The sequence below is a fragment of the Thalia democratica genome, chromosome 1 (genome assembly GCF_965202585.1).
Source record: "Thalia democratica chromosome 1, ktThaDemo2.hap1.1, whole genome shotgun sequence".
Lineage (NCBI taxonomy): Eukaryota > Metazoa > Chordata > Thaliacea > Salpida > Salpidae > Thalia > Thalia democratica.
The window spans coordinates 65,608,679-65,672,841 of NC_139165.1; the positions used below are offsets into that span (position 1 = coordinate 65,608,679).

At 24.6% G+C, this 64,163-nt stretch overlaps 2 protein-coding genes across 4 annotated transcripts; both read left to right on the forward strand.

Annotated features, from left to right (window-relative positions):
* Positions 1 to 10,755: 10,755 nt before the first annotated feature.
* Positions 10,756 to 29,973, forward strand: LOC145838088 (uncharacterized). The gene is made up of 14 exons (XM_082945628.1): positions 10,756 to 10,852; positions 18,134 to 18,274; positions 19,825 to 19,950; positions 21,227 to 21,330; positions 21,977 to 22,105; positions 25,189 to 26,487; positions 27,287 to 27,365; positions 27,491 to 27,599; positions 27,675 to 27,796; positions 28,022 to 28,137; positions 28,220 to 28,394; positions 28,744 to 28,909; positions 29,310 to 29,515; positions 29,765 to 29,973. Exons 1-14 carry the CDS (start codon positions 10,797 to 10,799, stop codon positions 29,928 to 29,930), a joined length of 2,994 nt encoding a protein of 997 aa, XP_082801754.1. The 5' UTR covers positions 10,756 to 10,796; the 3' UTR covers positions 29,931 to 29,973.
* A 10,970-nt stretch (positions 29,974 to 40,943) lies between these two features.
* Positions 40,944 to 53,899, forward strand: LOC145849217 (fibroblast growth factor 13-like). 3 transcript variants are annotated; one of them, XM_082954348.1, is made up of 4 exons: positions 40,944 to 41,286; positions 51,129 to 51,346; positions 52,515 to 52,713; positions 53,218 to 53,899. In XM_082954348.1, the coding sequence occupies exons 1-4, from the start codon at positions 41,178 to 41,180 to the stop codon at positions 53,301 to 53,303; spliced, it is 612 nt and encodes a 203-aa protein (XP_082810474.1). In that variant the 5' UTR covers positions 40,944 to 41,177; the 3' UTR covers positions 53,304 to 53,899. The 3 variants fall into 3 exon arrangements, with proteins under 3 accessions (XP_082810474.1, XP_082810476.1, XP_082810475.1); XM_082954350.1 differs by lacking the exon at positions 40,944 to 41,286 and adding an exon at positions 47,883 to 47,970; XM_082954349.1 differs by lacking the exon at positions 40,944 to 41,286 and adding an exon at positions 48,955 to 49,140.
* Positions 53,900 to 64,163: the final 10,264 nt, after the last annotated feature.

Below are 64,163 nucleotides of genomic sequence, written 5' to 3' on the forward strand. Positions count from 1 at the left end.
CAACTTTAACAATTTTTTTATAGCAATAATGAATCTGATATAACTTATGAGACAATAGTTAGAAAAATTGAAATCTAATACGATAATTAAAAATCTTTATAAATTTTTAATTTTTGCCATGAAGTTATTTTTCTTTATTATTTGTAGTTAGATTTAAGTAATACAAAGAAAATATGAAAATTTGTTATGATTGAATCTTTTACCTTGGAAATTTACACTTTATAAATTTGTTTAATTTAAAATATTACAAATAACTTTGAGCAATTTTTTAAGTCTTGTAATCGTCTCAGTTGGAACTTAATTAAAACTTCACTTAAAAGTGTTAAAACTAAAGTTTAAACCAATATTATAGATCTTTTTACTTGTTTTGTGCAAATTAAATAGCTTGGACCAAATATGTACTACATAAGACATTTTGATAAGTTTGCATTTTGAACATATAAAATCGTAATTACTACAAAGTTTCTTTATCAAAAATCAAATATTTCAATCAATTTAGAAAATGGAATAAGTGTCTAAAAATTACTTAAGGAATTTTAAATTATAATTTATTGTGAAAACAAAAAACAGAGTTATTAAAAATTTAAAAAAATACAGTCTAACTAGGTTGTTTTGTTTTGATAACAATCGAGGTTTTTTAATGGTTCTTAAATTTTTTAGTAAAAAATGTAACTAACTTATGTAATAAATTTTTAGCAGAAAAAAAACTTATTGTAACTCATTATATATAAACTTTTAAAATTGCTAGCAGTAATTTATAAACAAAAATTTCTAAATAGATTTACGCTTTTTAAATTTACTTAAGTACTTTAATTTTTAAGTTAGGCCTGTATTTCGTGTAAGTAAGTTTGCTAAGTTTTTGAACTGATATGGATTGTTAATAACAAGTAAGTATTATGAATAGCAAATATTTCTTAAATTAAAAAATAATAACATTTAAAAAATGCTAGGTTTGCGATAACAAAAATAGAACATTAAAAAAAAACTAAAGTAATAATTTTCAAATTAATGCTACAAATAAACTTTAAGAAACGTATTTAACAATTCTTAAAGTACTTTCAGATTTACAATTAAAAAATATATTATTTTAAATAAACTTGTACACTGTTTTTTAATTAAAAGTTAATATGCCAATTATTGGACACAAGTTTTTCAATCAGTACTTTAATATGTAGTTTGTGTTTAAGCACAATTTTATGAACAAACATCAAAGTTGCATAAACTTATCTTAATTTTCTATTTAATCTAATATTTAAATTTTTTTTTGTTTTTTATTATAATATTTTGTTAATGTTCCAATAGAAATATAAAGAAAACGTTAATCATAAATAAATTATTAAACGATGTTTATAAATATTTAAAAAAGTGTCATATACTTCTTGTGTCTTATGAATTACAAAAATTAAACAAAATATAAAATAAATTTAATTTTCTTATATTAAAAGAAGTTTACGGAGAAGATTATAAAAGTGGTTTAATGTCTTTAATTTTTACTATAACTTTTTTACAATGTTAAACATCCAAAATATATATATTTTTAATTTTAACTGTAACTAACCTTCACTAAAGTTAGAATCCATTTAAAGTGAAAATTTATTCAATTAAGCTCTATTTAATACTCTATAATATTTTATCCAAATAATGTGAAAGCTGTAATATAGTATCTACTAAAAACTCGAATGGTAAAGTGTAGAAAAAAAAGAAAAAAAAACCTCTCTACTTTTCTAACAAATTCAAAGCATTTTTAAGACTTAAGATAAAATAATATATTAGTCACTTCTAGTTCTTATAAAACAAGACAAATTTATAGAAAAAGCTTATTTCAAAATAGTATTGTTTGTCATAGATAAAGTTAGATAAACATTGTTTTTTTATTTATTTCACACTCTTCTTTAACTATCTGAATTTTAACCATAACTTTTGTTTTTTGCTAACTGCAAAAAAAAATTCAGCGTTAGCTTTCTTATGACGTACTTATAAATTCAATTAACTTTCGTTTGAAAATTTCAAACTTAAAATTCTCTTTAATTAATAAAACCTTTTAACAGTATATTTGAAATAAAATTTGTTTTAAATTTACGGATATTTGTTAGACTAAAAAACAGTTAAGCAATTTGTTGTTTTGGATATTTGATTAAATTAGCAACAGGAAAAAAAAACATAGCTAAAATTTCATAATGTATAAATTCTTGCGATTAGAGTTATAAATTACTTTAACAAAATTCTTTAAAAAATGAGATGTATTAAAAGTAGTTTATGTTGAACCTAATGGAAACTTTTATTTAAAAGGCAGAATGGTGTCCTGATTAACATACGACTTAATGTTTCACAGCATTTAAATTCTTAATACAACAATACTTATATTTAAACTAATTATACCCCCGGACTATAGCTATTAACTGAAAACCCTAAAAGTACCCTACAAGAGTTATAATATATAAGATAGCTTTGCGATTTTTTATTAGTATTTAAAAAAAAAACTACATTTTTGTTTTTATATTTAACAACATATAAAACTGTTTTTGACTTTAAAAAAGGAAACTAATTTTATAGTTATAATTTAAAGCATTAAAAAGTTAATTCATGATCGAAAGTTGTCAAAAACATAAACTTTTAAACTTTACAGTAATTGATTTTTTCATTTAGAAAACCTTGTTTTTTCGAAACTATGTTTTTATCTATACATTAAGCAAACCAAATATTGTTCTCGACTACAACAAAGATAATTTTTTTATACTAGGTTAAAACATTTAAAATATAACTCATGGTCAAAAGGTGTGAAAAATATAAACTTCTTAACTTTACAGTGATTGTTTTTTTATTAAATTTCTTTTGTAAAAAATGAGTTTTAATTATTTTTAAAATAATTTTGTGATTACTAATAAGTATATTTTTTTTTTAATCAATTTTTGTATTACCTAAAATTTTCCAGGCAAAAGTTACTTATAATAAGTGTAGTAGATTGCATTTATAAGTAGATAACGGTTAATATAGTTCCTTCGTAAAACTTTTTGCAAAACTTTCTATGGAATTTTCATTTTATAAAGTCATCTCCGTGTTTACAAACCATAATTATACCTACAATTACAAAAATTTGTAAGATATAAGGTTTTTGTTACAGCTGTTTACACATACAGTACTAAAAAGTCTATTTAAAATACTATTTTTGTCCTGGACAAGACGTTAAAAGGTACCCGTGGTGTACGACTCGATAACCGAAAGATTTTTTCGTGCACCAGGTCCTAGGACCAAATATTTTGAGTGCCTTTTTTGTTGTTCAATAAACAATAATCTACTACCATTACTTTTATATTAATACTATATGATTATTCAAACTTTTGAATTAATACAAACTCAAACAAGAATTTTTTGCATTAAAATTGTTAGGTGTAGTTTATATTTTAAAAGTATTAACACTAATGATCTAAAATATAAACAACCAATTCTTTTTATATTATATAAACAATGCAATTATTACTAAGTATAACTTAGCATTTTAAATGTAATAAAAGTTTTGTTTAGAGGGGATCACTCTAAGTAGAAATTCTTTTTATATAGTTTACAATAGCTTTAGTTCATCGGCAAAAAGTCGTCAATCGTGTTTTAAACTGTTAGATAAAATCAAGTAAACCAAAAATATATTCTTAAAATTTTATTTTAATTGTCATGTTTTTTAAATAGTTGTTTTGTGTTTATTTTTTTAATTCTAACAATAATAAATAACGTTTTTATTTTGCATTAGTTTAAATTAAATTATCTATTGAGTAGACTTTCCGAAAGATTTTTTTGCTCACTAAAACTAAACTCATCTGATCTTCAATATAATTTCAAAGAAAAAGTCTTTACATGTAACTAAGGTTGAACTTTTGTTGAAAAAAGTAGTTAATAAACAAATATAAATGTACTATTTGCTATAAAATATAAATGTATTTTAATTCCAAAAAATTTGTAAATTAAGACACAAAAATACTAAAATGAGCATTATTTTATTTTTAGTTATTAACAGTAAATTAATTGTAAAAAAGACCTCTTTGCAATAGTTCATAGCTAAAATATATTCTTTAAAAAAAAGCGTTTAATTCTGATTAAACATAGCCGTTACGAAGTAACAAAAGTTATTATAGTTATGCTTAAATATACAAATAGTTTGATGATAATTTATTTAGTATAGTATCCTTTGGCTAACATTTTTTTAAACAAACGTAGTTTTTTATAACAGCTGCATTGTTGAAAATAAAGCTTTTCTAAATGCATTAGTTATAAAAGTATATTTGCGCACATAATTTGGGAAAAGCAGACACCTGGCGATATAAAGTGTATGAAACCATAGCATTTAAAACTGTTTTATTCACAAAAACTTCAATTATAAAATTTACTTAAGACATTGAAAACAAGCTAAAACTTTAAAAGAACAACGCTTGAGGACGTAGTAGTTTGCTTAAGTCTTCATATTGTTTTTTTTTTTGAATATTGAAAACTATTGAAGTTTATACAATCTAATATAATATTTAGTTATAAAAATTGTATACATGTGTTTAAAAAAAACATACTAAAACCGTTTCTTTGTTAAAATTACTCCTAAAAAAAAGGTAAACAAGTGTGTATTGTGTGCACTGCAAACCAATACTAAAGTACTTTTCTCAAACTCAATAACTTACATTTAATTTTGTACATGTATAATTTTCTTTTATTATTCAGAGCAAATAACAAAGTTGTGTAAATTTGTTTTGTTTCATTACTATTTGTTAAAATTTAAGTATTTCTATATTTCATTAATATTATTAATTGTAGTTGCCCTAGTTTTTGTAAATCTAACGGCTGTAAATGGTATAAAAGTATTAATCAAAATTAGATAGTTATATGTCTAGTTTTGGCGAATAAATGCAAAATTATAAAATTTATATCTGCTAAATTCGGAGAAACTCAATTAATATTTTGTAATTATATGATTTTATATTTGCTTTTTAAACAATGTCACAACGATCATCATTTTTTATACTATTTTAAGATTTTTTTTTGAATAAAATATTTTAATAACGTCAATTTTTAGTTATACTTCATAAACATTGAGACCACAAAGTCTTAGTACACTTAGACCCGAGTTCCACTAATGACTTTATCCTGATTTTTTCTTCGACCTGGTCATCAAAAATTGTGCAAACTGTCTTGACTCTTGAAAGTAGACAATGTTTTATTTCTTACTTTAAAATTTCACAACCTAACTTCAATGATCATCAATCGATAGCTTCGTGCTGAACATTAAGAGTATTTAAGATTGTTAATCAAACGTTTTTTAGTTTCAACTGACTTTCATACTTCAGTACGAATCGCCAACTTTGTTTTTCGGTTGTAAAAAACTATTAATATAAGTAATTTTATCTGCTAATATTTCTAATCATATCAAAACACTAAATTTCATTTTATGATATTACAAACTTAATTTTCATTATATTTTTCAAAATCTTCATGTTTTTATAATTTAGTTAAGTGTTGAGTCAATATGCCATAGATAATTTAAAAAAATTCTCAAAAAATGTTTTAGAAGGGACAAAATGACCAATGTATAAGAAACTATCTAATTAATTTGACAGTAATTTAGACTAATTCTTGCTAAAACTGTAAATGTACTGTTTTCGTAATGTTTTTAGCAATCTACAGTTTAAAATTTGCTTAACAAACAAAAATTTAGTCAACTAAGTGTTTCTTTTAGCCGTTATTTAATTTTTTTTAAGTAGTAAATTAAGGATTAATTTCTAATAATTTAATTTGGTAGAAGTTAGTTTTTACACTAGCTAAGTCTTCGACTAAAATAAAAAAATGTTTGATAAAAAAGTAGTTAAATAACAAACAAAAAATAATTGGAATTTTAAGTTGAAATATTTATACTTTATATAAAAGTATAAGTGAAAATAGTATTTAAAAACTTCAATAGTTAAAATTTTGTATATTTGGGTAGGGTCTTAAAGGTAAAACAAAATCAATGGTGAACAACTTAATCTATGACAATTAAGTAAAAAATAAAGTAATTCATTACATAAATTATGGTTTTGATAGTGCAATCATACCATTATATTTAAAGTTTACAAAATTCTAAAACCTAATTTACCAAAATAAAACAAATTACAATATGAATATACAAAACAAAATGATTTTTTGATGTTAATCTTTCTCTAGGCATTTAAGTAATACTATTAGGTTTTTAAAATGCCTAAAGAAAGATCAATACTTAAATATTTATTTCAAAATATTGTAAATGCTTTTATAGCTAAATTGATTCGCCTGAAGACTAAACTAAAAAAATAAAGTAAGCATTGTTTAACAAATTTCCAATGTTTATTTTTCTTGTTGTTTTTACAATTTAGTATTACATAAAGAAAAAGTCGGCTTGTGAAAATACTTTCTAGTTAATAAATTATGGTTTTGATAGTGCAATCATACCATTATATTTTAAGTTTACAAAATTCTAAAACCTAATTTACCAAAATAAAACAAATTACAATATCAAACACTACATAAATTTGATATTCTTATAGTATACACTTCTACGTCTTGTTTTAACTCTTTTTGTTAAAATTAATATACAAAATTAGATAAAAATGTAAAACTTGAAAAAAATGTAATATTTTTTTATTTAGTATTATTAACTTTTCAGTATATATATTTTACATTAAAGGTATTGAAACCATCTTATGTATAATTTTAAGTGTCAGTAAATATTGTCTAGCAATTTTTATTACCTAGGTTAAGTTTAAAATTTTGTTGAAATAGTGAATATTCGTAAAAGTTTATATATGCTACGAAATTCAAACATTATACAATATGTAGTTAGAACTCTGAACAAACAGCCATGCAATGAAAGCCTTAATTATAGTAGGTTAATTTAATTTTAAAATTTTCTTTAATGGCAAAAAAACATCAGTCTCAAGCTCTACCCTTTGCAAGAAAGAAACGTTTTCTGTGCAAAAGGGAGTGTGTTACATCATATGTAACTTTACCTGGCCCTTTAGTGTTTAAATTTTAGTTTTTTTTTTTTTTTTTTTTTATGGTAAAAAAACATCAGTCTCAAACTCCACCCCTTGCAACGATAAACGTTTTCTGGGGAAAAGTGAGTGTGTTACATCATATGTTAACAAAAAATAAATGTAAAAACTACCTTTGAAACAAATAAAAAGCTCTTGGTTGCAAGCAATTAAAGAACAATCACATGGCTAAAATCTTAACAATAGAAACTACAAAATAAAGACTTAAATAAAAGTTTTGCAAAAAGTTGTAATAAAATAAATGAAACAAATAGAAAACAGTAAATGTACATGTGTGCATACTGATAAATCCACACATATTAGTTTTCCTTATCAACAAACTAAAAATAGCTAAACATATACTAGTATAAATACAAAAAAAACCTACTACATATATAATTGCTTATTAAAATAAAAATAAAGCATTCAAAGTATTTGGTCCAAGGACCTAGTTTATGAAAATACTTTTTGAGTTGTACACCACTTGGGTACAGTCCTTGTCCAGGACTGTCATTTTCCAGAACTAATATATACTAAGATAAATACATGACAAATAGTTGCTTTTTCACTGGACAAAATCAGAAAAGTTGCACAAAAAGTACTTAAGAGTTAGGGGTAACAGTGAAATAAAAAATAAACTCAATTAGTGTGAAATTGTCTATGTTCATACTCCACAGCTACCCGCTTGTTATACAAATTACTGATTCAAAGCATTCTTAATTTACTTAGTATACTGGCTCAACAAGATTTTTGTAAATGCATCAACCTTTTTAAAATTTAAAAGTATAAAGTAAGACGAATTAGAGTTGTAATATAAGTTGTATTTACAATTAAGATAAAACTATTTCAAATTGCAACAAATTATTTTTATAAATTTCAATTTATAAAAAAAGTTATAAAATGTTTGCTTAATCTTTGAAAATATTTATATTTATACTTACTCAAAGTCTAAGACAGTAGAGTTGATTATATTATTTTCAATTGTTGTAAAATTTATTTTAACAGAGATAAAAAAAAGTTTAACATTTTCAATAGTAATTTTCTGATCCTTAAATTTAAGTATATTGGTATTTTTCAATCTACTTAGTAGTCATTTTGGAGTTTTTAGACTACAAAAATACATATTTAATAAACTTATGTTTGCTTTATAAGTTTAAAACAAATTTCCAGAACCTCATGCTAACTCAATCTAGTATGGAAATTTTGAAAAACTCAAGCTAGTTTAAATAATTTTTCTATATTCTAGGTTAATTTTTATGACTTGAAAACCTATTTATTTCTTTAGTTTTTTCTTCTCCAAGAAATTAAGTTCTTTTGTATTTGAAATAGTATTTTTAAGTATTCAAGCTTGGTTAACAGTTTAGTTTAAGTCTTGGCAAAAACTTCTTTTTTTTTTAAATATAAGCGCATACTACTTCAGGCTAGTTTGATCTAATTTGGTTAGTTTTTGGTTACACTTTACTAATTCAAGACTGACAACCCTACTAACTGAAAATAAGTTTAAAAATAGTTAGATACATTTACATAATTGTATTTAGCTTGTTTCAGATAAATAAAAAATATTTTTTAAGTATTATAAAAGTAACTTAAGTAAAATGTAGTAGTACTAAAGTTTTTTATAGTTTTTTTTATTATTATTAAAGTTTATTATCAAACAAAGGACCTAGGCATTAAAACCTAAGCCACTTAAACTAAAAGACACTAACATAAAAATAAAAAAAAAAATTACAGTAATTAAATAAACATAAAACTTATACAAGGCACAAACTGAATAAATTAAAACTTTCACAACCAAAATATTCAACTATTCCAAAGTCACCAATCTCCGATTATACATTCCAAAGCAACAAATCCCTGTAACAAGTATCTCCTATCAAAATTCTTCAGAGCCTGTCTTGAAACTCTAGGAACTTTCAAAACAGCATTTTGAACTTTAGACAGAATTCTTTATCTTGCAGACGTCAAAGTTTTACCAATCACTTCAAACATGTGGCAGCAACAATTCACAAATCTAGCTTAGGAATCAACTGAGTATCCTATAATTTCAAAATCTAAAGCCCAAAGCACATTAACAATAGACCGTCCAAAAAATCAAAATTGAAAAACTTAAGATCTATAAGGGGAAGATGTAGCTTACATATTAAACTACCAATAAACTACATACCACACACCAAATCAATGATTAAAGAGATAAACAAAACTAATTACTTATAAATTTTTCTGGTAAATATTTTATTTAAATCAAATGTTTTTAAGTTTAATCAAAAATGTTTAAGATTTTTGCACGATACTAGTTCATTTGGAAGTTTGTTCCACATTTTTACCAAATAATAGAAAAAAGATTTTTGCGGACCAACATTGTTGAAATGATATTTGCATGTATATTTTCTATTATTACCTCTGAGTGAGTAATTATTTTTATAAGGTTTAAAGAAAGTTTGAGAATCAATAGTAGTTTCATTGTTGATCAGTTTAAAAAAAGTAATAAGATCAAATTCAAGCCTTCTGTACTCTATAAAGTTTTTATATTAAGCTTTATTAATCTGTCTCTGTATGACGTATATGACATGTTGCACCAATTAAAGATTAATCTTGTAAATTTTTTTTGAACAGATTCTAGTTGGTTGATGTCTTTTATAGAACATGGAGACCATGAAGGTGTGTTGTATTCCATTTTAGGACGGATGTAAACTAGGTACAATTTTTCAAGAATTACCAAATCTGTAGATATAAAGCTTTTTAGAATTTGAAAAGATAAAATTGATGCAGTACGGTAAATATAATTAATGTGATGGTTCCATTTTAAATTATCTGAAATAAAAATTCCAAGGTCTTTAAATACTTCAGTTTTAGGTAAGATTACATTGTTTATTTTTAAGTCAAGCGTTGGAATAGGTGTACTTTTGTGATTATTCAAAACATGACATTTGCTGGGATTTAGGTTTAACCTCCTTTCTTTTAACCAATGGTAGATTTTATCTAAAGAATTTTTAAAAACTAAGTTAGATTGGCTAAATATTTTTGTATCGTCTGCTAAAAGCTTAATGTTGTTATTAGAATCAACTTCTAAGGCTATATCATTTATATAAATTATAAATAACAGTGGGCCAATAATCCATTCCTGCGGAACTCCACTAAAAATTAGTACGGATTCTGAGAACGTGTTACTGATAACTACTCTTTGTGTTCTTTCCTGAAGAAATTCTTTAAACCATTCAACTAGATTTCTATTAATTTTGTATTGAGATAAAGTTTTAATTAACATAAATGAGAGACTGAGTCAAACGCTTTCTGAATGTCTGTATAAATTACATTGATAGATTTATTGGTAAAAAAAGATACTAACCTAGATGAAGGCAATCCAATAATTGAAAACATGAAGTTCGTTTAGGAAGAAAACCAAATTGTTTTGGAGAAATAAGATTATTTAAGAAAAGATGATTAAGTATTTTTAATGAAATTATACTATAAATTTTGTACTACAATTTACTTGATATTAAAGAACTTTATTAGATATTTAAAAGTTCACATAAATATACTTTAAGTAAATTCAAATAGTTTTAACTTGATGAATTTTTTCTTCATCTGTAAAAGTATAATGAAAGATGCATACTAAGAAAATTATAACTTAAAAAAAAAAACCTTTAAATTTGTTGAAAAAAAAATTTAAATTACAATAGCTTTTACACATTATAAATATTTGCTTAAAATAAAAAGTAGTCAGTTTTCCTTTTATAGATTTAATTTAAGTACATTTTATGGCTTTATGTAATTTTAATGGATGTCTACTTAGCCGATGAACTTTTTAATGCAGTGGATAATCAACAATACTCGTTAGTTGTATGACCCTTTTAGTAGTATTGCTAAATTATTGTTTTTTTGTTGTACATTGGATTGTTAAATTGTATAAATAATAACTGTATAAATACTGTTAAAAAGATTAAAAAGGCTGCAAATCCAAATTTTTTTAAAATGCTTCTCCAGCTTTATCTTCACTTAAAATCATTCAAAATCAAGCCTAATAGTTAAAGTGTAGTTATATGTAAGATTTATTACTAATGAAACAATTTCAAGTTCAGAGTTCTTTCAACCGGGTTTCATGCATTATGCAATGATCACAAACTAAAAAACTCTATGTAATGTTTATACATTTTTCTACATTTTTTCTTTAAGATTGAAAGTTTTAGTTTTTACACTATGATTTATATTAAAATCAATTAGAAGCTTCATATTAATTGAAAATTAAACAGCCTTTTGTGTCTTAGTTAAAAATAAAGTTATTTAACATTTTTTCAAATTAAGGTAAAACTACAAAGTTAACTACTTTTTGAAATATTGAGATACTATACCATATTATTGTAGGATTAAAACACTATTATAAAAGTATGGTGTAACATTGCTTAACTGTTTTTGTCTTTTTCAATAGTTATTAAGGGCATAGGGCAGTGGTTCCCAACCTTTTTGATACCCCGCACCCCTAAAATCTTTTAATTTGATCTTGCACCCCTAACACTGTATGCTTTATTACTTATTAATAATTTTATTATGAAATTCATTAACTAATAATTTGTATTTTAATTTTTATGGTAGTGTACTATATTAACAAAAATAAAACACTTGGAAATTTAAAAACATAACAAACTATATTCGAAAAAGTTTTATCTATTTTTAAAAGGTATAAAACATCAGAACTCACTCTTCCCTTCGCAACGATAAACGTTTTATGAAGGTCAATTAAGTGAGTTTGGAGCTCATCACTTGTAATTTTACCTGCTCATTTTTAAACAAACTAAAAAAAAATAATTAATTTTTAATTAATCGAAAACAAACTAATCTATATTTATGAAAAACTTTTTTTTTTTTAACATTTACAAGAAACTAAACTAATCTTAGATATTTAATAAAAAATTCCTAAATGACACCTTGTTATACTTACAAGGTATTTAACAAATTAATAAAATACTATTCATGCAATATTATTTTGAAAAGATTAAGAACTTAATTTTATATATTTACTCTAAAGTTAATGACTTTTTTGTTCCTGTTTATTGTACAAAACTTTATGAAAACGTGGCATTTTCTTGCTGATGGCAATTCGCATGTCTGCCTGTGCATTCAAGCGGTTTCTTGATTTAGTTTTTATAGACAAAAGAGTACTGAGTCCAGACTCACACAAGTAAGTCGTCGCGAATGGAATGAGAGTGCTTAGTGCTTTCTCATCAAGTTTTGGAAACATATTCATTGAACAACACCAATATTGCACAAGAGTTTTGCTTTCAAACTGCATTTTGATAAAACGGTTCATGCATAATTCAATAAGTTCATCTTTAAACGATTTATCATCAAACATGTGATTCAAATTAAAAGAATATGAATTTATTATTCATTACTCAGAAATTTCCATTTCTCCTATTTTAAAATATCCGTCAAAAGACTTGGATAGTATTTCCAAATGGTTCATAATTTCTTTACGCACACTTGGAACGAAACACTCATCTTCATCAGTCACTTCTTCAAGTAATGGAAAGTTTGATAAATTGCCTCTTTCAACTCGTCGACACTAGAGATTTAACTTTTTTTTAAAAGCATTTATTATTTCACGACATTTTAAAATATTTACATTTCTCCCTTGCATGGAAACACTCTGTCATTCAAGCGGCTGAAAATGTCACTTAAGTAAGCTAGTATTTGAATTAATTCTTTTGACTCTATTTCTTTGAAATGGTCATAGTCACGTTCCTTAAGAAAAGCTTTTACTTCTTTCCTCAATTCAAAAAAGCGCGTTAAAGCTCTTCCACGTGATAGCCAGCGGACCTTCGTATGGAAAAGTAAAACTGAATGTTCACTACCATAATCTTGACACAAGGACTTAAAAAGAGATATATCTTTGACATGATTGAGTACTAATTTAATAAACTGAATTGTAAAAAAAATAAAAAGTCAATTACTAAGACTTTTTTTCATAAAATTTATACTAAAACAATACTTCAGCCTACGAATTCGTCATTTAGTCTATAAAGATTTGAAAAATTATTAGAAGTGAGGAAAAAGGACTAGAAAAGTCATAAATATAAGGCTTAAACTTAAAACTAAACTTTTTATACATTTTGTTATGAATATATGTACTTCTTAAAATATAAAAATCAGCTGTTTCTAAGTTAAGCTTATGTAATGTAATGTTTTATTTTCAAAACTATTAGCAGCTAGGAGGTTTCAAAATAATAAAGGTTTGAGTTAAGATTTTAAAAAGTTACAAGATATTGAGTCTTAAATTGTCAAAAGATATGTATAAAAGCAAATACAAAAAAAGTTTGTTTGCTTACAACATAAATAGAAAAAAGTAGATTGAAAAAGGTAAACGGTTTAAGTTCAAAAAAGGTATGAATAAAAATAAAGTTGATGCATTGAATACTTTTACTAATCTATAAAAATTGGTTTAACTAAAGCTAAAAACAAGTTTTCTTAAATGGTATAAAATACAGTAGTTGCTGTGAACTTTACAATTTATTGATGTTAAATCTTTAAGCACCACTTTCCGCACAACTAAGCTTTATAAAAGATTACATTATAAATGTAATAGACTTAAAAGAACCTGTTCTTAATAAGCTAATAAAAAACCTGCTGAATATACTAATTTTTATTTAAGTATTTCAATTAAAATAGATGCTAGCTCATTAACTGTTTTAAACAATTAATGGCCAGTTAAGAAAATAAAATGTTTAAAGAATAGATGATTAAAATTCACAGGTGTAAAACTCTAAGAAAGCTTTACTGAAATTTTAATTCTAAACTAACAGCTATTGAATGAACTTAGTTGAAATAATTTACTTCTAGAAATTCCCTTTTGCTGTATGACGTATTAATAAAAAGAATTTATTCAGAAAATTAGCGCCAACTTATTTTATAACAAAATGTACTTTTTAACTTAATAAACTTTATCAGAAAGTGAAAATCTCCTTATTTGTCATACAAAAAATAAAAGCCATCTCGCACCCCCTGGAATGCTGCCTCGCACCCCCAAGGGGTGCGAGCACCCCTGGTTGGGAACCCCTGGCATAGGGGGTAAAACACTTTTTTTTTTTGCAATTTGATCTTAATTTTTATAGTTTTTACCAAGGTACAAGATGCTTTTTACAGATTTAAAAAACCCCAAGTAATTTTTGAGATATAGCCGGTCAAAGTTTAAGGTAACAATAGGTTCCTTATGGGAGGCGCAAACTAAAACAACAAAAATAGACTATTCCACTAAAAATCTATCTTCTCCTACGTTTTTTGATATAACTACCTCAAAATTCTAGGAAGTTTTACTTGATATATTTAGAAAATTTTGTAGTAAAGAATTTAAAAAAAAAAAAAAAGTTTTATATGGAAAAAAAAACAAAAAAAACTTTTTTTTTGTTTTTTGCTATAAAATATTTTAATTTTTTCAAATTTAGTTTCAACAGAATTTTTCAAAAATTGCAAGGAAAATTTCCTGAAAATTTCAGGTAGTTATCTCAAAAAACGTAGGAGGAGATAGATTTTTAGTGATTTCTATTTTATTCTCTGTTTTAGTTTGCGCCTCCCATAAGGAACCTATTGTTGCCTCCAACTTTGACCAGCTATATCTCAAAAACTATTTTGAATTTTTAAAATTTGTAAAAAGCATCTTGTAGCTTAGTAAAAACTATATAAAATAAGATCAAATTGTAAAAAAAGTGTTTACCCCCCTATGCCCTTAACCTCCATTGTTAAGTATTTTCATTCGAAACACTATATGTAGTTTTTTGTATTAATTTAAAATAAATAAATAATAAAAATTCCTTAATGACAAAAGTTTACAAAATAGCATACAAATTAAATCATACAATATTCATTACAATTAAATAAGTAAAAAAACTGTACTAAATTGATTTTTTTGTCAAATATAGTTTTTTTTTTAACATTAAAAACATAGTATACTTTAGTTTTTACCTATATATTATAACAATCAAAGTTTCACCATAAAAGTTTTAATGCTTTCACTGCAACTCATCAGAAACTTACTGCAGACATTTTAAGTAAAACAATAGCTTTTTAAGTAAAAACAATGAACTTTAGAAAACGACTTAAGTAATTAGATTGCTGTAAAAAACCGATCAACAAAAATCAATTAATGTAAAATAGTGATTAACGCAAAAAACAAACATTTTAAGTAACAAAAGGAAACAAAATATTTAACACAAACAAAGACACTTTTAAGTAAATAACATAACCAAGAACACCTTTAAACAAATTAACTAAAGACTTTTTTAAACAATAAAGAAACCTTATATTCAAACTCTTTCTTTTTACACAGTTCTGGTTTATTTAAAATTATTGACATTGCTTCTAGTCTGACCAAATCAATGGAATTTGTACAGTTGTAAATAACCTTAAGTCTTGATAAATCATAGTTCTTTGCACAATTAACGTTGTTGATCAGGTGTTTTGCTATCAAAGATCTTTTTGTCGCATTTATGACACAGGGTTGCCACTTTACCTGGAAACCTGGAAAAACCTATAATTTGACAATTTAGGCATCAATAAGCTGGAATTTGAGAAATTTTGAAAAAAACCTGGAATTTTGATCAAAAAATCTGGAAAAACCTAGAATTTTTAATAATTCTAACATTTTCAGTAGTAAAATTTTCATTTGACATAATAAATCTATCATAAAAATAAGATTTTCTTGTCATCATTAAAAATTTTTTTATAAAAAAACATATTTAAAGTAACTTTACAGTATTTTTTCAATGTTTTTATACTATTTAGCACAGTTTCTTATATAGAAATCAACTTAAAACTAAAGATAAACCCAAAAATGTGTACTTTTGAAAACCTGGAAGAAATTTTGAAAACCTGGAAATTTTTTTTTAAACGAGTCGCGACCCTGATAACAGCTTTCGTCTTGTTATTAGTATTTTCTTTTATAAAGTTTAATACACATTTCGGTATATGTTCATTTACTCTCTTTTTTAGATGTCCAATATAGCTTTTTTTGCAAAAGCTGTTAAATTTGTAAATAATACATCTTTTATCATAATTTTGTTTTGTTCTTAAATAAACCAGAACTGTGTAAAAAGAAAGAGTTTGAATATAAGGTTTCTTTATATGTTTAAAAGTGTCTTTGGTTAATTTGTTTGAAGGTTTCCTTGGTTATTTTATTTACTTAAAAGTGTCTTTGTTTGTGTTAAATATTTTGTTTCCTTTTGTTACTTAAAATGTTTGTTTTTTGTGTTAATCACTATTTTACATTACAGTAACCTCTTGCATCTTTACGCACTTGTGACGTTACGCACTCTTGTTTGGTTACACATTTTAGAATTCTAAAAAATTCAAAAAATAAAAACTATAATTTTTTTTAAATATTTCACAAAATAGGTTTATTGTATATTTTCAATTTAAAATATGCCTTTAAATGCTAACTCACCTCTCTATATCTTTAGACTTTGTAAACTTATGTTCCTTGAATTGTTGATAAACATTTAGTGAATGCATCTTTAATACAATCCAAGACAAGTTTATCTTTATGTGGGCAAAGGTCAAATTAAAAAAAATTTTAGTAACATAAACAATTTTTATTAAATATTTTTCATATATTTTATATACTTTTGTTCAAAAGAAGAAATCCAGTTCAGCACCAAATGCATATTTTTGTAAAAGACTTTAGAAACAAATTTTTATATAGACACCACACCATTTCTTAATTGTAAACAAATGCTTAATTATAAATTGAATTTGCTAATTAGAATAGGGTATAAATGTTAAGTATCAGATAAGTCACATATAAAACAGATAAAGCAAAAATCTACTTATTATTAAAATTTTTCTACAAGTATTATTATTTTACATAAGTATAAAACCTTTTTTTTAATGTATGTATAGTTTTATCTTTATTATTCATATTTATAAAAAAGTAATTAAATTGTTAAATTTGGGAAAGTCCCCAGTCTACTTTTAACTAGAAGCAATATCAAAAAACAGCCATTATAGTAAGTATATTTGGTACCTCTCGTATCTTTACGATCTCTCACATCTTTACGCATTTTTTTTGTGAACACAATGTGCGTAAATAAGCGAGAGGTTACTGTAATTGATTTTTGTCGATCGGTTTTTTACAGCAATCTAACTACTTCAGTCGTTTTCTAAAGTTTATTGTTTTTACTTAAAAAGCTATTGTTTTACTTAAAATGTCTGCAGTAAGTTTTTAATGAGTTGCAGTGAAAGTATATTAAAACTTTTATGGTAAAACCTTGATTGTTATATTATATAGGTAAAAAAATATAGTTTTATTTCAAATACAGAATTACAACCTCATAATACATAACTTATTTTCATTTATAAAATTTTAGGACAACTTAGTTTAATAATTGATTAAGTTATACTGGTTATTTTTTCAAGTTTTAATTAAAAAGTATGCTACTTTATATTTACAGTTTTAAGGTGTTGTGGTAGAATCATATCCTTAAATTTATTCTTAATAGGTGTTTTTTAGACACTTGGAGTTTTGCTCAAAACCTAAAGGTTGCTTAGAATATTTGCAAATTCATTTAAAAGAAGAATATATTTTCACTTTTTCTTCCTTCATTTTGATTTTTAACTTCCATTTCTTTACTTTTCATAAACTACTTAATTTTTTTAAAGTTGAAGTAATACACAATAAACAAAATAAAAATCTATAACTTGTTATAAAACAAGGGTTACCTTCTTTTAAATTTAATAACTACTAAAAGTTTATAAAAAGAAAAGCCAACATTTGACATTTTGAAAGTTTGAAATATATATAAAATATGATGTTGTATTCAAATTAGCTGTTTTGAAATGACTACTGTTATAAAACCAATTTTTCTGTTATTTTATGTAAGGTATCTTGTCTCTGCATTCATGATAAAATCTTTTTAGTGACTTTTTCTAATTGCAGTCAAAACTTTAAATCATAAATATTAACTTATGCTAAAAGTATCATTAGCTCATTGAACTAGTTTGAATTTTAAGTTGTGTAGAAGTTGTTTTATACCATTTTTGGAGTATTTGCAAAAATTAATACTGTTTATTAATTTAAATATTTTGCATAATTTTCTGATCAAATGTTTGTTATTTGTTTATATATTTAGAAAGGCAAAAGTACTTCTGAAATCAGGAGCAAATCCAAATCGATTGTTGGCAAATGGAATAACTTCTTTCCATCTTTCAGTGGGAAAAGAACTTAAATTCATCAATCTATTATTGGAATTTGGTGCAAACCTTAATGTAAGGTATAGTTTTTGTTTAACTTTATATTTTTTATTTTGATATAAAAACTCAGTAATTAGGGCATATGGGGGTACACCTTGATCTTTACAAGTTGATCTGATTTTATAGAGTTTTATCTGAGCTATCAGAAATTTTTAGCAGCTTAAAATTATTCCAACTAACTTTTTAGATATAAGCGATCAAAGTTAGTGACCTCAGCAGGTTCCTAATGGAAGGTACACACCAAAAACGCGAAAAAAGACTATTTTATTAAATATCTATCTGCTCCTTATTTTTTTAACCAATTTCCTTCAAATTTTCACAGAAAGTCCATTTACAAAATTAAGACAGATTTAATGTTGAAATTTTTTCAACTTTGAAAACAAAAAAACACCTATTTTTTAAAATTTTATATTTTTAAAATTGAAACATTCAAAGTCTTTTAAATTATAAAAGCAACATTTCCTAGAAATTTGAGGTCTTTAGATCAAAAAGTGAAGGAGAAAATAGATTATTAATTTTTTTTTTTACAATTTCCGAGAAAATTGATCCCAAAAATATTGTGGCTCATACGTTTGTATCTGAATCTTTTTACAAAAATTAAATGAGATTGTTTAATTCTCTAAAAACTTGCTTGTAGTTTGTACTTTAAGCTTTCATATAAAAGCCAATGCTGTTTTTAGTAAAACAAAATGTTTGACACCCTATGCCCTTGATAATTAAAAGTAGACTTAAATTAGTCAGCATTATTCCAATTTTGGTATTTTTCTTTATTTAGTATTTTTATTTGCAAATTTATTAAAAAATGAACAGCATTTGATAGCAGTTAGAACTCAGTAAAATATTTTACTTTACATTAAAGCTAATGTTACACAAAGTTCATAGATCATAAAAGTTTTGTGCATTTAAAATTTTGAAATGTTAGTTTAACAATTTTTAATTATAAAGTATCAAAAAACAAGTTGTTTGCTGTTATTATTACTACTTACCTCTTAGTTTCTCTTCAGTATTGGTTCTGTTTGAAATACTGTTCAAACAATTTTTTAAGTTTAAATTTTTATTACTTATCATTAGTTTATGATAAACTATTTATGGACCAAATGAGTTCGGTTCACTTTTTATGTAGTAAGCTTACTACATTTTTTGTAATCTATAAACTGTAAATTTATGTTTTTGAAGATGTTGTATAAATCTCTAAAGTGTAAAACGTATCTTATAGTAAAAAAATGTTTTATAGCATTTATTAAAAAACAGTATTATTTTTGGACTTGTTAGTACTAGTTTCTGATTTTTGTTATTAAGTAAAAGTTCTTTTTTTCTGTTGATTTTAAATAAGTTTATTATACATTTACATATCTAACTTCAAAATTTTTCAATGATATCTTTGTTTTATCTAAAATTTCACTAACATTTCAATGAGGTTTAGCTGACTTTGTATTTTGAAAAAAAAAAAACGAATCAAACTAATCCTGCCTAAAAAAGCTTGAGGAGAGTTATAAGTTATAAGAGTTAACTTATAAGAGTTATTTTTACCACTTAAAGTGTCAGTAACAATCATATAACACTTTTATAGAACAAGCGAGGGTCAGACTCCATTGCACGTAGCAGCATCATGGGGTAGCGCAGATGTTGTACATCTTCTTCTTGAAAAGGGAGCTGAGCTGCTTTTACGAGATGCTGATGGTCTCAATGCTTTTGAGTTAGTTTCGATTATGTAGTACGTTGTTTTATTAACCTATTGTTAATTTTGGAGGCATTTTAATATAAGCTTTAGTCAAGTTTTTTGTAGTAAACTTTAATTTAGAAGTTTATACCAGAGTTTCCACAAAGGATTATTTGAAACTAAATAAACTCATGCTAGTTTGAAGTTTTTTTTTTGCAGATTTTATTGTAAATGTAGTTTTATTACAAGTTATAATTAATATTTTGATCAGTTAAAGTTATACTGTTTATTATTGTTCTAAATGAACTTAACTACATGATAATTTTTTTACTTAATATTCAAAGCTTATTTTTTAGCATTTTAAATGTAACACATAGATTTAGGCTAGTTGTAGTAAGTTAGGCTGTTTTTTTATTTGTATAAAAGAGTATCAAACCTATTTTACATATTTTCTTTTAAATTTGTAAAAAAAAAATATATATTAAGCTGTTAAAAAAAAGTGATTGGTAATTAAAAAAATATTTAATAACATTTTAATTTTGATAATTTTTACAATGTAAAAAAATTACTTAAAGTAATTGAACTTAATTGAAAAAATAAACAATTAGTAGAATTGTTTTATAAACGGTATATTTTATTTTGCAGTGTGTAACCTAAAAGAAGTATGTTTATACTTTTTACATAACTTATTTCGTATCAGTATACAGAATTTTCATGATGTTTTTAGGTAGATACTTAGTTAATTAATGATGTTATGATACTTAAATACTAGTTCTATAGATACTTAATAATAGATAATGTCTAGACCAGAGATTCTTAACCTGGAGTTAATTTACTTTGTTTGAGGGGGTAAATTTTCTTTATTACAAGTTATGTATATTAATGTTTTTTAATTGTCTTTTGAATTGATACGTTGATATTTAACTATAATTTTTTTTAAGGTTTAATAAACTTTTTAAATTTTACGATTTTTTATATTTGAAAAACTTAAAATTCAAATGATATAGTTTTATTCCTCAAAATTAAACACTATTTTGTATATTGGGGGTAAGTTTGGTAGTTACAAATAAAAGGTTAAGAACCGCTGGTCTAGACTGTATAACGACTTTTATTATACTAAACTTTTGATTTTTGTTGGTTTGAAAGTTTGCCTATGGAAAGTTCTATTTATTTATTTTTTGTTTATGTTTTCAAAAAGTATTAGTTCTTTTTTTATGTTTAAAGGTTTGTTTAAAGCATCTATACAATATCCTCAATACTACTGAAAACAAAAAACTAATGCAACACTTAATTTTAAACAATATTTTATTAGTCATGGGAAAGAGTATCCTTACTGCTTAGAAGTTTTACAAAGGTTCAAAGCAAATAAAGACATGGAATTTGGTGATTGTACAGCTTACAACAACATTAGTGCTGGTAATACTATGTTTTTCAAGTTTACTTGTTGCTTTATTAAAAATGTGAAATTGAGAATACTTTTAAACCATATTAATAAAGTTTTAATGCAAATTTATATTCTAGTTTCTTATTAACTCTATTTAGTTATTACTTTCTATAATTTGTTACCTGTTTAACATTTTTAATAATACAGTATTAAATAAAATCAAACTTTAAAAAAGTACTTGAGGTTTTTTTAATTTTAGTACCTATTTAGTAATTTAATACTTTTTATGTAAATTATCTAATTATATTTTATTGCAATCTGATTATGTTTTACTAAAATTGATATAACCTTTAATTTAAAAATCGTTTTATAGTAGTAAAATGTTCATAACAAGACGATATATTTAAGAATCACCTTTGAATTTTACAAACTTTTTTTCAAAACATTGGCAGATGGAAATTCACAAATATTTAGATTATTTTCATTCAAAAAATTAAATAGCTACTAAAATAAGAAAAACACTAAGTACATTTTAAAAGTTTGTTTCTGTTTTATAAACATTTATAACTTCATAATATACAATTCTAATAAGTATTTTTCTATCAAAATTTAAAGTTATACAATGAAAAATAAAAATTACAGTTGTTTTAATTAATTTATTTGATAAACCAAACAAAGGTCGCTCACAAATAGAAGATTTGTGTTTGGAGTGCACTAAACTGAAAATAAATGAATTAAATAGTCCAACAAATAAATCTGCAGCCTGCAAAGTTGAAGTCGCTTGTCAAACAACGATTTTTTTAGACAGTGAGTTTTATAAAAATAGCTCAAAGTAAAATTTTGTTAATAAAAACGATATATTTATCAAAATGTTTTATTTTTAACATGTCGTCAAGTAAAAATAACGCAGATGTCGATTTAAATTTTATAATTTTTAAGAAGTTTTCTGCATTCGTGAAATATTTTCTATATTTAAATTAAGTGCAGTTGTTTCAAATACTTTTGTTTCTTTGTCACTTTAAAATACTTTCATAACTTAGTAGTTAATTATATAGTGATTCAATTATATAAAAAGTATGGTCTCAAAAAGGAATAGTTTTAAACATAATAATTGTTAGTACAAATTTTTAATGCATCTGTTAAATTTTTTATAAGTTACATAATAAGTTAGTTTACCAACTTTGTAATATAATGTTACAGTCGTATTTTTAGGATTACACTGAAACATTTTTCTTTGCATATATTTTTTTTCTCTTTTAAAACACTCTGGCTAAATAAAAAAAAATTAGTACTCCAGCTAACTTAAAATTCTTCGATTTTTAAGAATATTTTTAAAACGCAGGCTGGCACACTCCTCTTTCAAGATTTTTTAAAATTAGGATACTTAGGATATTTTTTCAAAAATTCTTGCGAGTGTTTATGACTTAAAAGTGAAAATTCTCTTCCAAAAGTGGACGAAAAGGAAGTGTAACAGGATATCAAACTGCATTTGATTGATTAATTGTGTTTTGATAAAATCCCATAATAAAACGCGTGCAAAAACTGGTTCAATTATAATTGAGTTTAGATATGGTGAAAAAAAAAACTCCTGATGTTATGTTTTTGATGCAATTACCTCATTATTTACATGCCTCAATGGTTGGGCTCATTTTGTAAAACTCAATATTCAAAATTAAACAATTAACATTCAAACTATGGAAAAGCATATGAAAGATGCATTTCATTACTTTTTTTCAGTTTATCCTTTTTTGTTTATTTTTTAGTTTTTATATTTAATAAGTATGTAAAAATACATTTCATTTTTATTAAATTTATTTTAGTACTTTTGTAGTAAGGCTGTTCAGAAATTGTATCTTACTAAGTAAGAATGAATTGAAATTGAAATAAACTTATACTGTAGTTTAAAGTTTTGAAATATAAAATGACGTAATAATCGAATGTTAAAAATTAACAAAATGCATATGCTGTATACATGTATACTAATAAAACTCGTTAGATTAAAACAAACTATCTTAAACCAGCGATAAAAATTGAAATTAAAACTACACTTAATAATAAAATTTAACAAGAAACTAATTACTTTAAAACTACTTAATATATGGATAAGTCTAGTTTGGTATAAGAACTTTTTCTGCTTACATAAACTGGGCCTAAAAGATTGAATACATAAGGCTTCCAGAATATGCAGCTGAAAAGAGTTCTCCGCTCTCACTAAAACTGATAAATTCTCCTTTTTATAATTTTTAACACACTCAGGATTGTCCAACAAATGTTGCCCAATCTTCGAGAAGTATTTTTTCGTTGGTTTCTCTGAACGGCCATCAAACAAGCTTTTCAAGACTGTCGGAACATGCTGATCGATTCTTACATGAAACCTTTGAGATGTTTATCCCACGTAGTCATTACCACAGAGACAACTAAATTTATAGATGATGTTACTTTTTTCTTGGGTGGGAGAAACATCTTTGTAAATTCCACTTAGAGGTCGATCAGTATACAAAATTGTTCTTAAATGAACAGAGCTGAAAACCTGGTTTATTTCCTAAGAAATTTTCTTAGAAAACCTCTCAGAAATATTTTAAGGTAAGGAAGTTTTAAGTACACTGGACATTTCTGAGGGCCAATCACTTTTAAAGCTGCTGAACTTCTAGCTCTTGTTCTAACTTTTGAAACTAAGTTACCTGGATAACCAAGGGAAAGGAAAGTATTTTGAAGTTTTTTCAACTCGCCTTCAAGAAAGCAAGGAGAACAAAGTCTGGTGAAACGCTTCACCATACCCGTTAAAACTATACCCAAAAGTTCAAAAAAAATTAAGAAAAGTGAAATGTATTTTATTATATTTTTTAAATAAGTAATGCACCGGAAAAAGTTTTTATATTATTGTTAATTTAAAAAAATAATCTTATCTTTCAAGACATTCATTTTTTCTTATTTTCATAAATTCAGGATGATTTTGTGCTTCAAAAAGTTGCAACTTTGTAATCATAAATTCTTTAAGCTAGAATTCAAAAGCTAAAGTTTTTCGAAACATAAAAATCTCCTTATATACTTAATTTTTACTTTTAATGTTTGTCTTGCTTTGATAAGCAATTGATAAAGATGTTAGACTCGAAGTTTAGCTTAGCAATTATAAATCAAAATTACACGCTAAGCTACATCAATAACTTAAAGTGTTGAAAAAATTCCAAACAAAAAAAGTTTTGCTGTTTAAGTATGATTAGCTATTACAATTTTTATAATGATTGCTTATTTTTATGATTGACTCCAAATATAGATGCGCAATTTTTCTGGCTCTCATCAACTCACAATATATTTTTTCCTCAAATGAAAAAGAAACATTTGCTAAATATCATTTGAAAGCGTTTACAGAGTTTACAATTTAAAAAAACTCTCGAATAGACTAAAAATATTTTAAGACAACAAACTTTAAGCTTTTATTTATTTTTGTACTGTTAAAGTAATCTGTATAAGTTATTTAATATGTATTATATATTGATAAAACTAATATGAGTTTTTCTATCTCTTAGTTAAACTTTTAATTTTCTACTATAATTAAAAAAAAAAGTTATTACAAAAGTAATATTACTTTTTTTTAATTTGAAACTTAAAAATAGTTACTTAAATACTTACAAACAAAATTTTTTTCAATTTTTAGGATATGAAGGATAATACATCGTAACTATATAATTTAATAATAATAAATTAGAGTATAACAATATCTTAATATAGTACGTTGATTCACTTAAATTTACAATATAAGAATCTAATTAATAAGATGTGAGTTAAAAGTTTTTTTTTAATATCTCACTTTACAGTAGAAAAAAAACTTTTTTGATATTAAACTTTGTACAGTTTAAAAAAAGGTTATTCATTATTAGATTTCTTTACAGATGAAGCAGTTGCTTCAGGCGATTGTAAAGAGAAACTTAAGACAAGTGACACTCCAAAGAGAAAAGAAGTTCAAATCCAAAAAATTGCAAATACTTGTTTAAGTAAACCAAGTTTGAAAGATGCTACAACAGACTCTTCTACCTCAAAATTTTCAAACTCACCTAAAGTTAGTTCCGAAGAGAAAAACAAAAAACCTACTACTCCGAAAACTTTCAGATTTCAAGCTATATCGAAACGTACTACGATTTATCCTGATACTTCTCAAGACATAAGTAATAACTACAACAATATGAGCTGCAAAAGTTATAAAAAAGATTTAAAAAAAAGTGTTAAGTTGTCTCAAACTGTACAAAGTGAGTCTGACAACTATTGTGAAAGTAGCAATAAGTTAGAGCCCAGTATGACAAAAGAAAAACCTCAAAAGTTTCAAACTGTAACCTCAATAACTTCTTGCAATAAAAATTTGTTTGAAAAAAGTAAAGTTTTCGAAAGGAAACATCCTTCGACATGTGAATTATCAAACTCATTTCAAACTAGTTCAATTCTGCCACCAGGATCATCAAATAATGATAATAAAATCAGTTCTTCTATAACTTCATCAAAACTACCTAGAAGTTCTTCTTTTAGCTTACCAAGTACTCCTAGTAATCATATAAAAAGTTTTTTGGAAAATGACCAGTTTGAAGTTAACAAACTATTAAGTATACAAAATACTTCTTGTGCTCTACCAAGAAACAAAACAAGCTTAAAAAACAACACTTATGAAATTTGTGTTAAGTCTTTGAGTTCCGAAAGAACAATTGTTACACAAAGTTTTACTACACCATCTACCAATAATGATAATTCAAGTTTAAAATCAACTCAAACTTACGTATCAAGCTGTGAATTGTCGCAAACAAACAAAATCTTAGAAAAACTTGCTGAGAGTAAAGAAAAAACAGTATTTGATGCTACATCATCATTTTTATCTACCAAAAATATCAGTATAGAACCTAAGAAGTGTGATTGTGAAGTTAAGGAAAAAAGCTTTACTGAAAGTTCTAAATCTCAAAAAAGTCCAATTAGTCTTGCACCACTCAATTTATCGCAATGTCAAAACAAGACTGCTAAAAATGACAATTTTATAGTTTTGAGTCCTCTTTCTGACAACCAAGATAATAGTTTTTCTAAAAAAAGGCTACTGCCTACAAATAATTGCAAACTTGACAACTGCCATAACTCGACGATGGTTGAAGGTAGATCACCTCTTTTAAAGGAGAATACGTTCCTTAATTGCGCAAATATCAGCTCTATTAAAGGTTATTAATATGTTTTTACAAAAAGTTTGCTATAAATAACACTTAATACAAAATATAATACACGAGTAAAAACTATCATACTTTACATTAAAGTGTATTACATAACTGTTTCTTGTAGTAGTCTTTATTTTAAGCTGTAGAATAGTAATTAAGATATGAATAATTTTTAAACAAACTGTTTAAAAACAAACCTGCATTATAAGTACAGAAAGTAATGCATATGACAAAATTTAGTTTTACGTTGTGTTGAATAGTAAAGTACACCTTATTTCATAGATATTTAACTTTTTTTTTAATTAATCAAATCATTTGAATAATATATTACCTTTATATATTATGATAAAGCGGAAAATTTGTAATTGAGTTTGAAATTTTTACTTTTTACATGATACATACTTTATTTATTTTTTTAGTTTTAAAGGTAGCTTGAGTACCAATTTTATTTCTTTTTTATTGTTTCACAAGGGAAACAAATATATAGCTTTTGATAAAGTATAAAAGTTGTAGCTAAGCAACAACATCAATTAATTATTATTCCACAAATTTCTCCTCAATACTATACAAACACCAAATATGCAAACGCTATTGATAAACGGGATTTTATTTTTAAATTGCTTTAAGTACAACAAACTGTTTTAAAATATGACAGTAAATATAAATTTACTATTGAAAGAAACTTCAAAACCTAGTTACAGCTCTCTTTGTAGATATCGTCTTCTTGAATTGACACAATAACTTTTTTTTTTACACACAAGTTGTTATGTATAATTTTAACTTGTTTATATATTTAAATTGACAGGAGACATCAGTAGAGCTGCGTTAAATCCAAGATTTCAAACTTTACAAAATGATGAAAACTTCGACAGTCTTCAGTTACCGTATGTTTGATTACTAAAACTATTTGTTAATTATTGCACCACGTGTAATCATTGGTAAAAAAAAATTAAATTTCCTCGTTTTTTTTTTGATATGTGATCAGATTAAGAAAGTATTTATTCAACAGTGACGACAACACAATATGTATGGACACTATTCCAATCAAGTTGTCAGTTTCAATTACTTCTAGCAACAATGACACGTTATTTGACAACTCTGTATTATACGATTGGAAGGTAAGCTGAATGGTACTCATTTAACTTATTTACATCGTTGTTCAGATTTAATATTTTTCTTAAACTTCGTGGTAGGAGTTCACTGGAAGTATAGAAAGAAGAATAACGCCTCAGTCGTCTTGCTGTTCCGACGAAAATAACGAGTTGCAAATTTCCATTCCCGATGAAATTGCCCAGTTGTCTGAAAATGAGCTGAGGTGAGAATTCTTCTTGCAAGCTTATTAAAAACTAAATGAAACAGTTGTTTTCTTAAATAAATACTAAATTAAATCAAAACTTCAATAACTGACAAATAAATAATTTTATAATAAATTTATAAATAAGGCAACTCTCTGTGACTTAACAACAAATATTGAGTTTTGATTATTTTATTAAATAACATAGAGTTAAATATTTAAAATGCTTTTTTACTGTTTTATTAGAACGCGTCTCCTGATTCATGGCTACAATCCAGGACCGATTCTAGCAGCAAAAAGTATTTATATTAAAAAGTTAGCTCTAATTGAACGCGGACTAAGTGGAAAAAGTTCAGAAAACTGTAAGTGTATATTTAAGTTACTTGTGAAAAAATATAATTGTTTATGTTTTTATAATAGTTTGTAAATGTTGTTATGAAACAGCACCAAGGTTTTCGCGGGAATTTAGAAATGTTCTTGTTGGCAAGCAGTTGTGTCAATCAGTCATCGATGATGATTTGAATCTCCGGCAGCAATTTGACAATCCACCCCCTGGAAAAAAAGAGTGGCGCCAGGGAAATATAAAAAACAGTTTCAACTATCTGCTTCTCGATCCACGGTAAGTTTTATTTTAATTTTAGATAGCTGTTAAAGTACTTACTTTGTTTTTAATCAAAAAATAACAAAGTTGTGCTAAAAAAAATTTAGAGAGTGACAAATTATTTTTTTTACAGACGTAATTTTTCATTAGAACAAATACTAACTAAAATTCTACAAAGAATTTAGTAGTACAAATATCTTTTAAAAAATAATTATTTTTATTTTTGATAATAAATAAAATGAAAGCTATAAATTAAAAAAAAGTCTAATATTACTTATTTAGATACAATAGTGTTTTAATTTTTGTATTAAGTAATAATTTTAGTTTTGAAAATAATCCAACCAACACTTAAGAATATATTTTACAGAGTGACGAAAGATCTACCAAAACGTTCGAAAAATTTTTCAGAAGCAGAAGCTCTTCGGATATTTGCTGGATCAGTTTTCTACATTGGTAAGGGCATGAAATCCAGACCTTACAAGCATTTAAAAGACGCTTTAAGAGAAATGAATGCTACTATACCGGGAAAAAAAGTAACTTAGATCAAAATTTACTGAAACAAAATTTTTATTTTTAACTCTTTTAAATATAAGTATAGTTTGAGTACTAAAAGTCGTCTGGTTAGATTTCAAAGGTTGACCATTTCAAAAAACTAAACTAATATTTTCATAACATTATTTTAAAAATAACATAAGGCTACAAAATTAAGCATGTTCGATGAATGTTTGTGGAGAATTAAACACTTGGGTTATCGAAATGAACAATTTTTGACCATCAAAACATAGTTATGTTTAGTTTGAACGCTCTTTTCCAAAACATATTTAATATTTCGTTTGAAAAAGGAATAAAACCAATGCTTAAATTTTACGACAGGTGCATAAAGCGTTTTTTGTGTAAAAATTGCAATATACTTGAGATTACAAAATTTCACAGAACCTCAAGATAGATCACATCCGGGATATTTGGGAGTGCGGCAGAGGCGTCGTCTCGCTCCACATCTTCCAGAACGTCATGCCGGTGGAAGCGTTCACTCGGGAGGCCGTCATGATCGACGCGCTGGGCCTCAACCACCTCACCAACAAGACCAGGGGCACGAGGTACGGCATTGCGAAAAAGTGGGACGAGTCCAGAGCAAGAAGGTTTGCAGTTGTTTACGCTTTTGAACATTTGTATTAGTTGAAGAAGTTTCACACTCGAGTTATTTTGAGTTAGCCGTAAGAGTATATTTTAAAGTAGATTATGTCCCTGTTTTTTCTGGAGCTTATTTTTATTTTTTCGCTTTTAAACTCTGTGTTTTTAATACATTATGATAAGAGTTGGTAATGAATAAAATTCATTTCTATAATGAATAAGTGAACTTTTATTTTGAGATTAAGATTTTTTTACAGATACGGCTCTTTCCTTGTATTATCTGCTATGCAAATACTATTTTTGGAAGGGGAAAGAGAGATAAGAAAAAATCAGGTTGCTTTTGACAGAAGACGAACGCCAAAAAAGAACAAAAATTCAAAGAAAAACGGACCATTGATACCAGATAGTTCTGGAAATAAATAAAGTGTTATTTGATAATATTTAATTTATACCAATCATACCTAATACGTGCTAGCTATTTTAGTGAAAACTGATTCACAATTTGTATTTTAAGCAAAGTTTTAAAACAAATGTTTAATTAGCTTACAAAATATTAACAATGTAAATTTTTTAGTAATTAAGTAACTTGTTACAAATATTATTAATTGGTTATTGTGTTATTGTAAATTTATTTTGTCATATAAATTTTACACTGTTTTAATTAAGTTTTTAAGCATAAAATCATTCTAACTAAGTAGCATAGTAAATAAAAACTAATTCGGCTTATTTTTTTATTATAATTAGTATAATTTTAAGTAAATATAGTTCTAAAGTTAAATGTTAGTTGTATATTTACAAATTTGGTGAAAATTAGTTAATGCCGTCATTTAATAACAAAACAAAATAAATTTGAACTACATTTTTAACTTTTACTATTTAATAACAATTAAGGATCAATCATTCTTGTTTGAAAAACAATTTTATGACTAGAGATTGATATACTTTAATTACTACTTTAGAAAATATTTTATGCCGATGAAAACAAAATAGTCATTAGTATAAAAAATGAAGTGAAATTTTTATTTGCTTAACAGTAGCTGTGCTTTTATATTATTCTAAACCACTTTCTTAACTTAAAAGTTTATTTCTTAACAATTAAACGGTAGGACAATAAATTTCAGTTGATTATGAAGTACTTTAAAGAACCTTAATAATTTTTGCAGTTTATTAACTCATGGTAGAGCACACGACAAGTATTTTAATTTGCTCTAAAATGTCCAAAGCAAAGTTAATATAACTATTTTATAAAACATGCATCTAGAACTCATATAGTATCGTTAATTGAAAGTTACTAGCAAATAAAAATCAACTCGAAAATATTTGTTGTAATGATATTTAAACTATTATAATACTATATAGTTACACTATTATAAAATATTAAATATAAGTGTTCTTAAAATAATTATAGTATTTATCTTTTTATAGTTTATTTAAGTCTGCACAACCAATATATGGATTATGTTTGTTCTAAAACTGTAGTTTCTTGGTCTACAAATTAAAGTTACAGTATCACTTAATTGATCATCGATTTTTAGTGATCTACCGGGTACAAATCTCTCTTTAAAATCAAAAAAAAAATAGTTAGCTATAATTTTCAAATAAATAATCTTCACTACGTTTTTGTTTTAGTTAATTGTTTCATTAAAATAAATATAGGGCTCCCAATTCCCTATGAATTTGCAATATTCTGAAAAATCGCTATAAAGAATTAAAAAATATGTGAAATTCCCTATAAATTAAGTGATGCTTCGACACCGCGTGGTAATTTTTTAAATCAAAATCTATTTTAATCTCAGTACTAAATTCTTATTCTATGACGCCACCTAGCGAATGTTTTATTAAACATTAAATACAATTTATATAAAGTTTGCTTCTATACAGGGTTGCCACACACTCAGGGAATCTCAGGGAATTTTCAAACTGTAGAAAATCTCAGGGAATTTTGGAATTTTTCTTTTAACTCAGGGAAGTTTTGATTTTTTCTCTTAATTTCAGGGAAGTTTTTGAAAATCTCAGGAAAATTTTTTTCTAGATTTAGAATGAGGTTTAGTTAATCCAGTTTCAATATTTTGTTCAAAAGTAGTAATTTTTGTTATTTAAGTGGTTATTTAGAATTTTTTTAGCCTTGCGGCTAGTTCTTCAATATTTTTAGTATTAACATTGTAGTTTTTTTTAAGTTTTAAATTTATATTTACTTAAGTAAAATCAAACAGTTTAGAGAAATGAAAGTTGTTGTTAACTATTCATTGAAATTTAACAGTCTGATTTAGAAGCAATGAAGAATTATTAGCAAGAGGAATAGCTGCTAAGGACAACGCAAATAAACTTGAAAATAAAATTAAAACTATTTAGAAATTGCATACTTAAAAAACCAGTATTAAGATTTTTTTATTAGGTAATGTGAAATTGTTTTAAAATCAAAATTATGTTTTCAGTTATTTAAAATAGATTGTGTATCAACATCTAAAAGACATAAAAAAAATTTTAATTTTAGATTATTTTGTATCAGTTGTTAGGTATTAAGTTGTACTTTGATATGAGATATTTCTTTAGCTATTTCTTTAAACTTTCTTTTTGCAGGTTTTTTTACAATAATGTTAAGCTTTTAAGTTTTATTTACTGCATTCCGAACAGTTGCTAGGAAAGACATACAAGTCATAATGAAGTTATTATGTATGCATTTAAGTGAGTTCTTCATGTGAAATTATTATTATAGTATAATTAAATTTTGTCAATTAAAATGTCAAACAAATTAAACTTTATTCTTTTATGTAGAATGTTAACTAACAAGTTTACACAAAGTTGTGCAAAAATTTAGTTTTTAATTGGTTTAAACCTTTTAAGATTGAGTTTTTTAAAACAGTTTTTTTCATAAATTTAATGCAGAAGCATACACATACAACCTTCCTTTTATTATTAAAAAAGAAAAATGAGAATGAGGTATTAATAATTTGTGTTAGAAGAAATTTTTTTTAGACTTGAAAAATACTCAGGGAAATTTAAGGCTACTCAGGGAAATTTTTGGTCACTCAGGGAAGATTTTTTGGCTCAAAGAGTGGCAACCCTGTCTATAACTAAAATTATGGGAGCCGATCATTTCCAACCCAATCAGTAAACTTTTTATTTATTTTTAGACTTTTCTATGCAGAATTTATTTTTGAAATAAACTAAGCTTTACAAAAGTGTTCATTTTTAAGTTTTCTCTCTTAAACAAAACTTTGTGTTTATATTTAACTTACTTAAAATATACTTCTAATAGTAATTTCAAATCAATTTATTTGAACTTTTTTCTTTATATCAATGTGCTTAAATCAAACTTTTTTCTTTATATCAATCTGCTTAAATCGAACTTTTTTTTTGATTTTATAAGATTTACTACACGACAATCTTTCTAAAAAAAGAGAAATTTGGGTCTTCTGGCTTCAAATTTTTTTCTTATTTCAAATTGATTGTCGTATTTAAGAAACTGTTTATAAACTTTTAAAAATTTTGTGTTGTTGGGTTCTTAAAGTAAGCTGTTGTAACTCTATTTAAGTTAAATATTCTTCTCAATTTATAGCTAGAATATTTTTTACGCTAAACTTATTTTTTCAAAGTTAAACCTTTACAAATGTAATGGTCAGATACAAGGATGTTCATATTACAGTCTATAAGCTATGCTGTAAGTTTAGTGCAAACGTTATACAGTTGTTGAGTATTCTATTACTACATTGTAGTCAATTAATTTACATTCTCAGCTTAAAAACTTGCACAACTGTTCTACAACTTAGACGTATTTAGATAATGGTGAACCAAACATTACGTGAACCTGAATATATTTGTTTTATTTATCAAAAAATCATATTTTTGTGATCTAGACTTTCTAAATAAAACCTATAAAATATTTGGTTAGCTGTCTAAATTGCACGAGGGGACAAAATTGCACGAATGCACAAAATTGCACGAAGATACTTTTGCATGAAGGGTCACTTTTGCAAGGAATATTTTAATGTTTTATTTTATAACTATTTTTTTGTATACTGTCACTGTTACCCCTTACCCTCGGTTGGTAGCTTTTTTTTCTGTTAGTTTTTTTTTACTATCACTGTTACCCCTAACCCTTACCTTTGGTTAGTAACTTTTTATTACTATTATTCTGTATTTTATTACTCTCGTGTAAAATGTAACTCGTGCAAAATTGACCCTTAGTGCAAAATCGTCTTCGTGCATTCCCTCGTGCAATTTTGGCTTTGTGCAATTTTATCTTCGTACAACTTATAAACGTTCCCAAAATATTTATGTCATTTAAAATCAAGTAGTATCGACTGACTGTCTACCTTTTATTTCATTAGTAAATATTTACCTAGACCTAGTACGAAAAAAAAAACAAATACATATAATCAAACTTGTTTATTAATACAACACGTGCAAAGATGATCAAATCTCGTCTAGTTAATCTTCTTTAAAATTTCCAATTAAGTTTATATACTATATGAATAGTATTATTATTTGATTACCTTTATATATATATATATAGTTTATTGAACGATAAAAAAAGTGCTCAAAAAGTTTGGTTTAAGTACCTAGTGAACGAAATATCTTTCGGTTATCGAGTCGTGCACCATTTGGATACCTTTTAATGTTTTGAATACAACTAAATTGTTTTGAGTACAACTAAATTAAAACTTATGCTAGTATATTTTTATTTTATACTTACTTAATTTAGAATAGTTAAAAAAAGTAAGCATAAACGAAAAAACAACGGGAAAAAGAACTTCATAAAAATAAAATTTATAGTCAAGTTGATTAAAATTAGGAGCAAAAGATTATTGTAAAGTAAACGTAAATTAAATATTTATAAAGTAAATGTATTTAAAATAATAAATCAACTTAAGTAAGTTCAAGTCGTAATTAAGATATTTTGGATATTATATAAACTTCAGTGAAAGTTTTTAAGAATATTAACTAGACGAGATTTGAGAACCCTCGGACTTTTAACATTAATAAAATAATATGTTTAAGTGATTATATCAAAAATTTTGATTTTCTACTAAATAAAACAAAAGGGTTCTAAATTTTTTGCTGTTTGTTTTAATTCATTATTTAAACAATTCTTTGCAAGTTGTAGAACAATTTGTGCAAGTTTTTAAGCTTAAAGTGGAAACTACAGACTATAAAATGGTATAGACAAATCAAGAACTATACAACTAGGATTGAGAATTTAAAGTAGGATGAGAAACACAACTATCTGTAAAAAAAATAAGTCGCAAATCTATTTTTCTTCATCTTGATTAGGTAAATAAATATCCGGATCCTTATTAGTATTTTTTATCTAACTACGTCCTTTCAAGTTGATATAACTTTTCACAGATTAACATCTGTTTTTGAAATTAAGACCCGGCCAGAACTACATCCGGATCAACATTTAAATTTGAAGTATTAGGATCCTGCAGGACCCTGATGTTACTTAAATTTATCTGGTCCGATATATCTAGATCTAAATCTCAATTTCAAACCAATGAAAATATTTAATTGTAAGTTATGAACTAATAAATGAACATGTTTATTAGATCATATTTGTTCGTTTTGTTACATAATTAGTGTGGTTGTTAATTTATAGTAACAATTAAAAAAATTACAATTGATCATTACAAACAATTAGATTTCGATGTATTTTTGGATAACATATGCCAAAACTAGTTACCTACCAGATCCACAAAATTAGGATCTAGACGGAACCGGATCCGGATCCATTTTTAAAATTAAGATCTGGCTGGATCCAGATAGTAGTGAACAAAGAAAACATTCAGCCGGACCCAGATCCGTATTTGTATTTTTATCTTACTACGTCCCTTTAGCTTAATATAACTTTTTACAAACTCTATAATACTTTTTAGTATGCAAAATAACTGATATGTTGTTTCTTATGTCAACTAACAATAGTTTTTGGCTTAAAGTTAGAAATAATCTTGTTGTTAGATATATTTGTTTAAAATGTTTTATTTCAATCAATTTTATTTAAAATATGATAAGTTGAACATAACACACTTTGAAAGCACTAAAGAAAGAATTTGCTTTCGTTTGTTGTTTATATGTGTTTAGAGAAAAAAAAATTTAACTAAGATAAAGTTGTTATGTTATAAATAATAGTTTACATGTAGTTTATTGAACGACAAAAAATACGCTCAAAATATTTAGTCCTAGGACCTGGCGCACGAAAAAACCTTTCGGTTATAGTTTACATAATGTTTAAACTTACTTTATTAGTTTAGTTAGATGGTAATACAGTCAAATTTATAGTAGTTAAGTTAGAGCAAGTATGTTTCTATTTCATTAATATAATAACCTAAAAACTTTTTATTAGGTTTTAATTGTCCATACCTTTTGAAAATTATAGTAGATAAACATATAAAAGCATATAAGTAATCCATAAATTGTAACACAACATAAATAAAATGTTATGTTATAACATTAAAAACTTTAGCTAAAGGCTATTTAGTATGAATTGTATCAACAAAAAGCAAAACAGTTTTAAAAATTAAATCAGAAAATTATTATACCTTAAATACTAAGAAATGCAAAAAGTTTGAACATTTTAATATAAAGCGATTCCAAAACTCTATTTTACAGGTTTTTCGAACTGAATGGTACTTTAAATTTTCTATCATTTAAAATTTTTCCAATTTAGATATGTTTGTAAATAAAGTGTTGTTAAACTTTATGTCTACAACAACTAAATATGTATTAAAAAATCAACACTTTTTGTTACAAAAAAATAGTAACTTCTAAGGAAGTTTTTGTCATAAGTTTTATTGATGTAGAAAGTTAATCTACGACATTTTAAAGCTAATTCATAAGAGCTTTTAGAACTCTTATACATTGTTCTGAAAAAATTAACCATATTTGAAGTTTGACAAAATAACATAGCTTCTTTCAAAGCAATTTTTTTCATAAGTAAGGTATCTTGATTTTATTATAGTACTGATCTTTAAAAAAATAAATGTTTGTTAGCTTGGTATTTATAAATATCTACAGCTAAAATATTTTAAAACATTAACCTTATGCTTTAAAAATAAGATTAACTTGAAATCTAAAGAAATAATGGAGTTATTTTTCTAAAAGAAAGTTTGTTTGTAAAGTGTTTTGATAACATACTAAACCCAAGCTACCAAATACTTACTTTAAAAAAATATATATATTCTGATTATTTTTTTTTAATTTGATTAGTTTTATCTTGTAACTTTAAAGCAATTAGCCTTAGATAATTTTCAACGTTAAGCTGACTCAGTTTTAAAACTTAAAGCTATTATTTAGTAATAAAACTAAGACCTTTACTTACATTTGACAAAAAGTTTACTTTTTAGCAAAAGTACTCGATTATTCTTTCTTAGGTCGAATAAATTTAATTTTATTTTGAAATTTCATTTTTGATAACTTGTTAAATGCAAAGCTTAAAACTAATGATTGTAGTTATAATAAAACCAATATGCAATACTCTTAGGTATTTCAAAATCAAAATATATATAAAACCTAACTTGATCAAAATAAACTAAACTCGTTCAAATTAAATAAGACGACTTATTTTTAATTTCATTTAAAACAGAATTTTAAAGTAGACTAATTACTGTTAATTTCTAATTCAAACTTGACACACTTAATCATTACCAAGGAGTATTTAGCTAGAGTACAATATACTCATAGTTACAGTAGAGTTTATTTTTATACGTAAAAAATATGCAAAAATTTATTGCTTGAATTGTACAGTTTTTTCTAAGTTATTTTTTTAAGCTTTTAAACTAAAAGCAAATTCATTTTCCATAATAGAAGAAAATATTTATGTTTTTATTTAATATTAATGTTTTTTTTTATCAAAAAGGTGCTATTTGAAATATTTTTTTGCGAATACTGCTTTAAAATTAAGCATGATTTAAGACAAAGAAGCTCATAAAACAAACTGAACCATATAAATTGCAAATAAAAAAATTTTAGCTAAATGCTTTTTTGAAAAATAAATAATCTTTTGTATATTTTTTTGAAACTTAGTGTAATAAAAATTCTAAATACATTTTGTGAAAAACAAAGCACAGAAAACACACCAAATTTTACGTTCTGAAATCTATAAACTAGAATGATTTACAACTAAAATAAAATATTGAATGCTACTTTGTACTAGATAGTAAACAATTATAAATGCTTCAAAAACAATGTTTTAAGAACAGGTATTTTTCAATGTAAACACAGTAAAGTTTTCTACCAGACAACTATAAAAGTTCTCTAAAACCAGTTTTCGATAGTTTCGTTTACTTTAGGAGTATAGTGTTTCGTAAAATAATATTTAGAAAATTGAAAACAGTAGATAAAAAATTGCTCATAGCTAACAAATTTTTAAAACTTATCCTCTTTATCGATTTAAAAAAACTACCAAAATTTTTAACTTTGTATTTTTATAAAATTTAAGTTTTACATATTAATCATTGTAATATTAAGTATTTCACCATTGTAAGATTGTATCAACCCAGATTTAAGCACGTACTGTTTTACAGAAAGCTGTGAGCTAAACTGTCCTTTTAATTTTAGTTTGATATATCTGTGCTCCCCTTTCATGCCCTTCACATCGATCTTAAATACATTTTCCATCATTCGGAAAGTGCAGACTACTTAAATATTTCATAAGAAGTTTTTAGTTTGCATAACGACTTTTGACTCGTTTATATAATAAAACAAAGTCTTTATGCCAATAATCTGATAACCAAAACCCAAAAGAACTTTTTGTTATCAGCTCTTTTATGATATTGTTGAATATATTGAAAAATCAACTAAAAACCTACAAAAGAGAAGAATTTTGAGGTAAAAGTCCCAAACAAAAGTAAGTTGAAACGTTTAATTGAAAGGAAGCAGTGTTGACTTATGACACTTTTTATTTCTTCTTTTGTTGCTGTGTGTGACGGTGCAGATGACTAAACACAAATAAGTAACGCCTTTAATTATTTACAACGAATTTATCTTTTTTGTATGCGATTCAAATTAGTGACACGCCGTGTTGTAGTTTCACTTCAAAAGAAAATAAGTTGCAGCTCACAAACACTTTACCATTGCTAATAGCCGTCAGAAAGTAGTTTTCGCACCAATGATGCGCGTTTTTATTAGTCACGTGACTCGTCAATGCCCTCGGTTTTCATTTAAAGATATTTTCGACTAGTTAAAAACAAATGTCAAATTTTACGTCACACGCGTGAATTGAACTTAACCGTGCACAAAACTTTTGAGGATAGTGCGAGCTTTGAAGTAAAAACAAAGTTTTTCAAAAGAAAAAAAAAATTGTACCCTTTTATTAATATCAGATTGCAAATTTGAAACTGATTGATACAATGATATTTTAGTGCTCACAAAATTTTCTTAAATAGATAGTTATACATTCTGTATTCAAGTTAAAAACAATTAAAAAATATATAAATTTATTCATTAAAAGTTTTGTTGATAAAGCAACCAAAAGAAATCAAAAGCAAAAAAATATTTTTAGTTCAATAGTGTTAATGCAGCAATGCAGTAGTAGTCTTTGATAGTGGTTTTGTTTAGTAACAATGATTAAAGTTTGAAATTTATCTTACTTACTTTCTTCTTTCTGTTTGTACTTTTTCTTTTACTTTCTTACCTACCAAACTTCGTGGTTGCATATTCTATACACAGCTATTATATTTTTTCAGTTTGTAGTTGAATAAACATGCATGCTTTTCTCTAATTAGACCGGATAATTAAGAGTATACGTTTAGAGAGATATCTTTTACAAATCATGGTAAATATCAGCGTTCATTCAGAAAGAAAATAAGAGCAATCATAACCTTTTTTGATTTTTTTTTTTCTAATAAGAATTTTTTATAAAATTTACAGTGTTTTTTGCAAAGCTTTGTTTATAAATTTGAACATTTATACCATTTGAAGGCAAAATGTAACAGGAACCTAACCTTTTTAAGCACATTACCGAAATAATTTATGTTAAAAAATTATTTGATTTTAGTAGTTTACTTTTTAACTTTTATCATAAAAGCATAATTTTATAACACAGAATGTTTAAATATTTTTTGTCACAGTAATTACCAAGTGTTGGATAAAATTTAAATATCCAATACCAAATTTTATCGTTGTTTGCAACTAAAAAATATAACAACTCTTTTAAAATACAAAGTGTTTAGTTATACTTATAAATAACATATAGTAATCAATTCAACTAACTTTAAAAAAAAAATGATTTTTGTAATAACTTTTACACTTAATTTAGTAAAAAAAACCTGTTAGCAAAACTACTAAATCTCATAAATTTGTTTGTTAGTTTTTAGTTTTAGTTTCTAATTTTAGCTGACATTCAAAAAGTAACGTAATAAAAGTTACTTATTGTTGAAAAAAAAAGAAAACTTGAGCCAGAAGGATGTTAATTTATTTTGTTAATTTTCTCATTTTATTCAGAGCTCATAAATCGATAAAAATAGCTGTCCGCAACTTCTGATACAAATAATTTTAAACTAGTTTTTTTCAAACCACGCTTTTACTGATTTTTTCATTGGTACTGTTGAACAAATTATTTATACTCTAAAACTAGACAGGTTGAATTTTTTGACATTATAAGTAAATCTTAAGATACAATCTTTTTTTTCTAATACGGTGAAATTCCTTGATTTTAAATAATCATTAACATCGAGTAGAGTAGTTTAAATAGTTTTGTTTGTGTTTTGATGCCTTGAAAATAGAGAAAAGCAGCGTTGTTTTCTTTTAATATTGCTGACAGGCATTTTCGTTCTTATCTAAGTTTTCTTAAAAGCTTTTAAATGCAGAAAAGTATAAAGCTAATGGAAGGTCTTAGTTTATTCTTCAATTCTTTGATAAGAAAATAAGTTAGATTTTTTATGTTACTCACTAGATTCTTATGTTTATACCATTAGTTTTATTTGAACTATTAAACCTTCTAGTTTTAGTTTTACATAAGCATATGTAGTTATAAACTACACAAAACATTAAATCGTTTTTAACTAACTAACCTAACAAAAACTATCATTTTTTGTTTTCAACGTAAATGTCTACTTTTTTTAATTAAAAAGTTATAGACAAAAGAAAGACTATATTTTTTACAAAAACGATATTCAACAAACTAATATATTCAATAAGAAAAAAAAATCAAGAATATGCTTACTACACATCATTTTTCTCAATTAATAAAGAAATGTTTAATTTAATGAACTTTTTTAATTAAACTTTAACAAAGAATTTTTTATTGGTACAAGTTGTAGCGACATTTGTATAGTGAATTGAAACTCATTAACGTTTGTCGTGTCAACGACCCCTTGATCACGGCTCGCGCTAATGGCTTTTAAATGTCGCTTTAAGTCAAAGTAAACTGAAAACATGAAGCCTACCACAGATTTTGATTTCCTTTCAGATTAGTTTTTTAAACGAGCTACATCTAAAGCGACCACCCCGGCAGGCAGCGCAACTGCACAGTTTGCTCAAGACGGCATTTGCTTGTAATCGTTTTATACCAGAGCAAGGCAATCAAAGGCGGATAATACAAGTTAATTCCACGGAAAACAAACATTTGAAAGGCGCAAGAAGGAAGAGGTTGCTTACCAGCAAATCAAATTAAAAACAAGCAATCACAAGGACACGCATAAAATCATTGAAAAGAAGAAAATAGTTCTTGTAATGCAATGTGATATTACACTGATGATCTTTACCACATTCATTCTGTATCAGATGCCATTCAAGTGTTGTTCTTGCAAACGAGGACTAGCAATTGGAACCCCTGCGGTCGGTTAGTACTGTGTTTTATTAAAATATTTATTTTAAATTATTAAACACAACAAAGAATAAATTGTTTGTTAAAGCTTGTTTAATTTTTACAGAAATATAAACACGTTTTTTTAAGTACTTAACGTTAATACTTTTAAAACTGTTAGATAAAAAAATTACAAAAGTTTTTAGTACTTTTACATAAATTAAGAAATTTGTTTCTAAGTTTTTTTCTATGTTCTAATGTATAAAAATTTGAAGAGGTAACAAAAGTTCATTTAACTACAAAAATTTTTATGTTTGCAATTTACAAATGTTTTTAATTCATAACCGAGTTAGTCTTTATGAACAACACATACTTTTAAAGTTTTTTCTTGAAGATCTAACTATCTTTTTAAGAAGTTTTTTTATTGATTTCATAACTATAAAGTAGTCATAATAAAATGTACTAAAATCCTTACTTTTTGGGAATACACGTTTATTAATAAAGTAAATATATTTAAAGCTTTATTTGTATACTAAATAATGTATTTTGAAAATTTATATATTACTAAATTCTATTTATTTTTTACTCATCAAATAACATTTATAGTTTTGTATATAAAAAAGAAAATGTATAAGTTGTGTATAGTACATAAATAAACCAATAATTTTTTTCTTATTCAAAAAATTAGAAATAAAAGCATAGTTTACAATATAAGTAAGTTTTGAATCAGTTTTATAAAATACAAAATCAAATAATCACTTTTAACACATTGAATTCAGATTTAAAAATTTGGCTCTCAACCAAAAATGATTTTTCTCTTTATTTAATTCTTATACCCTGTCGAATAGCAGATACTTGTTTTGTTATTTCAAATAATTCTTTTTCCTGATTTGAAATTTTTTTGGCTTGATGAGATTTAGAGATTTTATCAACAACTCATTAGTACATAATTAAGCTGGTTTTTATCCTATATTCTAAGTTTTTAACTGAAAAATTTAAATTAGTAAAATTCAATCCAAACTTTAACATAACTTATAAAACAAACTTAACTTATTTTTAAAAACAGCTAGCAAGTTTATTTTTCAAAATAAAAAGTATACTAATAAAGTTTTTGATTTTAGCTATGGATAGTTTTCTAAACTAATTTATGATTTTGAGAAAATTTACTTTGATTCAGTCTTTAAGACATCTTACAGTTTTATTGAAAGATATATTTAATAAAAATGGTTTTCAAGATATTTACGATTAAACTGCTATACAGGGAGCAATCATATAATTTTAAATTGTAATAGTTATTTTTTAATGCTGAAGCGTTAAGTTCGACACATTGATGTCCTACTTTTTATTAAAGCTTACAAACATAATATAATGAGAAATATTAAAAAAAGATAATTAGATTAAATATTAGTTTGGTTTAAGTAATATTAATTTTCACTGTAAAATATAAATACATAAAAAAAAAAACGTTTAAGTGAATTGTTTTTTTAATTTTTTAACTCTTTTTTTAATCTGTTAATATGTACTTTTACATTTCGTTAATTTTTTTTTAACTAATTAAGTAAAAAATTGTCCTTTTAAAAGTTTTAATCAAGTTTTTGTTACTCTATATTATTAGTTTATTTGTAAATCTTTTCAAAGGTTAAAGTTCGAGACTGATGTTTTATTACCATATTGAAAATTAATGTGTTATATTTATGTTGTTTTGTTATAAAAAAAGTTGACTTGTTTATAGTTTTATTTCAAAATTATTATTCTTTATAAAAAATTTCTTAAACTAATGTATTAAACTTTGAAGTTTAATACATTAGTTTGTTTTATTTACTTTTAACACTGTCTAGAACTAATTATTATTTTTATACTATAATTTATAAAAAAACTTTTTTTTTCAAGTTTGAATCTAAAAAGTTTAGCTTTAAGAACTACTTATGTTTTTTATTTTGTCTTGAACAAAAAAATTTGTACTTTGAACTTATACGATAATAAACATAAATTTTTATTTTCAAAAAAAAACTATTTTTATTTTTGCTAAATAAGACAATAAACTTAAGAAAAGTTTCAAATACAAAAAATGAGTTAATTGTTAAATAATTGAACTAGCTTTTAAGTATTTTTACAAATATGCTTTCACAATCCGCTTTCAAACACTTTTCTCGCAACTATTTTTAAACGGAGTTTTTAAGGTAAAATAGTTATTCCATATATTTTTAGTTAGAACTTACAAAAAGTTTATAATAAGTCATTTTAACTAATTTAGTTTTACAACTTTTCATACTTTTTGAATATTTTAACTTTTACTATAAAACAAGACTTTTATAGTCTAATAACTTATGCTATTATTATAAAAAAGCATAAACATTTTAAAAATCAATAAAAATTAAATATTTAAACAAAAAAAAGTTAGAGAAACCTATTTGGGTATACTTTGACAGCTGGTACATAATAAAATCATTTTTTACAAAGACTTTTTTAACACTTGTACTATTTTACACGTGTAGTACTAGTGTCATTTTGTCATAAGAAAACACTATAAAGTATTTATGAAATTTTATTTTTACGATTTTTATCTTATAAATATGTAATGCACTTTTTGTTACGTTTGTTGTTAGGATTAGTAACAAATTTACTTTACATCTGTAAATATTTAATTTTTGTTTAGATGTATCAATAAATACTTTTTGAATTAACTTAAACTTGTTAATTTTGTTAATGTCAAAAAAACTTTGTTTAAAAGTGAAAACTAAAACTAAAAAAGTATTTAGTTAAGTTGTTAATCTACTAAATAAAAAAATAAAAAAAGTTACGTGAAACGTAAAAAATAAAGAATAAAAAACTAGGAAATACTGTATATTATTTGTATAGCTGACCTTTTTTATTACATTAAAAACTAAATTGTAAAACAGAAAAAGACAATGACTTTTATTGTTACTTTAATTACTGTTACCGTGAATTAAAACACGTACATAGACAAAAAAACATGATAAAACCTAAAGTATTTTACAACTATGTTTACACTTATCAAGTTGACAGCTATAACCTTATTCCAATCGGTAAGATATAAAGCAATAAAGCGTTTGTTAGCTCAAAACATATTCCCTCGGGGGGATAGCGTATAAAGCATTTAACTATTATTTGTTTTAAAACTTCTAAAAATTAACAGTCCTAACTTTTAGCTGTTTAAAACACTACATGAGAAATTAAAAACATAGTTTGTGCATAGCTATATTTTTTTAAGACCTAAAAGTAGCTTTAGTTATCATAGTCAGCAATTTTATGTTAGTCTCGTTCATTTTAATTTTTTAATTTGTATTTTTAATTATTTTTAACGATAATTTTGTTTATAAGTTTTTGTCAAGAAAAAATATACACGTCACGGGCATTAAGCAATGTCGTTGAAGCATATCAATACAATTTATAGTTTAATTTTATGAATGGTTTTCTTAGCTATTCATTAAAATTGTGCTAATAGTGATGCAGTATATCTCTGACACTTTTTACTTTGTTTTTATGTAGAATTTTAGATTTTAAACCCAAAAAACGTAACAAGTTTGTTTCAATTTGTTATCAGTTAATTTATTAATAGAAACTTTTTTAGCAATTAAAAGCTAAAAAAACTTTGTTTTTTTTTTTTCGAAGTAAATAAAGTTCGTCTTAACAGCATTAAAATTAAAAGTTGAGTGTTAACAAATCAGTTTTTATTTTAAAACTAACTATACGGGTAAAGGTAAAATTTTGCACAAAAGTTTTATTTCTAAACTTTAAATACTATGAAGTTTTTTCATAAAGTGATCTAAATAATTAATTGAGGTTTGAGCTGAAGAATTTTGTTTTTCTTAACAAAGTTAACTTATATTTTTTCTAGCATAACAGTCATATGTTTTTTAACATTTATCTTAAACTAAAAAATATATTAATTACTAGAAAAATAATAAGTCAAATATTATGATGGTAATTACTAAATTTTAATAAAGATATTACAAATTAAAAACTCTTGTAAAGATAATTTAAAGTTCTATAAAAAAATAAAAAAAGTTGCTTAGAAAATTCTTACTTGCAGCATAGATATTTCCTATTTGAATTCTGTGAAGTCAAGAAATTGTAAAATAATTTGAAACAATATAATATTTTGAATTCTCTATTAATACCTTTGGCCTTATAGTTGTAAACATAAATGATTATAAATAGCTTAGTATAAAAAATTTTCTTACTGATTTATACAAAAATAAAAAAGTTTCTTTTTTTTATGACGAAAAATTTGATAAATAAAATCTATTTATACTTTTGTTTCTATAAATTTGTTTATACTAAACTGTATAAAACTATTCAGTTTAGTAAACTTGTTGCTTTTTTTGCGGTAAGTATCAGAATAACAAAATAATTTATTTATAGTTATTATGATTTTTTATACTTCAATTTACAACAACTTCTATAAAAGTATTGATAACTGATAGCTAATGAAGAAAACTTAAAAAAAATTAATATACTTTTATGATGTCTTATTTTATAAAATAACAAACTGCAATAGTTTATTATAATTGTTAGTTATTTTTCAAATAATATAAAAATTCTTAAGCAAAGCATATACAATACATATTAATAGGTTACTATGAGTAGAATTAAACATATGATTTAAGTATCTTTCCATTAGTTCCTTGATTTTCAAACAACAACTGATGAGCTTAACTTTAATAGTATATATATATTTTTTCAACTTAAAGATTTTTTAGTAAAATTAAATTAAACTAATTTAATATGCCTAAGAAAAGAAAGTAAGAATAATATAAATATTATATATAAAAAAAATTTTGTATTTGATTATTTTTTTAAAACTACTTTAATGGTAGTTTAGTACAGACGTAACTAAGTACTGTTCGTAATGACTGTTTTATTTTACTTTTATTTAATTATTTTTTGAATATTAAAAAATATAGAATGATGAAACATGAGTTTAATATTATTTGTTTTGGTTTTTAAAAAAATGTTTTGTTTTAGTAAAAGATACTTTTTCAATATAATGATAAAAATTTAAAGATTTAGTTATAGTAGTAAGTTAATATTTCAGATGTACTTTTTTAACGCAAAACAAATAAAAAATAGTTTAGTTTCTAAAATATAAGTTTTTATCGTTGTACCATAAAATACTGAAGTGTTTCATTTTTGAAGATATACAAAAAAGTATATAAGTTACTCAAGTAAAAACAATCAATTTTTACCACTAATTTTGAAACCACAATTTTTTAATTACAAAGTGATAGTGAGTTATACATTTAAATGCTTAAATTTTTTTTTGTTAAGGCCTATCATCACTAACAAACTGTATACTATAAGGATATAAGAAAGCCGCACTGACCTTTTTTAGTATAAAAATTTAAACTACTTTCGCTAGAGTTCAGTAAAGATATATTTAACAAAAATAATTGCTTTGTCTAAAATTGGTTAAATTTATAAAACAAAAAATTTATTATACAAAATTTTTGATCCCAAAGATACTTAATTTTTTAAAGTAGTAATATAACCATGGGCTATTTTTATTGTATTTTAATTAAATGTTTTCTTTATTCACCTACATAAATCGTTGTGTACTTTTTTTTTCATTTTAACTTTACACTTAAAACTTTCTACCGTAACAACCTTCAACGTTTTACAAATTTTGAAATTTAGAAAATTCCAAGTTTTATAACTTAAAATAAAACCTTGTGGTGAATATAATCTTAACATTTTTTTTCAGCTAATTTAAAAGAAAAGGTTTAAAAATTGTTTCGAAACTCATCATTTAGTTCTAGTTCTTTTACTAATCTTGTTATATTTTGATATACTTTACAAGTGACACATTGTTTGGTAGAATATTTTTTATAAACTGGTTTTTAAGCTTTAAACTCCGTAGACAAAATAACAACATATTCTACAAATACTTTTTTTTTATTTATCTTTATTCTTTTGAATAAATTGAGTTATTTAAGTAAAATGTTAAGACTTTTTTGTCGATCTATAACCATAGTTGAAAAACTTAATATACTTTTTTTAGTTTTAACAATTACTTTTATATATCGGTGTCAATGCAAGAAGAATGTTGTACAACAAAAAAACGGTCGTTTGTTAAAAATATTGAAGTATTTTTTTAGTACCTGAACTTATATATATATATACAAAACTAAGCTGACAGTTTTGGTAGTTTTAGTATTCCATCTTTTCCCTCTTGCGTTGCTTTTAAAAATATAAAATAAGTGTTTTCCTTCGCTTTTATGAAAACAAGTTAGGCCGTGTGCATTTTTGTCTTTAAACTTCTATAAGTTTTGAATAATTTTTTCTTTAAACTGTATAAAATATTATACTAGTTATTATTGAGAATATTTTTGTGCTGTTTTTGTGCAATTGTCTTTGTTATCATTACAAAAAATTCTAATAACAAAACGCAAAACAAAGAATTTTTGCATTTCTTGTTTATACATTACACGTTTTAAAACCAGCATATTGCCAACTCTTTATATATACTAAAATAGTAGTCTGAAATTATGCTGAAGATATTTCAATTGTCTTAAATGTAAACAATTAATTGTTTTATATAAACTACGAATGTAAATTATTTTATTTTTGTTTTTATTATATTGATTACCAATAACTTTTGTTTATTATTTAGACAGTCATTAATATTTAAAATTTGTTTTTAAACTTATAAGCCAATAAAAACGATCATCCCAATGCAAAGACAAAAGAGTTCAAAAGGTAAGAATCTTTTTAGACTAAAAACATAAAAAACCGATGTAGTTCAGCAGCTTTTAAACTTTCTTTTTAAAGCGATGAGCAAAAATTATCAATCAATTTATGAAAATAATATCTTAATTTGGTTTCAGAAAACTTTATATTAGTTAATTACAATAAAACTTGCCAAATTTTAAATTGAAAAGTAAGTATAATAAGTACATAAAATATGTTTTTAACTGGCAAAACAGATTTATGATAACTTTTAATTAAGAGTTAAAGTTTGTATAAACAGTCAAATATAATAGAAATGGTTGCAAGACAATTCAAACTCGGAGAATTTAGATTCATACAACTCAAACTATTAAAATAACGTTTAAAGAGCCAAAACTCAAAAAGTAATATATTTTGGAAAAAAAAGCGGTTGTAATTCTTTAAAACATAGAAAAAAAACTAACACAGTAACCGATATAATTACTTATAAAAAAGAAACATACTAATATAGAACAGTGCTATTATATTAATTTAACTGGTGAACTGCTTATAATTTCTTTACTTCATACCTATAAAGTAGCTTAAAATACTTTTTGGATATGACCTGTTTGCATTTAAATCATAACATACATAAAACAAACAGAACAATAACTTTAGATAAAACCTTAAGTAGAATGTTTTTTCTTGTGCCTATATTTTTGTTAAAAAATTAATAATTTGATTGTTATATCATTAATTATATTTATGTTAAAAACGGCTAGAAGTTTAAAATAAAGTAGCTTAAGCATTTTTGTTGCAATTCACAAACGGAGCACTTTATGAAATTATAAGAAAGAGAGCAAAAACTCTTAAACTCTCACTCTGCATAAAATATTAATGACTTCCTACCAAGTAGCTGTGCTAGCTGTAAAGTGCATGATGCGATTATTTTGTCGTCCTTAGTTTTTTTGTTCTTTTTTTCCAAGTTTACACTGAGATAATTTGCCTGGTGCATTTTAATTTAGCGTAGCAAACAAAAGAGTGTATTGCTAAACTGCTAAAAAGCAAAGTTAAGTTTAGCTAACTTTAAAAATAACTCAAAACAACTAACAGTCTGTCTGAAAAAAGGAAGCTTAAAATAGTTTTCTAGTTTAAAAGAAAAATTGACTATAGCTGTAATGGAAAAACTAAAAGCGCCGATACCAGGAAAAAATGCCAGAGGTCAGAACTATTATATTGTTTTTATTTCAATAAATTTGTTTTTATTACAACTTACCTATAAGCGCATCAATAATTCAGCTTCAAAACATTATGAGTTCACAAAAAGTTTGTTGGTTTGCATTGGATAAAGCTTCAAATAACGTTTTGTCACATTTATTGGCAGCATTAAACAAAAGTTAAACCAACACAAGAGCTTAATATTGAGAAAGTATTCAATAGGATTATCTTTTTACTATGCTTATTTTCACAGCTATTGAAAAAAAATTTTTGTAGTATATAAAAGCTTTCAGCAGCTGAAAAAGAATAAGTCATTTTTATAGGTTTATAAGGACATTCAAGTTGATTTGTTTTTTATTATGGAAGATATTTTTAAGCAAACAGGTTTAATTTAAATTATTTTTATGGAATTTATTGTCTAGGTTTATGTAAAAATAGAAAATAAAAACTGTTTTTTTGTAAGATATTTATAAAAGTACACTTAAAAAACTAATTTTTTTAAAGAATAAAATTTTTAGCTGCTTTTGTTGAGATTTAAGTACCTAAAATTACTAAAACGTAAGGGAACGGGTCGTATTTGCACGAAGACGAAATTGCACGAGGGGACTAAATTGCACGAAGACAAACTTGGACGAAATTGAACGAAGACAATTTTGCACCAAGGGTCAATTTTGCATTGAGGGTTTTTATACAAAAAAAAAACAGAAAAAAAAAAACTAACCGAGGGTAAGGCTTAAGGGAACATAGTAAAAATAAAAATGACTAATTAAAATTATTAGTAAAAAAAACAAGAAAAGTTAGAAAATAAAGATAGATTAATTAAAAAGAAAAAAAAAGCTACCGACCGAGGGTAAGGGTTAGGGGTAACAGTGATAGTAAAATAGAAGAAAAAACTAAATTAAAAATTTAAATAATAATCAAAATTAATAAAGAAATTAAAAAATTAAATTAAATAAAAAAATTCAACTCGTGCAAAAATGTCACCATGCAAAACTGTCTACTTGTGCAAAATTGTCTTCGTGCAAAAGTATCTTCGTGCAATTTAGTCCCCTCGTGCAATTTTGTCCGCTCGTGCAAATTTGACATCTACCCAAAAAGTAAATAAATAGTAGAAAGTTTAGATTATAAAAGGCTTATGAAAAAAAAAGCTTAACACACTGCATTTTTTATTTTTGTTTTTGTTTAAAAAAATACCTTGTTGTTTATTTGCTTTAGTGAAATTTATTCGTGAAAACTTTTTGCTGTAAACTTAAAAGTATAATAATATAAGGTACAAATAAGTAAACAAACTACATATTATGACCGAATCTATTAAATTGTCAGACTTCATACCTGACAGACCTATATTTTCTTTTATTCAAGCTTTTATTTGCTTATAATTGAGTAGCCTAATATTTTGTTGTAAGCTCACTCTAAATGTTTTACTATAAAACTAAGATTTGCAGGTGAAGCTATGACGTCGACTTTTGTCAAATCGCTGTGCAACGTCATTTTTCCAAGCTTTAAATGTTTTTATTGTTCTCAATAACGATTTATCTTTCAACTAAAAAAGTATATGTCATTAATAAATTTACTTCACTAGCGAATAGTAACTAACAAGTTTTCAGTTGTTACTGACTGACGACTTTTAATAGTAACAAAAACATAATTAAGAATTTTGATCTTTTGGTCTGATGATCTTGGCATTGTTGTCAAATTTTAATATTAAGTTCTGCTTATGTAGTTCTGATTATGGCAGATAAAATTCGAATTTAAGTTACTGTTTATTTTTGCAAGATTAACTTTTCAAAAAGTTAAAAGTATTACTAGTTCCCTTAAACAAAAAATTTATAAGCACAATTAGTCAGAAAATTCTTTGAAAACTTCAGAAATATTATTAAACTTTTTTTGTTCGTTCTATTAAACCAATCTTTAAACACAAAACTTACCAACACAACATATTAGTTATAAATAACTGACATGCGTTTGAAACCAGTTTTTTATATACACAGAATCGCAGTTGAAGGGGGTTCGAACCCGCCTGTATTCGAGGATGGGATATTATTTGGGTGTTGTGAATGGAGAGGTGAGAGGACTGCCTAAGGAAACAAGTGATGAGGAAGGTGATGTGTTCAATCTGATCCCTGTCGGTCTCAGGATAGTTTGTATTCAGCACGAAGACACAAACCAGTATGTTGCGATAAATAAGGAAGGAAAAGTTTACGTTACTGTGAGTTTGATGCTTACTTGTTCGTTATAGCGTACCGAGTTTTTTTACTCCTAGTCCTATATAAATAATTAAAAATACTGTTTTTTTTCATAGTTGGAAAGTTAAAATACTAACTGTTTAAGTGTTTTTTGATTACAAAAAATATCATAACACACTTTAGTCTTCTATAAAACTTATTAAAAGCCTTCTGAAAAAGTTTTCATATTACATTTTTGGAGATTTATGTAACTTCACAAAAGTTTTTTAATTAAATTAATTGTACAGTGAGTGTGAATAAATAAAGAACATTTATGCTTAGTGTTATTTTTATAAGTTTCTTTTTTCTGCTTGAACAACTCAATACGGTGATCTTTGTTTAAAAATAAGTCTAAAAATAATAGAATTTGTAGTTTGTTTAATATATTAATTAGTTATTTATTAGTTTAATAAGCACAGAAATGTTGTGTAAAAGTAAATGTTATCAAGTTTTGGAGCAGTAAGTAAAAAAGTTTCATATAAAAACTTTAAAAGTTAAAAGAATAAGATTTTACTTTAACTTAAAACATCTTTTACAAACACAATTTACCACTTGAAAAGGAAAACAGAGGTATCTTTTATCGAATAGTAAATATGTATAAAAATTGTATATTATGTCCTTAGTTATAAGGTTCATTAAAAGTTTTAAGTACTTCTTCTACTTTGTTTCTAAGTAACTAAGCGTATTAATTTAGTAAAAATTAAAAAATTTCGAATTATTTTAGACTAATAATAAAACGAAACTAATAAAACCCGGCTTTTATTGATGTAAAAAAAATTAATATGTAACTTTAAATATTTTTCACGATAAAATAACAGCAAAAAAGATCAGTTTCGTTTGAATTTAAAGCTTTAATGCTAAGCTTAGAATTGCATGTTGACTTTTTTTTAGCAATTTTTGCTAAAAGTAAATAAAATAATTTAATAATTGTGTTGGTATAAAAAAATACAAAAAGTGACAAACAAAAAGTCTATATTTTACTTTGAAATATTATACTTTTACCAACAATTTTTTTATTATTATTCAAGTTTATGTTTCATTTTTTAGTTAAGATTTAAAAGTTGAAAGCTCTATTATTATTGTTATCAAACTGCATGCAAAAACAATGTTTTTGGTAGTTCTTAAGTTTAATTTTTTTAAATCACATTTTAGCAAGCTTACTCTTCTGAGTGTAAGTTTAAGGAGTCTGTTTATGAAAACTACTATGTTGTGTACACATCCACTTTGTATAAGCAGCTTGAAAGTGGACGACCTTGGAACCTGGGGTTTTCTCGTGACGGAGACCCCGTAAAAGCTTCCCGCGCCAAAAAACATAAGCCTTACTGTCATTTTATTCCAAAGCCTATTGAAGGTATAGTTTTATTACATGATATTGTACTGATTTGTAAATTTTTTTTGTTTATAATGTAGAATTTGAATACTTAACTTACTTTTAAGTACATTCTAATATAAATAATTGTTAACTAAAAATTCAAGTAAAAGAGCTATACTGTTAACAATTATTTTTTTAGAAACAAATTTTGAAATGCTTAAATGCAACAAAAAAAAAAACTAATGTTAAAACCTAGCTTTATTGGAAAAGTTATAACAATTTAATTTACATTTTTAAGCTGATGATTCAACAAATTAAACTAACTTAAAAAAATTGAGTGTTTGTTTAAAACGAAAACGTTGTATATTACTCTTATACTTTTCGTTTTTTTTTTTGATACTTAGTGCCTACAATTAATACTTGCTAATGAAACAGTAACATCAACACAATAAGGTTAAATAATAAGGTAAATACAATTACATAAGGTTAAATTGGTTAAATGACAATAGAAAATTTTAAAATTTTAATTATGTCATTTTTCAGTTCACCTGTTTAAGGAACCTAGTTTGAACGACTTAGTAAGCAGAAGTGTGTCTTCAGGAGTTGCTAGGAGCAAAAGCTCCCAATAAAGCTGATTATTGATTTTAAACAAAAACTTAAGCCTCAATTCTAGCTGCTTTTTTAAACACGATACATTATTTGAACACATTTTTAATTGTATAATTGTTTAGAACAAAATTAATTTAAAATATTTGACACAAAAGCAAAAAAAAAGCAGTAAATGAAACAAAGTTTTATTTCAAGTAGTACTAATTTTTTTTGTTAATAAAAGCAGCTATAATTCACAATTCAACTTATGTATATTTGACTGAACTATAAAATTTTTGAGTAAAAATTATTAATACAGAGCTGTAAATCAAACAAATTTTTACTGTTGGAACACAACCTTAAACACTAGCATTATACGTTTTTTTACGATTGTTAATGTTTTTAAAACTTATAGTATGGCTTTTTTGTCATACGCTACCATTAAAATTTCATTAATAGTTTATTGATATTTTTCGTTCTATTGTGTAAAAAATTATATAAATGTTTCACTAATGCATTGTGTTTTTCTTTTATTTTCAAATTTTGTAGTACAAAATAATTGTGTATCGTACAAACAAAGACTTAATTTGTTAGTTACTTTATTTACTTTTACTAGTCATACAATCTTTGCAGTATTTGGCTCAATACGTATGTATCTTTTTAGATTAAATACTTTTTAATTTAAAGTATTAGTTTTTAGAAGACGGTATAAAATAAATTTACTCTGCTTTATTTTTGTTTTATTTTCAAAGTCTAAATTAAAAGTCTAAAACTTAGTCTAAGCTGTGTTTTTAATGCTATTAGTATAATGTAAACCTGTAAAAGCAGATTTTTCTTTTAAAATTGTTTACAATATTCTTTTTATCGTGCAAAGGTTTCATTTTTTGTTACTTAGAGTGATAATGTTAATAATATTTAATTTAATGAGTTAGTTTTATAGTATAACTCAATTGTAACCATGCAACAATTTAAGTTTATACTCTTATTGAAATACTTTATTATTGGTAAATTTATATAAAACTTATAAATACCCAAAAAAGAAAACAATTTTTTGATATTTTGTGCAAAGTAATAAGGATTTATTTTATCTTTACTTTGCAACGCAATGATCTTAGTATTATATGTACAATTATACATGTAATAAAAATAATGCTATTTTTACTTTTTTTATAACTAGCATCTATGAATATAGTTACACTTTATTCTACTCTGTAAAATTAAATGTGTTTATGTTGGTATTTTATTATGATATTTAAAATAGCATTTGTCATGATGTCTAAGTTTTGCGATAGATTTTAAAACATATTTACTAAGATACTGTTGTTCTTCTTACAATCAAAAGTATCTATCTACTTTTTTATATACTTTTCATTTTATTATGTACTACATTTAGTTTAAGCACATTGGTTAACTGCAACAGTATTTAAATATTTAATAACTTATGTTTTATAAATATTAAGTAGTTTACTATATATCAGTTTAGTACATAATTTTCTTGTTTTTTTTAATAATGTAAAAGAACTTTATATTAATCATCAAGCTTTTACTTTGATATAACAAAACAAAAGTTAACGGAAACAATTTTGGAAAATTATACACACAAACTAGGAATTTAATTTAGTTTTTCGTCAACTTTTTACTCCTCACATAATAGTTATACTTTTGAAATTTACAAACTAGTTATGTTGTAAACGAGAAGTATTTTTTGTCAAAGTTTAAACTTTTAGTTTGAAAGTATATGTTTTAAAATAAAGACGAATAAAAACGAGTAATAAAATCTTTAATAGGTATAAAACACAAAAACTATTATGTTATATCTAAAAAAAATTACGAACAAAAATACCATTTAAAGAAAACATAATAGCTTTGATTAAATAGTACAACCGTATAGTCTCTAATTGCCATTTTTCATATCTTCTTCGATTTACAAAATTACTGACTGTGGCATTTTAATTAACGTTTATTTAGAATTCAGTATTCAGGTTTTTTATTTATGGTTACCCTTCTTTGAATATTTCATCTACAGAATAAACTTTTGTTAAAATATTTTTTAATTTCGTCAGCTTAAAAAAATCAGAATAATTTAAACACTGATTTGATATTTTAGATAAAAATTTTAACTTTTTTTATGTTGATTGTATAGTTGCAAATATATAAAACCAAGATTTCTAAACAAATGTTTCAATATTTATTATAGATTCCTAGTGTCTCTAACTACTCTACTTTGTTTATCTTTGATACTTATAATTAAATGTATACAATCTACCTCATTTAGAACCATCTTCTTTGAATATAAGTTTAGGATGTTTAAAAGTGTGTCTTTACAAATAGCAAATAAGCGGCACAGCAGCATTTAAACTTGGATGCACGACGTTTTTCAAATTAATTTCTAGCAATTGAAATTATGATTATTCGAATTCCGAAAATTTTAGTTCTGACAACTCAAGTTACGAAAATCTAATATTTCGATTTTAAAATTACAAATTTTTAAATTTTAACAATTTAAGTTTTATCTCTTTTATTTATTTATAAATAGAATGTTATAACTAGTAAGTTAAATTGCACTTAAATTGTTCTGATAACTTTTTATTTTATCTAAACAATTCAAAAAAAGTATACTTTCAACTAGACTTTGTTATCAATAAATTAAATTAAAGTTTGTTGTTTTCAACTTTTAATTTTTTTAATTTTGTTGTTTTTATTATCATTTAGTTTATTAAATATAAACATTTATAAAAATGTTTTTTAATAAATATTTAATAAATAAAAAGCTTTTTATAATAAACATTTAACTGTTCTAGTATTATACTAGCTTATCTTATTTGAAAACTAAAAACAGTTGACTAGTCAATTATATAACAACATTTAGATAAAAAGTTAATTGTTTTATACCTATTTATTACTATAATTTTAACTTTGGTTTTTTTATGATAACATCATTTTAAACACGCTATTTCTTTGGGGAACCGCTTCTTTCCAACCCGCGATCATTTCCTACCCGGTCAAAACCGAGAACCGCTTACCGACAAAGGGTTAGGGTAGCAGTGATAGTAAAAAATAAATAAATAATAGATTAAAAAAAAACAAAACAAAAAAAAAACATATAAATAAATAGAGAAAAGTTGAAAAAAAATTAATTGGGAATTGTACGCGGGTGGGAATTGACAGTATACCATTTATTTGTGTTATTAAAGCTAAATTCAATTAAACTAAAGTGTTTGTTCAATAGAGTTCAGACAGATTTTTATTTTAGAAATGGATTCATTCTAATTTAAAGAATAAACCCAGATCCAGTACATCACTATTTAAAACTATTTAACTTTATTAACAAAAGACAACTAAATGTGATTCCTTAAAACATTAAGGAAAATTAAAAGAAAAGTTTTGAAGGACACTGTAGAAATAGTTTTAAGTTATAAACAATTAATGTTTAATTTATAAACATTTGTACTAGTTAAAATTTTGTTTTTTTAGCCAATTAAAATAGCCAATAGTTAACACCTACTAACAGTGTTCTAACACTATCTTCTATATGACCTCAATTTTTTTTTTGATACTGACTTCTATTCATTCATACTGACGAGCTCATTGAGCAACACACTGCTTACAAAACAAACTTATAAGAAAAGAAAAAAATTATAATAATATAATATTACTTTTGACAAGGTATTTTTATATATATTACAATAATCAAATATTTCAACATAACAGTGCATATAAACTTAGTTTTCTAAAGTGGTTTATTAAAAGCTACTATGAAAAAAAACTCTGTTATTGAAGAAAAAAAAAAGCCACTCAACTAAAAAAAGTCTAGACACGCTTTTGGTAAGGACACAGATAACATACGATTTTTAAGAGGTATAGTCAACAAAGCTAGTGTGGGGTAAGACCTTTGGTCAGTAAGCTACAAAACAAACTAGTAAAGATATTTGTGCCGTTAAAGTAAGTAGTATTATAATTCTAATCGTTTTAATTTTTTGTAAAACAGTGTATAAAGTTTATTAAACGACAAAAACAAACGCTAAAAACAATCTGGTCCTAGGAGCTGGTGCACAAAGAACCTTTCGGTTATTAAGTAGCACACCACGGATAACTTTCAATGTTTTGTCCAGGACTTGTAGAGTTTAATTTTATTCATTATGTACAAATACTCTTTTTAATTTAAGGTATTAGTACTATAAAGTAATATAAATAATAAAACTTGCTCATTTTTTTCTTAAAATTATAGTTAAATATAAAAATATTTTCAAACAATAATAAGGTGTACTTAACTTCTAATTAAAATAATGCAGTTGTTAATCATAATTATTTATACAAGGTTATTTAAATGATTTAAAATATTAAATAAGGTTATTAAGTTTTTACATTAGTAGTATAAAGCTACATTTATAATCTATCTATAAGAACTACTAACAATTTTGTATTACTTACTTTTACTATTTATAAAACTTATATTTTTAAACCTATGTAAGCGTACCAATTTATTGTATAAAAAAAAATTGAAGTAAAAATTTATTATTTCATCTACATAATGTAATTACATTAAGTCTAGAATATTTTGTTCGTTTAAGTAAGTATGTTTATCTTAAAATTTTAAAGCATCAATTAATAAGATAAAAATTCAAATATGCTTAATGCATGTTTATTTATGTGATTCTTTATAAAAAACAACTTTTAAAGTAAAATGGAAAATAAAAGTTTTGCTAATTGTATTTCGATAACAATGTTAATTTTAAATTATAATACTAAAAGTGTGTTTGTTAATAGAAATCTAATACCGGTTTAACAACATTTTATATATAACTTTTATTAAGTACCCAATAAAATTTTAATATAATTGCAAAACATTTTAAATTTGTAATTATTTTGTAAGATGATTTTTCAGCTTTTTTTAGCTTAAACTGATCTTTAAGTATAGTTTCCCGACTTTCTGGTTTTGAAAATTTAGCTAGCTATAGTTTTATCATAACAAATAAATATCGAAAAAAGTAAAAATTTGAGTACAAAAAATTAATATATTTAAAAAAATTCTTTCCGTATATATAACAAAATAAATTAAAATTTGCTTTTTAGTAAAATATTCAAAACTGTGATAAATTGATCCCAAAAATTTACATAAACGTTTGATTTTTTTTGTGAATGTTGAACTTAAAGATTTATAACTTGGGTTGTCATATAGTTAAACTTATATGTTACTCACCACTATTACTACCACATATACAATACTGCAGGTAAATTAATTGTATATAGATAGATCATCAAACCAAACTTTAGTTAAATCCAAAATGTTATTTGTAATTTTGACTATTTCTACACTAATCATTGAATATTTTAGTTTAAAAATGTAGTTTTGTTGCATGTCTTAATAGTTATTTCAAAACCTAGTATAAATTATATATTTATAATTGTTTTAAGACATGTTATACTATGTTTTTTAATAACTTATCATATCTCACTTTATACTTATAAATTTGTTTTAGTACAATGTTTACAATTTTAAAATAAAGTTTTCTTATTTATTACTGTTGTTAAGAACTAAGGAACCACAGACATTTTGGTTTCTATTAAAATTATTTGTGCATATTTTAACATGTAATTAAGCTAAAATTTAAGTTTTGTAAACAAAAAGTTTTCATAAGTTTCACAATGTTTTGTTTTTTATATGTAGTCTAAAGTCTAAACTATGTAGCTATTTAAAATTTTTAATTGTAAACAATTGAATGTTATAGAATCAAAACCTGTTACTAAACTTGTATAAAAAATATTGTTTCAAAAATCAATTAGTGTAAGTAAAAAATAGGATTGCTAAAAAACCAGGAAAAACCTAGAATTTTTAACAATTATTTAATATGTTGAGTAGTAATATTTTGATTTGACACAAAAAATTTTTCTATAGATAAATAATTTGGTTATTGAGTACAAAACATCCGCACAAATTTCATATTGATATTATTTTTTATATATATATTTGTTATTTCATTATTTGCTTAAAACTAAGGTAAAATAAATAGACTTTATTACCATCTGTAAAGGTTAATGTCTTTATTGCAAAAGAAAATGATGTCATTACAACTTCTAATGACATTTTTAATGCTAACTTTTTTTTTTCAACTATTAAATAATAACCTTCTAGGTAATATAAACTTATCTGTTAAGCTGTACCATCAAAGCAAAGTTATACTAGTTTGAAATAAAATCATTATGAATCAAAATAAGTCAAGACAATTGTACTTATTTTAAAATATCGTGATAACTTCACCTTACTTTGGAATTTTTGTTGTTTTTTATTAATTATTAAAATTTATATCATCTCAATGATTAAAACAAGTTGTATATTTTTTATTATTATTTTAATATTATACTTTTTTATACAGGTTAATCATTTTAAATTTGTTCCTACACTAAAAGGATAATAGTTTATGTAGATATTGTAATTGTTAACAGTTTGAATTTTGATGTTATTAATATTTTAAATTGTTTAAATGACATCATGTTCTTTTGTTATAAAGTCACTAACATTTACAGTTATTAATAAAGTCTATTTATTTGACCCTGGTATTAAGCAAATAATGAAATAAGAAATATCAATACCAAAAATAATAAAATATCAAACTGAAATGCGTGCAGACGTTTTTTAATCAATAACCAAAATTTATTTTCATCATCAATTTTTTTTTATTATTCAAAAACACATTTAAAGTAGCTTTACAGTATCTTTTCAATGTTTTTATACTATTTAAAACAGTTTCTTACATTAAACTTAACTTTAAACTGAAAATAAACCCAAAAATGTGTACTTTTAAAAACCTGAAGGAAACTTTGAAAACCTGGATAAAATTTGCCAAAACTTTTGGCAACCCTGATTTTTTTTTTAATTAAGGTACATAGTTTCCACACATGCTACTCAGGCTAACTCAGGAATAAGTTACTTGAAAAATTTTGTCAACCTAATTAGTTTTGTTTGTATCACATTCCTGCTTAGTTTTGATAATTTTTTAATAAACACTTTTATGGTTGTGAACTTAAATCTAAATTCATAACAATATGCTTATAATAGGGGTAGGGAGTACTTGGGTGATGTTTGCTGGACTTATGAGTCCATATGATTTGGATGTGTTTTTGCTTCATTAAGAAAAATCTCAAAAAAAAAAAAAAATTACCCCCAAAAATTGGGACACGTTCAAAATCCACCTAATAAAAAATCACCCAGTCAAATTCGAGAACCGCTTACCACCAAGGGTAAGGGTTAGGGGTAACAGTGATAGTGAAAAATAAATAAAAAAAAATTCAAAAAATATATAAGATAAATTAGTAAATAAAGAAAATGTAAAAAAATCAGGTGGATTTTGAACGCAGGTGGATTTTGGTTGGTGGGTTTTGAACGTGGGTGGATTGTGATGGTATACCCAAAAATCACATACTTATCAATTTTTTGACTTAAATAGTAATAAAATCACTTATACATGTCCTAGACTTATAATTTATGTCTTAAATGAAAGCTTATATTTATTGACATATATTTAAAGACATATTAACTGCTTTTGATGTATTATGACGTCATAATCACCCTAATAGTGCAAAATTTGTCTGTAAAATGTAGGGGCAGGGAGTACAGCACATTTTTTTGGTCATATTTTAAAATTCAAACAAGTACATATGATTTGGATGTGTTTTTGCTTAGTTAAAAAGAATCTAAAAAAAATTCTATTTTTCAAAAGTAAAAAGTTGCTGCCCAAAATACTGATTTCAACCCCAACAATCACATATTTGTTGATTTTTTAACTTCAACAGTAATAAATTTACTTATACATGTCCTAGACTTATAATTTCAGGGTTGCCACATGGTCAGGAAAAGTCAGGAAAAATTAAAAAAAAATTACAAAAGTCAGGAAAAGATGGGGGGTTTAAAAAAAAAGTCTGGAAATTTGATAAAATTTAACAAAAAGTCGGATTTTGTCAGTTTAAATTTACAAATTCCTTATTTTCCAAAACCTTCAAATGGTAAAAATTGATTAAAAACCCTTTAAAATCAGAAAAAATTCCGAAATTTTCTTAGAAATATACAAAATTATTTAAATCCAATGCTTTCATCAAGTATAACTTAATAAAATATCCTTTATAAAACTGCAAAATTTTTCTTTTAACATATTGAACAAGTACCCTACTTGAACAAGCATATATTGTAAGCTTTTTAGAATTGATGATCTGTAGCAAAGAAATTTTCATAGTGAAACTGTGATAAATACACAAAAGTTTATCTAGCATAGTTGTAGAATCAAAGTGTTTTAGTTTAAGTAAATAATCGAGTTCTTTATTATTAAGCAGTTAGTTTAGTATTTTACGTAATCAACTGATGTGTATACTTTACCTCTTTGTAATTTTTTCAAAGTTGTTTAAATTTGTAAAATAAGTTATAAGAGAGGTATATGCCAAGATTATGTTTACTTGTTATTTGTGTTTTTGTAGAATTACCTAAGTTTTTAAAATAAACAAGAGTACATTTATTTGTTACAATTGTTATACTAAATGATAAGAGGAAATATTTTATACAACAGATATATAGTTTACTTTTTTATGTATTTTTTTACAGTTACTTGAGTATATTCTTTTTTAGTAGATTTTTAGTTTAAGGATTTTAATTAAATAGTTTGGGTAGTGTTTTATTAAACTAAGTGAACAATTTATATAAGTAAAACATATTCTAAGTAAAATTTTTTTGATATTAGATATTTTTACCATCTAGGTTAAAGACGGGAAACTTTTTTAAATCAACGGGACTGACCCAAAAAAAATCCTTTTACATGCTGGAGCATATCAAATTAGTGATTTATTGGATCCAGTATCCGGATCCAGCCAAATAATGACTTTTTAGATCCTAATCTGACTGGATGCTAATCTTAAGTCAAAATCCGGATCCTGTCAGATTTTAATTTATATAAAAGTTTCAGATCCGGCTGGAATCTGATTTTATGGATACAGTTGATCGCTTTTTTGAATCCTTCAAATTCAAAAAATGTTTAATAGGTCTGACAACCTACGATATAGATTGAGACATGTCAGATGTTAAAATAATGTATATAAATAGAATTGACAAAGGTATGTATGTAAAATATTGTACTTAAAAAAACACTTTGCTTTTGGTAACTTGACAAAAAGATATTCCAACCAAGTTAGAATAACACAAAATATTAAAACTAAATAATGAATTTATTAGTACACATTAATTTACAAAATTCATTTTTTAGCATGTTTTTAATATAGTTTTGTTTTGTAAAAATATGATACTAAGTTTTATAAAAATGATGTAAAACATATCTTTTGCGGGCCTGTCACTTCTATTGCGGGCAGGCTATTTTCATATGTGGGCCTGATCCCATTTAGTTTAAAAAACGGTGGGCTGGTCATTTTCAATCTCCGGGATGGATTCGACTGGCTGGCCGTATGTTGCCTACCCCTATTCTAGGTTGTTTTACAACTTTTATGCTAAGTCTGACTAAAGTTTGCTTTAATAGTTAGATAAATCGCTTATTACTGGTAGAGAATAAATTTGTTTTTCATATTAAGGTGTTAGATAAGAATTATTTGTACAGAAAATTATCACTTTATGTATTGGGTTTTCAAACAAAGACTAACCATTGTTATTTTTTTCAGATCAGTATAGTAGATCGTTGATTTAAATACATTTATGCTAGGAAATTCTAAAATAATTTGTTTTTATTGTATTAAGGTTTCAACTGTAAAAGTTTGTTATTGTTTTAAGATTTTAGTTGTGAAAGTTTGTTAGTAATTTAAGGTTTTAATTGTAAAAGTTCCTTATTTGTTGTTTCTTTTATTTAGATACATTTATGCCAGAAAATGCTAAAAAATTGTGTCATTTTTCAGACAAATTGTGTTTATTAGGTAATAATACAAGTATTTTGCTGATAGAGCTGTTGATTGCAAATACATTAATGATACACAGATGGTTCCAGTGATGTAATGGAAGTTTGATAATTGAATTCAGCAAAAAACCTGTATTTAAACTAGATTGAAAGCTTTATGTATTAGATTGTGTATTTTAGAATAAGTTTAAATTAAGAGTTTGATTTAGAAAAGTCAGGAAAATTTTGGTAGAAAGTCAGGAAAAGTCAGGGAATTTTTCTCAGCTTGATCTGTGGTTCAACTTGTGTACTTAATTGGCAGTCTACTGTATTCTCATGCAAGAACATTCAGTAATTACCTAGCATGATGTCGCACCAATATTGAGTTGAAATTCAACAATATTAACACATTTTTTTTTATTTACTACCATGTCTAAATTTCCGGAACCTAATTTAAAAAAAGTAAATGTATTGATAATCTACGCATTTTAGTAGTACACAGTCACGTAAGGTACCCACTAAATGTTTGTTCACACATTTATTCTTTAAGTTTAAAGGTTTACATTATTTTAAACCTGGTAGTAAATAAAAATTTAGTGTGTATTTATTTCAACTGGGAACTTAAGCTTGATATAGGTGCTAGATAATTACCAAGTATTTTTTTGATTTATTAAACAATATGTTATTTTGTTTATGTCTTTTGGATAAAAGTTTTTATTAATCCCCTTTTAGCCTCAGACATAATATAAATTCAATTTACTGTACTAATTTTTAAGTTTGTTTTGATGCAGAAAATTGATGAATTTTAAAGCATTTTTAATCTTTTAAACAGGGTTCGTGCGCGTCAGGCTAAGTCAGGCTAAATCAGGCTAAATCAGTTTTTTTGAAAAAAGTTGAAAAACGTCAGGCTAAATCAGTTTTTGTGTTTAAAAATTTGAGAATCTCAGTTTTTGTCAGTTCAAATGCATGAAATTTTTTTAATTAAGATCAAATTGAGATGTGAATTTATTTCAAATAAAGGTTTAGTTATTAAAGACAAAA

What these genes read in the sequence shown, in the direction of transcription:
- LOC145838088 (XM_082945628.1), top strand. Translation starts at nt 10,797, where the DNA reads ATGGATGTCTACTTAGCCGATGAACTTTTTAATGCAGTGGATAATCAA. An exon ending in AACAACGATTTTTTTAGACA is followed by an intron (nt 22,106 to 25,188) that starts GTGAGTTTTATA and finishes ATTTCTTTACAG; the next exon opens with ATGAAGCAGTTGCTTCAGGC. An exon ending in CTGTATTATACGATTGGAAG is followed by an intron (nt 27,600 to 27,674) that starts GTAAGCTGAATG and finishes ACTTCGTGGTAG; the next exon opens with GAGTTCACTGGAAGTATAGA.
- LOC145849217 (XM_082954348.1), top strand. Translation starts at nt 41,178, where the DNA reads ATGCAATGTGATATTACACTGATGATCTTTACCACATTCATTCTGTAT. An exon ending in AATTGGAACCCCTGCGGTCG is followed by an intron (nt 41,287 to 51,128) that starts GTTAGTACTGTG and finishes TTATATACACAG; the next exon opens with AATCGCAGTTGAAGGGGGTT. An exon ending in TATTCCAAAGCCTATTGAAG is followed by an intron (nt 52,714 to 53,217) that starts GTATAGTTTTAT and finishes GTCATTTTTCAG; the next exon opens with TTCACCTGTTTAAGGAACCT.